The sequence below is a fragment of the Lithobates pipiens genome, unplaced genomic scaffold (genome assembly GCF_037356315.1).
Source record: "Lithobates pipiens isolate NorthernLeopardFrog02 unplaced genomic scaffold, aLitPip1_a1.2 Scaffold_27, whole genome shotgun sequence".
NCBI classification, from domain to species: domain Eukaryota; kingdom Metazoa; phylum Chordata; class Amphibia; order Anura; family Ranidae; genus Lithobates; species Lithobates pipiens.
The window spans coordinates 229,554,031-229,626,119 of NW_027507788.1; positions in this window are offsets into that span (position 1 = coordinate 229,554,031).

Genomic DNA, 72,089 nt, shown 5'->3' on the forward strand with positions numbered 1-72,089 from the left:
TGGAGTTGACTCCCAATGACTATTAATATGGAGTTGACCCCCAATGACTATTAATATGGAGTTGACCCCCAATGACTATTAATATGGAGTTGACTCCCAATGACTATTAATATGAAGTTGACCCCCAATGCCTATTAATATGGAGTTGACCCCCAATGACTATTAATATGGAGTTGACTCCCAATGACTATTAATATGGAGTTGACCCCCAATGACTATTAATATGGAGTTGACCCCCAATGACTATTAATATGGAGTTGACTCCCAATGACTATTAATATGGAGTTGACTCCCAATGACTATTAATATGGAGTTGACTCCCAATGCCTATTAATATGGAGTTGACCCCCAATGACTATTAATATGGAGTTGACCCCCCAATGACTATTAATATGGAGTTGACTCCCAATGACTATTAATATGGAGTTGCCTCCTTTGCAGCTTTAACAGCCCCCAGTGTTCTGAGAAGGTTTTCCAGAAGACTTTGGAGGGTATCTGTGTGAATTGTGGCCAGGTCAGGTTCTGATGTTGGATGAAACGACCTGGCTTCAATTGGCATTCTGATTGATTCCAAAAGATGATCAGTAGGGATGAGGTCAGGGCTCTGTACAAGAGACTCGAGTTCCTCCACACCCAACTCGTGTCTTTATGGAGCTGGCTTGACCATCACACTTTTGTGAGCTTTTGGAATGGTTTCCATTCGAAAACCATCACCATTAATGGCCATTAATAAGGAGTTGCCCCTTTTTGGCTTTAATATCTTCCACTTCCAATCTGCACAAGATTTTGTAGGGTGTCTGTGGGAATGTGTGCTCATTTGTGAGGTCAGGTACTGATGTTGGATGAGAAGACCTGGCTCATCATTGACACTCCAATCCATTCCAAAGGTGTTCAGTAGGGTGGAGGTCAGGGTTGAGGTCAGGGTTCTGTGCAGGACACTCAAGTTCCTCCACTCATTACACTTATAATATATGAACTTGTCAGACAACCCATTGCAAATCAATAGCCAATAGGATGAAGTTACCCCCTTTGTAGCTATACCATCCTACAGTCTCTTAGGAAGGCTTTCTACAAGATTCTGGAGTGTCTGTGGGCATTTGTGTCCATTCGTGAGATCGGGTATTGATGTTGGGTGAGAAAACCTGCCTTCCAGTGTGCATTCCAATTCATCCCAAAGGTATTCAGTAGGGATGAGGTCAGGGCTCTGTGCAGGACACTCGAGTTGGTCCAACCATGTCTATATGGAGCTGGCTCGTGCTTTGTGGACACCTGACCATCAAACCTGTTATGATCTTGTTGGAAATTCCATGCCAAAACCATGGCCATTATGCTGGAGTTGTCCCTTTGTGGCTATAACCTCCGCCACTATTCTGGGAAGACTTTCCACAAGATGCTGGAGGGTGTCTGTGGGAATGTGTGTCCATTTGTGAGGTCAGGTACTGATGTTGGATGAGAAGACCTGGCTCAACATTAATATTCCAACTCATCCCAATGGTGTTCAGTAAGGTTGAGATCAGGGCTCTGAGTTTGTTGAACGTTCCATTCCAATGCCATGGCCAGTGGTATGGAGTTGCCCTCCCCCCATGGCCATGAAGTTTCCTATGGGGCTATACCATCCTCCAGTCTTCTGGGAAGGCTGGGAAGACACCCTTGTTATGGAAAGATATATCTGTCAACACAGGGGGAGCCCCGGGTAGATTTGAATGTTTTTGGTCACCGTGGTTGGATAGGCCAGGACTAAGCCCCAGGGAATTGGTGATGTCCAGACTTCTACAAGGCCCTACAGCAGGGATCTGCAATTAGAGGACCTCCAGCTGTTGCAAAACTACAAGTCCCATCATGCCTCTGCCTCTGGGTGTCATGCTTGTGGCCGTCAGTGTCTCGCTATGCCTCATGGGAGTTGTAGTTCTGCAACAGCTGAAGGTCCGCTAATTTGCATATCCCGGCCCTACAGAATATTTATACCATGTTTCTGACACAATGTAACGGTTGTACTAAATTTATGAACAAGTTTTGATGATATAAGACCTTATGTATAATACTTTTGAGGGCACTACAATAAACCGGATATGTAAATGTAGATTTTGGCAATTGCAATGTATGTGCATGGGAAGTTATTTACATATGTTTTACAAAAAAACTTTTTTGATTAAAAAAAATAAAAATAAATAATAATATATAAATTCTATATAATAATAATAGAAGATTCACACTGTTTTCATCCAGGATTGATGAGCTCATCTCTATGACACTCTGCTCTCTCCTCCTGACAATATATATCTGTCTCCTTGTGCTGCTTCTCCCTCTACCAGGCTAAGCTCTGCTGTACAGGTATTGCAAGAGGCCAATGCCAAGCCAAATTCAGGTACTTATGCTGTTCGACGCCCTAACAGATGGAATTTATCTTGCTAAAGCACTGTGGTACATAAATCATTGATATTTTTAAAAAAAAGCAAATACCTTCACCTTTATTATTTTTTTGTATCTCAGAGCTGCTGATCTCCTTCAGCCTCTTTCAGACACTTCCTGTCCTCATGCACTTGTTCATTGGTCCTCGATCTTTGCTGAGAACCGGCTTCCTAATGGTGAACACAGTGGACCGCGCCTGCGCTTGGAGCCTAACCTGGTGGTGCAATGTGACAAGGCGACATTGCAGAGCCACTACTGGGACACAGGTCTCCTCCCACAACAGGAAGTACCTGAATAGGGATTTTTATGGCGGGATCACCAGATGCTCTTTTCAATAAAACTGCAGATATAAAAAGACAGGGAATATTTATATTCCATTTAAATGTCATTGACATGTTAAAGATTATGTTAGATTTTAGTGATTAGTTTTAGAACTTCTTCTACCTAATTTCAGGACAGTGGGCGGAGCCATGCAAATCATTCCTTCTCACCTCGTGGCCCAATGTATATCCAGGACCGCTGAGTATATCACAGATACAGCTGAATGTTATAGAGATATTTTTTTACAAACTACGTACATCAGCTTTAGGCTTCTTGGTCATCATCAGTTCAGTGACACTTAGTGGCACCATCGGCTGTGCATCATTACAGCACTTTCTTTTATTTGGCTGGAAATCTGTTTGAAGGTCACAATATCCCCTGATGAATGTTGCAGCAAGAAAATTTATTCCAGAAGGTTAGTAAATACAACACTTAGCAAAATAGCACAGTTCACAGCATAATACATACAAGGTTATGAGCTGGTCATGTTCCTCTGCAGTAGAAGAGCCACGAAATAACCATCATATACTTGAACAGAGTTCCTAACAGTGAAGTCCAGGGGGTAGGTCTGGGTACACAGGTGAACAGCTGGAGGAATCTCTGGCCTGGCACCACAGGTGAGTGGCTGCAGGAGTCCAGTGCTGGTACCACAGGTGAGTGGCTGGAGGAGTCCCAGGGCTAGTACCACAGGTGAGTGGCTGGAGAAGTCCCAGGGCTGGTACCACAGGTGAGTGGCTGGAGGAGTCCCAGGGCTGATACCACAGGTGAGTGGCTGGAGGAGTCCCAGGGCTGGATCCACAGGTGACTGACTGGAGGAGTCCCAGGGCTGAAACCACAGGTGAGTGGCTGAAGGAGTCACAGGGCTGGCACCATAGGTGATTGGCTATAGGAGTCCCAGGGCTGGTACCTCAGGTGAGTGGCTGGAGGATTCCCAGGGCTGGAACCACAGGTGAGCAGATGGAGGGTTTCCACAGCTGATACCACAGGGGAGTGGCTGTAGGAGTCCCAGGAGTGGTACCACAGGTAAGCATCTGGAGGAGCCCCAGGGGTAGTATTACAGGCAAGCAGTGGCTGCTGGTGGTATATTCTTTAAGGAGGGGGGCGCAAACACTCCCCCCACCGCCACCTCCCCGGTCAATCAGTCACCAGCCCTGCAATTACCCCATGTAGGTCTTGGGCTGTGCTTCTTCTGTGCAGCAGCTTCACCCTGAGACTCCTCCTCCTGGGCTTCAGGCGGCTTCCCCTGTGTCTTCTCCCTCCTCCTCCTCGGCTGCCAAAAGGATCGCTTCTCCTCTCTGCCAATCGGATGGCGGGTCTCAGGGACGCTTCCTGATTGGCCGGGAGGAGAATTATGAAGACAATAGCCAATATTAATTTGCTATTGTCACACACCTGGGTGGGATCAGGGTGCAATGCTCTGCGCCCAGAGCCCACCCTTTTTTGAAGCCTATTAGAGCCCTGGCTCTAATCATGTGCTTCTAAAAAAAATAAAAAAATAAAAAACACTGGAATCCATGCGTACGGCATCCTGCATGTAGGTGAGGGGCCGGGTGCATGAATTAGGGTGGAGGCACCCCGTATGGATGGGCTGCCACAGTAGGCAAGTGCTGGAGGAGTCCAGGGACTGTTACCATAGGCATGATGCTGAAGGAGTCCCAGGGGTGGTACCACAGGTGGGCGACTGGACAAGTTCCAAGACTGGTACCACAGGTGGGCATCTGGAGGAGCCCCAGGGGTAGTATTACCAGGCAAGTAGCTGGAGGTGTCTAGGGACTGGTAACACAGGCAGGATGCTGAAGTAATCTCTGTGGTGGTACCACAGGTGTGCAGCTGGAGAAATTTCAGGGCTGGTACCAAAGGCGATTGGCTGCAGGAGTTCCAAGACTGGTAACACAGGCAGGATGTTGAAGGACCACTTTCGTACCTGATGGATTATAACCATGTAGAAGCTACTGGGATTTGAGCACAGAGTAATCTTACTTCTGCTGCATAGCAGGTCAGTGGCAATACCTGAACCTCGTGGCTCTCCTGCAACAAGTGTCTATCTGCCCAGATGCTGAAGGAATTCCAAGGGTAGTACCACGGGCAGCCGGCTGGGGAGGTTCCAGGGCTGGTACCACAGGTGAGTGGCTGGAGGAATCCTAGGGGTAGAAAAGTGGATGAAGGAATCCCAGGACTGGTAACACAAGCAGGATGCAGAAGTAGTCTCATTGGTGGTACCAGAGGCGGGTGGCTGGAGAAGTTCCAGGCCTGGCACCACAAGCAAACAGCTAGAGGAGCAGCACAGTGGTGTAGTGGTTAGCACTTTCACCTAGCAGCAATAGGGTTGCTGGTTCAAATCCCGACCACAACACTATCTGCCTGGAGTTTGCATGTTCTCCCTGTGCCTGTGTGGGTTTCCTCCGGGTACTCCGGTTTCCTCCCACACTCCAAAGACATGCTGGTAGGTTAATTAGACCCTGTCCAAAAAAGAATTGGCCATAATATGTGTATGTGTATGTCAATGTTGTAAGTGTGTCGAGACTCTACAGGTTAAAGGACCGCATAAATAGCTGCAGATGGACACCGGTGGCAAGAAAAAGCGCCCAGAGGCGATTCAGTTCATATAGGTAGCGCTATATAAGTCATTCATTCATTCATTCCTAGGGATGGTAACACAGGTGGGAGGCTGACAATGCAGGGCCACCCCACTTGCTACTCTGGCAGCAATTGGAGAAGTGCTCCTTGCAACAGCTGCATTTTCTGTAGAAGCTGGGAACTGTTGCCCTTCTGCCAGGCTGCCCGTACACCAGGACTAACAGTGGAGGGCCAATCACTTGGCTGCAGGTCACATGCCCAGCCAACTCTATCTCCCTCATCAGGGATCCATTCCGAGCAGCTCAGAGCATTACACAGAGGCACCTCTATTCTGAGAGTGTCTCCAGCGGTTTTGGGACTTGTAGGATCCCGGAGGATTGTGAGAAAAGGAGTCCATGACTGAGCACGGTGCATTAAGGGGAACTCCGCTAGAACAGAATAGAACAGAATACAGCCCAACCTCATACCCCCCCCCCCCCCCCCATGTAGTAGAATGAGGCTCTGTGTTCCTTTATGCAGAACAGGTTTTCATGCACACACCTGTATTCTATTCCCGGCGGCGGTGAATGAAGAGGCGCGTTTCATTAAATGTCAGGAGAGAGTCAGACGGCACAAATGTTTATTCAGCTCTCTATGAAATGTGCAGCTGGACCTGTAAACAGGATGTTATAGTGGAAATACGAGCTGAACGGGCTGCACTGCATGAACCTTACCATGGGGCTCCCGAGCAACATCTACTCATTAAAGAATACTTGTCCTGGGATGAGGGTCAGCTTTACCAATATTCTACAGAATAACAACACTGTAAAGCCTGACAGATGCTTTTGTTGAGCGCAGGAAGGGGCCCGGCTGTGAAATATTAGATCAAAGAATTGTAATTACACGTCCCTGTTAAACAGGGGCAGAAAAATTGGGCCTTAGGCACTGGTGGTGGTGCCCTGAACCGAAAATATTCCTAGAAGGTATCATCATGAAGATTGAGGAGGAATAGTATAGTCACTCAGCATCATAGGATAGTCTTCAAGGGTTCCAACATCCATAGGAAAATCAATCGGTTACATCTGTGATCGGTTACAAAGCCTCCAGCAGCCCTGCATCAAAAATTGTAATTAAACGCCCCTGTTAAACAGGGGCTTAAAAATTGGGTCTTAGGCACTGGTGGCATCACCCAGAACCAAAAATGTTCTTCCAAGCTATCAGGAGGATCATTGAGAAGGAAGAGGATAGTCAGCATAACAGGATAGTCACTCAGCATCAGCATAGGCAGTCTTGAAGGGATGTGACATTTCAAAAAAAATTATTCGGTTACATCAGCTTCAGGTGCTTGGTAGCTGGTGGTGATCCAAGACTGATTCATCTTGATGAAGGTCAGTCGATCAACCGAGTCGGTGGACAGGCGCACCCTGTGATCGGTAACAAAGCCACCAGCAGCACTGAAGGTGCGTTCCGAAAGAACGCTGGATGCAGGACAGGCCAGTAGCTCAATAGCATACTGTGCAAGCTCTGGCCAGTGATCCATCCTCAGGACTCAGTAACCCACTGGATGTTCTGGTGGAAAGGTCTCCAAGTCTGATCTTGCCCCTAGGTATTCCTGCACCATGTAATTCAGACGCTGGCTATGGTTGCTGGAAACGATCAGACCTGGGCGCTGAGGACTGAAGAATTCTCTGAAGGCATTGGTCAGCCGGCCACCTTCTCCACCACTCTTTCTGTGACTGAACGAAGCCACAGCAACACGTTGTCCAGCACCAAGAAATTGTAACCTCTCAGGCTCTGGAAACGCGTTGCACAAACCTTTCTTCAAGGCCTCCAGAAGACGTTTCATCCTCTGCTCCCTCCGAGAAGGCTGGATAAGTTCCGCAACCTTACCCATGTAACGTGGATCAAGAAAGCTTGTCAGCCAGTAATGATCCCTCTCCTTGATACCACAAATCCTAGGGTCCTTTCGCAGGCTTTGCAGGATCAGGGAGGCCATGCAGCGTAAGTTTGCAGAGGCATTCGATCCTGAGTCCTCTGGGTCACTAAGGATCACATGATCCTCAACCACCTCCTCCCAGCCACGTACAACTCCATGGGTTTCTGGGGACTGCAAACAATCCCTTGAAGACTGCTGCTGATGCTGAGTGTTATCCTCCATCTCCATGCTGACACGATCCTCCTCCTCCTCCTCTCTTCTTCCTGTGTGATCAGTGGGCCTGCAGGAATACTAGTATCTGGATAAAGGGGGCCTTGAGAGGTAAGGAAGTCCTCCTCTTCCTCCCGCTGTTCTGCCTCAAGTGCCCTGTCCATTATTCCACGAAGCGTGTGCTCCAACAGGAAGACGAGAGGGACAGTGTCACTGATGCATGCACTGTCACTGCTCACCATCCTCGTGGCCTCTTCAAATGGTGACAGGACAGTGCATGCATCCTTGATCAGTAGCCACTGGTGTGGCGAAAAAAAAAGCCAAGCTCCCCTGACCCTGTCCTGGTGCCGTACTCACACAGGTACTCATTGATGGCCCTCTGCTGCATCGGCAGCCGCTGCAGCATTGCAAACATTGAGTTCCACCTGGTGGGCATGTCACAAATTAGGCGGTCCTTGGGCAGGTTGCATTCTCTTTGAATGTCAGCCAGTCGAGCACTGGCATTATATGACCAGCAGAAATGACCACAGACTTTCCTGGCCTGCCTCAGGACATCCTGTAAGCCCGGGTACCTGCTCAAGAACTGCTGCACCACCAAATTCAGGATGTGAGCCAAACAGGGAACATGGGTCAAGTGTCCCTGGCAGAGGGGAGGTTGGTGCCATTGTCGCATCCAACCATTCCAGGCTGAAGCTGGCGTGGCATCAACCACCTCTGAGCCTGCCCCTGCAGAGCTGACAGAATCTCTGCCCCAGTGTGGCTCCTGTCCCCTAAGCAGTCCAACTCAAGCACTGCATGGCATCTATTTGCCTGAGTGCTTGCATAGCCCCTTGAATGTCCATGGAGCACCACTGGTTCCGAGGAGAAATCTGCAGAGGAAGAGGCCATAGAGGAAGAAGAAGAGGAGGGGGTGGAGGAGAGAGCTGGGGCAGAATCCCCACTAGCATTTTGGAAGCGTGGTGGCGGAACCAGCTCCAACAATACTGAACCCTGCCCTGTATCCTTCCCAGCTGCCAGCAGGGTTACCCAGTGCGCCGTGAAAAAAAGGTAACATGCCTGCTGGACCATGAGTCAGTGGTAATATGTACCTTACTGCTGACCGCCCTGTCCAACGAGGCCAAGACATTGGCTTCCACATGCCAGTAGAGAGCCGGAATAGCCTTCCGTGAAAAGAAATGGCGTTTGGGAACCTGCCACTGAGGTACTGCACATTCCACAAATTCATGAAAGGAGGAAGAGACTACCATTAGTTGCAGTGCTAGCAATTTGGCCAATCTAGCATTCAGACGCTGAGCATGTGGATGGCTGGGACCGAATTTCTTTAGATGGTTTAGCAACTGGGGTAGGGAAATTTGCCTGCTACAATCCGATGTTGGTGTACCGCTAGCAGCTTGGCCGCAATTACTTGGGACACTTATTTCTATCCCTTCATTCCTCTCAGTGCAGGTTTCAGAGAGGACTGGAGGTATAGTGGTGTTGGAGATCCCAGCTGATGAGGAGCAAGGAGAGGTCCGCTTTGTTCTTTGGTGTGGGTCTATTAAGTGCTGTTGTCAACGGACTGCATGGGAGGTCGTCATTTGTCTGGTCAAGCATGTGATGCCCAAGCGGCTGCTGTTTTGGCCACACGAGATACGCTTCAGACATATGTTGCAAACAGCACCCGTGCGATCTGCTGCACATGTGTCAAAAAAGGCCCACACCAAGGAACTTTTCAAAATATGTGGGGAGTCAGCGTGCCCTGCACTTGCTTAGCCTTGCAGTGTGATGCAATAGGGTGGCTGCCCTTAAGCTGCCCCCTGGAGGGCATCCTGCCTCATTGGAGATGTGCCTCCTCCTCCTCTCTTCTATCAGGCACCCAAGTAGAGTTAGTGACCTCATCATCCCTTCCCTCCTCGTCACTGGAGCAAACTTGGCAGTATGCTGCAGCTGGGGGAACATGACTGCCAGTTTCTAGTCCTTCTTGGACGCCTCCTCTCATGGGCTCTCGTTATTCCCTTCCACAACCTGGGTACCATCAACACAGCCTTCAAATCTCTGCGCATCCTCCTGCAGCATGTACCCAACACGGTGGTCGAAAAGTTTGGGGGACTCCTCCGTGCATGATGGTGAGGCTAGGGAAGGAGTGACTGTTGACATGGAGCCAATGGAATAGGCCGCTTTGGCAGCTGCATTTGACAGAGGGTGAGGAGGATGAGGAGGGCTTTGCACTGTGTCCATGACCAGCACTGTCAACTGTAGACACAGAGGCTGCTTGCCCTCTTTTAGTGGCCTGTGAGCGTCTGCCTCTCCATGGTGGCCTTCCGGACATGCTGTAAATTTTGTTTAGCAAAACCACAGCACACTGTGTGAAAGTAGTAGCAACTGCACTATGGGTGCACGGTACTGTATACACCGCCTGAAGTATATTAGCAAAAGTACACCAGGAGTGGCCTACAGTCAGATATAGCTAAACTGGATACAGTTATATATACCCTGTTTCCCCGAAAATAAGACCTAGCGTGATTTTCGGTGATGGCTGCAATATAAGCCCTACATCCCCAAAAAAGCCCTAGTTAAAGCCCTTGTAGGTCTTACTTTCAGGGTAGGGCTTATTTTCGGGGAAACAGGGTAGGGCTTATTTTGGGGGGGTAGGGCTTATATTGCAGCCATCACTGACAATCACGCTAGGTCTTATTTTCGGGGAAACAGGGTATATATATTAAATACACTGCAGCTAACTGAATAACCTGCCTGCTCAATCTAAATGACACACTCTCTCCGTCCACGCCAACGACACACTACAAAAGCGCCGGGAATAATCATACAGCAATGCACTGCGCTCCCGCAGTGCATTATGGGCTGGTACGCGCCACTCGAATTTGGCACGAACGGCACATAATGTTCGGTTTTTCGATGAACGGGCGAACAGCCAATATTCGAGTCAAACTCATGTTCAACCTGAACAGAAAGCTCTGCCCCAGGGGCACCTTGCCATGAAGATATTAATAACTAAGTGGCTTGGAGAACAAAACATGGACATTTTGGGTCCATGGCCAGGAAACTCCCCAGACCTTAATCCCATTGTGGTCAATCCTCAAGAGGCAGGTGAAAAAAAAAAAATTCAGACAAACTCCAAGCATTGATTATGCAGAATTGGGGGCGGCCATCAGTCAGGGTGTGGCCCAGAAGTTGATGACAGCATGTCGGGGGGAATTGCAGAGGTCTCGAAAAAGAAGGGTCACCACTGCAAATATTGACTCTTTACATAAACTTCATGTCGTTCAATAAAATCCTCTGACACTTATGATGTCATTATACTTCCGTATCCCATAGTAACATCTGACATTTATGATGTCATTATACTTCCGTATCCCATAATAACATCTGACATTTATGATGTCATTATACTTCCGTATCCCATAATAACATCTGACATTTATGATGTCATTATACTTCCGTATCCCATAATAACATCTGACATTTATGATGTCATTATACTTCTGTATCCCATAGTAACATCTGACACTTATGATGTCATTATACTTCCGTATCCCATAGTAACATCTGACATTTATGATGTCATTATACTTCCGTATCCCATAATAACATCTGACATTTATGATGTCATTATACTTCTGTATCCCATAGTAACATCTGACATTTATGATGTCATTATACTTCCGTATCCCATAGTAACATCTGACATTTATGATGTCATTATACTTCCGTATCCCATAGTAACATCTGACATTTATGATGTCATTATACTTCCGTATCCCATAATAACATCTGACATTTATGATGTCATTATACTTCTGTATCCCATAGTAACATCTGACATTTATGATGTCATTATACTTCCGTATCCCATAATAACATCTGACATTTATGATGTCATTATACTTCTGTATCCCATAGTAACATCTGACACTTATGATGTCATTATACTTCCGTATCCCATAGTAACATCTGACATTTATGATGTCATTATACTTCCGTATCCCATAATAACATCTGACATTTATGATGTCATTATACTTCTGTATCCCATAGTAACATCTGACATTTATGATGTCATTATACTTCCGTATCCCATAGTAACATCTGACATTTATGATGTCATTATACTTCCGTATCCCATAGTAACATTTGACACAAAGATCTAAGAACACCGAAGCACAGCAGTGGCGGCCCATGCACTGTGGGCGCATGGGCACCGCCCCCCCCATCCATGCTCCCAGCCCCTTTCAGGACGCCAGACGCATGGATTCCTATGGTGGGGGAGGAAGGGGGTGGTACTTTTTGAAGCACCTGGTTAGAGCCAGAGACTCTTCAAAATAGGGTGGGCTCGGGGGGCGCAGAGAGTGCTCCCTGATCCCACCCAATTGTGTGACGATAGCGAATAAATTTTTGCTATTTTCACACTAACCTTCCTCCCCGCCAATCAGGAGGGGGGGCGGCAGACCTAATTCCTGATTGGCCAAAGCACAAGGCCACCCAATTGGATGCCTGGCGCTTAGGAAGAGGAGTGGAGAAGACACGCTGGAGGAGCTGCTGCAGTAAGTCCCCTCTGCCAGAGCTGCATGCGTGGGGGGGGGGGGGCATGGGGGTTCGGTGCTGCCAGAGCCCCGCTCACGGGAGGGTGCTGCCAGAGCCACGTGGGGGGGGGGGGGGGGTTTGGGTTGTGGTTGCCAGAGATGTGCGGGGGGTGGGGGTTGGATGCTGCCAGAGCCGCGAGTGGGGGGGTTGGTGGGCACAATGGCTGCATATGATGGGCACAAGTGGCTGCATTTGACGGACACAATGGCTGCATTTGATGGGCATAATGGCTGCATATAATGGGCACAAGCGGCTGCATATGATGGGCACAGGTGGCTGTATATGATGGGCACAGGTGGCTGCATTTGATGGGCACAAGTGGCTGCATATGATGGGCACAAGTGGCTGCATTTGACAGGCACAAGTGGCTGCATTTGACGGGTACAGTGGCTATATTTGGTGGGCACAATGGCTGCATATGATGGGCACAAGTGGCTGCATATGATGGGCACAGGTGGCTGTATATGATGGGCACAAGTGGCTGCATATGATAGGCACAAGTGGCTGCATTTGACGGGCACAGTGGCTGTATCTGATGGGCACTATGGCTGCATCTGATGGGCACAAGTGGCTGTATTTGACGGGCACAGATGGCTGCATATGATGGGCACAGGTGGCTGTATATGATGGGCACAGGTGGCTGCATTTGATGGGCACAAGTGGTTGCATTTGATGGGCACAAGTGGCTGCATTTAATGGGCACAAGTGGCTGCATTTGATGGGCACAGGTGGCTGCATATGATGGGCACAGGTGGCTGCATATGATGGGCACAGGTGGCTGCATATGATGGGCACAAGTAGTTTCATATGATGGGCACAAGTGGACGCATTTGATGGGTACACTGGCTGCATATGATGGGCACAAGTGGCTGTATATGATGGGCACAGGTGGCTGCATATGATGGGCACAAGTGGTTGCATTTAATGGGCACAAGTGGCTGCATTTGATGGGCACAGGTGGCTGCATATGATGGGCACAGGTGGCTGCATATGATGGGCACAAGTTGCTGCATTTGATGGGCACAAGTAGCTTCATATGATGGGCACAAGTGGAAGCATTTGATGGGTACACTGGCTGCATATGATGGGCACAAGTGGCTGTATATGATGGGCACAGGTGGCTGCATATGATGGGCACAAGTGGCTGCATTTGATGGGCACAAGTGGAAGCATTTGATGGGTACACTGGCTGCATATGATGGGCACAAGTGGCTGTATATGATGGGCACAAGTGGCTGCATTTGATGGGCACAAGTGGAAGCATTTGATGGGTACACTGGCTGCATTTGATGGGCACAGTGGCTGCATATGATGGGCACAAGTGGTTGTATGTGATGGGCACAAGTGGAAGCATTTGATGGGTACAGTGAGGCTGCAATTGATGGGGGGGTCAGTATTTTTCACTTTGTTTGCACCCCCAAAAATCCTGTGCCCCGGCCGCCACTGCGGAAGCGTCAGACTTTGTGAAATGAGTATTAGTCTTTCTCCTCGGTGTATCTTGTATCACATCTGGAAACTGACGCGTTTCATTGTTATAAAAACAAATTGTAACTTTTGTAGCTGTTTTTTTTTCTCAGTGACTTCCGTGACCTGAGATGACTTTCTCCCCCGGCGCCCCCTGATAATAACCACGTGACCAGCAGAGGTGAATAATAGCGCCCCCGGCAGCCATATACGGGTATTTTTGGAGACGGTGGGGTGTCAGGTGCCGATAGAAGCACATACACATGTATGGCGCTCACCGCCTCCTTCCACGCGATGTGCCGCCTTCCATACAAGGACTCCGCCGCCGCTTTGTCCTAATATTTATTCTTCATGAAATATGTTGGAATTCCAATGTCTTCATACAGAGAGGCGTCATCACCCAACGTCTCGGGGGAGGGGAAGATGACGTCCGTGTCCCCACTGGTGTCATTCTGCCTCTCCCCGGTCTCAGGACAGATTGTGGTGTCACAAGAACAGGAAGTGAAGGGAAATCTTCAGGTGGGGTCACCAGAGACAAATGTTGAAGAGGCAATTTCCTGTCACTGTACAGAGATTTCTGCCACTTCCTGTTGTGTCTCTGAGACAGGAAGTGAGGGGAATCTCCCCAAACGACCACAGACAGGAAACACAAAACTGGAGATTTTAAATACTCCTTGTGGTATGAAAAGGGAAAAAACAACGAACAGTCTCTATTACCTTATCATTAACCCTCCTGTAAATCTAACACTACCCCTTCTGTAAGACTGACCTTCCTCCAATCCTTACAATGCTAACACTAAACATCATATACACTACATTTCCAAAAGTATTGGGACGCCTGAACTTTAATGACATCCCAGTCTTAGTCCGGAGGGTTCAATATTGAGTTGGCTCCGCCCTTTGCAGCTATAACAGCTTCACCTCTTCTGGGAAGGCCGTCCACAAGGTTTAGGAGGGTGTCTATGGGAATGTTTGACCATTCTTCCAGAAGAGCATTTGTGAGGTCAGGCACTGATGTTGGATGAGAAGGCCTGGCTTGCAGGTGTCCTGCCGGGTTGAGGTCAGGACTCTGTGCAGTTGAGGTCAGGACACCCGCTCCAAAGATGTGGCTAGCAGGACTTTTTTCACCGTCCTGCCAGCGCACCGCTTCAGTGTGAGATACCTCAGGCTTTCACACTGGAGTGAAAGGGGCCTGACACTAACTCTCTCTCTAACCCTTCTACTAAACGCCACATATAAAAAAAACATATACCCCTAACACCTAAACTAACCCCCCACCCCATAACATCCCTACTACCCCCACCCCATAACATCCATACTAACCCCCACCCCATAACATCCATACTACCCCCACCCCATAACATCCATACTACCCCCACCCCATAACATCCATACTAACCCCCACCCCATAACATCCATACTACCCCCACCCCATAACATCCATACTACCCCCACCCCATAACATCCATACTACCTCCACCCCATAACATCCATACTACCTCCACCCCATAACATCCATACTAACCCCCACCCCATACCATCCATACCAACCCCCACCCCATAACATCCATACTACCCCCACCCCATAACATCCATACTACCTCCACCCCATAACATCCATACTAACCCCCACCCCATACCATCCATACCAACCCCCACCCCATAACATCCATACTAACCCCCACCCCATAACATCCATACCAACCCCCACCCCATAACATCCATACTAACCCCCACCCCATAACATCCATACTAACCCCCACCCCATAACATCCATACTACCCCCACCCCATAACATCCATACTAACCCCCACCCCATAACATCCATACTACCCCCACCCCATAACATCCATACTAACCCCCACCCCATAACATCCATACTAACCCCACCCCATAACATCCATACTACCCCCACCCCATAACATCCATACTAACCCCCACCCCATAACATCCATACTAACCCCCACCCCATAACATCCATACTAACCCCCACCCCATAACATCCATACTAACCCCCACCCCATAACATCCATACTAACCCCCACCCCATAACATCCATACTAACCCCCACCCCATAACATCCATACCAACCCCCACCCCATAACATCCATACTAACCCCCACCCCATAACATCCATACTAACCCCCACCCCATAACATCCATACTAACCCCCACCCCATAACATCCATACTACCCCCACCCCATAACATCCATACTAACCCCCACCCCATAACATCCATACTAACCCCACCCCATAACATCCATACTACCCCCACCCCATAACATCCATACTAACCCCACCCCATAACATCCATACTACCCCCACCGCATAACATCCATACTAACCCCCACCCCATAACATCCATACTAACCCCCACCCCATAACATCCATACTAACCCCACCCCATAACATCCATACTAACCCCCACCCCATAACATCCATACTAACCCCCACCGCATAACATTCATACTAACCCCACCCCATACCATCCATACTACCCCCACCCCATACCATCCATACTACCCCCACCCCATAACATCCATACTACCCCCACCCCATAACATCCATACTACCCCCACCCCATAACATCCATACCAACCCCCACCCCATAACATCCATACTAACCCCCACCCCATAACATCCATACTAACCCCCACTCCATAACATCCATACTACCCCCACCCCATAACATCCATACTAACCCCCACCCCATAACATCCATACTAACCCCACCCCATAACATCCATACTACCCCCACCCCATAACATCCATACTAACCCCACCCCATAACATCCATACTACCCCCACCGCATAACATCCATACTAACCCCCACCCCATAACATCCATACTAACCCCCACCCCATAACATCCATACTAACCCCACCCCATAACATCCATACTAACCCCCACCCCATAACATCCATACTAACCCCCACCGCATAGCATCCATACTAACCCCACCCCATACCATCCATACTACCCCCACCCCATAACATCCATACTACCCCCACCCCATAACATCCATACTACCCCCACCCCATAACATCCATACTACCCCCACACCATAACATCCATACTACCCCCACCCCATAACATCTATACTAACCCTCACCCCATAACATCCATACTAACCCTCACCCCATAACATCCATACTAACCCCCACCCCATAACATCCATACTAACCCCACCCCATAACATCCATACTAACCCCACCCCATAACATCCATACTACCCCCACTCCATAACATCCATACTACCCCCACCCCATAACATCCATACTACCCCCACTCCATAACATCCATACTACCCCCCCCCCCATAATATCCATACTACCCCCACCTCATAACATCCATGCTACCCCCACCCCATAACATCCATACTAACCCCCACCCCATAACATCCATACTACCCCCACCTCATAACATCCATACTACCCCCACCCCATATCATCCATACTAACCCCCACCCCATAACATCCATACTACCCCCACCCCATAACATCCATACTAACCCCCACCCCATAACATCCATACTACCCCCACCCCATAACATCCATACTAACCCCCACCCCATAACATCCATACTACCCCCACCCCATAACATCCATACTACCCCCACCTCATAACATCCATACTACCCCCACTCCATAACATCCATACTACCCCCACCCCATAACTCCTCCTTACCCCCCCTGTAGATTTCACACAATCTCAGATGACCACCCCCTGTGATTGGTGGGAAGGTCTGGCTTCACCTCTTACACTACACTTTTATTTATTTTTTACACATTATGATTGCTTATAGTACAAATGTCATTCATTGCTATAAGCATTTTACTGAACGAAATCCATTTATTCAGTTTGTTTTATTGGTACAGATGGGCTGTGATTGGCCCTGTCTGTACCATGTGACCAATCACAGATAGCAACAAAGTTGTACACAATGGAGGACATGAAAGGAAGCCACCCATGGTTTCCAATTGTCATGTGACCTGCTGTGATTGGTCAAAGCGGTCACATTTTACCGGTAGCAGGCCGGTACACCGATCAGTGATTGGCTGAGCCCAATGGGCAGGGCTAGTGACAAATCACAGCCCCAATCCGGGAGGGATGTCATGTGACGTCCACCCAGATCGACGGAAGTCCCGCCCAGCCGTCATTTTGCTATAGGCTGCACAGGAAGCGGTTACCATGTGGAATGCGTGGCAGGATGACAACACAGGAGAACCACTGGGAGACGGTTGTCACCCCATAACAGGAAGTGCTTGAACAGGATCCTTCGTGGCAGGATCACCAATGAATTTATTAATGAAAGCTGTAGATTTATAAATATGGAAAATGACTTTTAAATAGAGATGAACCTATGAAAGTGTACATGAGAATTAGTGATTTGGGCTTTTCCTGGTCTTGACATCTATATGTGGAGAAGTCGCTCGGAATATATCATCGACGCCTCGGGGTTATCATAATGGGAGCGGCTTTATATTGGCACAATGGCGATAAGATAAAGTGGTGTGCCCCCCGGAGGGCAGTGCTGGAGAGAGGCGCTATTTTAGAAGTACTGTACAGCCTTTGATGTCAGTGCATTAGAGGAAACTATCTAAAGTTCAAAGGAAGTCCAATATCCACTCCAATCCCCGAGGAGAAAACATTGTTGACCTTCTCACCCTCAGCGCTTCCAATCCAGCAATAATATGTGACAGTTTACTTTAACACTTCAGAGACGAATGGGAGAGGTCGCTCCATTTATGCCGCTTAAAGGTCAGCTATGAAGGGCTTGACTGGCACAGATCTTCTCCCAACTAAACCCTGCCTGGGATTGGCCAGGCTTCAGTCATGGACCAATCAATGATAGGCTGCAGCTGCTGCCTGTCAGGAACCATCGAGCTTTGGGTTTGAATGGATGATTTCGTGTTGGAGCTTCTAGAGATGGGCGCCTGGTGGCTGCTCAGCTCATGGTGGGGTCACCGGTCCATTGGTCTCTTCAAAGTACTAAGTAGAGTGGGGTTTATTTTAAGTTCCCTTAAAGAGAAGTCATCATTGAAATACTCGCTAATTTGTATCATTTATACAGAACATATACAATTGAGAATGTTTTAGGCCTTTACAAGCAAATTATTATAAAAAGTACAAAAGTATTAATACAATTTCATTAAAATCATCATATGAAATCAGCAGCTGATCAACCACAAAGGTATCGATACAAAGACCATCCTCACATCTACAGGAAACAGCCACATGTAAGTAGATGAAACCCCAACTCATTTACATTTTTCAGGAAATCTTCATCAGGGAGGCCTGATGAGCGATAACTTCCCTGTTTCCCCTAAAATAAGACCTAGTGTGATTGTCGGTGATAGCTGCAATAAAAGCCCTACCCCCCCAAATAAGCCCTAGTTAAAGTCCTTGTAGGTCTTCTTTTCAGGGTAGGGCTTATTTTTGAGGAAACAGGGTAGGGCTTATTTGGGTGGTAGGGCTTATATTGCAGCCAACACCGACAATCAGGCTAGGTCTTATTTTAGGGGGAACAGGGTTGTACATAGCGAACTTTCTTTATAGTAAGATACAGCTGAAAGCCACAAGGTGTCAAAAATGAGCCAACGTCCCAAGGGAATGTTTTTAGCCAGGAGAGCACAAGGGGGAGCAATAGGTCCCCACATGACGGTCCACTAGATGGAGTTCTAGAGAGCCCAACAAGCCCAGTTTCCAACATAGAAGTACATACAGATTTTTTTTTCCATGTAAAGAAAAGATGTTATCTCCAAAAAAGTATCTCCAAGAAGAAGAAGCAGTAAAGATTGCAAGTCTAAATAATTCACCAGTATAATAGATTTCTTCCAATAAATATCCAAAACCAAAAAGGCTTGTTTATACTGTTTGTATCCACCATCTATAGTATTCCACAAAATGGCAGCCTGTATACAGAACCTAGCCATAGCCAACATGTTTCAGGGTTAAACCCTCTTTGTAGGGCTAAAGACTTGGAAACATGAATGCGCCCCTTGATGGTTAGGGGGTGTCCGGTAGGATGCCTTCAGAGTTGTGCGTGCTCCAGTTGCCTGGGTGCATTATAAACCTGGCAAACAAAGTACAAGATTCAACAAAGGTTTCCTGAGAGGATCCACCAACAAACCTCCACTAATCCAAGACCAATCCACCAGCAAACCACCAATCCACCACCAATCCAAGGCCAATACACCAACAAACAAGCACCAATTCAAAACCAATCCACCAACAAGCCACCAACAATCCAAGACCAATCCACCAGCAAACCACCACTAATCCAAGACCAATCCACCAGCAAACCACCACCAATCCACCACCAATCCAAGGCCAATACACCAACAAACAAGCACCAATCCAAAACCAATCCAGCAACAAGCCACCACCAATCCAAGACCAATCCACCAGAAAACCGCCACCAATCCAAGACCAATCCACCAACAAACCATCACCAATCCACCAACAAACAACCACCAATCCAAAACCAATCCTCCAACAAGCCACCAACAATCCAAGACCAATCCACCAGCAAACCACCACTAATCCAAGACCAATCCACCAGCAAACCACCACCAATCCACCACCAATCCAAGGCCAATACACCAACAAACAAGCACCAATCCAAAACCAATCCAGCAACAAGCCACCACCAATCCAATACCAATCCACCAGAAAACCGCCACCAATCCAAGACCAATCCACCAACAAACCATCACCAATCCACCAACAAACAACCACCAATCCAAAACCAATCCTCCAACAAGCCACCAACAATCCAAGACCAATCCACCAGCAAACCACCACCAATCCAAGACCAATCCACCAGCAAACCACCACCAATCCACCACCAATCCAAGGCCAATACACCAACAAACAAGCACCAATCCAAAACCAATCCACCAACAAGCCACCACCAATCCAAGACCAATCCACCAGAAAACCGCCACCAATCCAAGACCAATCCACCAACAAACCACCACCAATCCAAGACCAATCCACCAACAAACCATCACCAATCCACCAACAAACAACCACCAATCCAAAACCAATCCTCCAACAAGCCACCAACAATCCAAGACCAATCCACCAGTCTGTAGCTTGCTGAATTTGTAGTACATTATACTGGGTACACAATTTTTATCTTCCGGGGCGGTAAACTGACAACTTGAGTTTGAGAACTAAGGTGAGCAGACTCCTGGTGGTCTTCAAAAAAAAAATGGAACACTCTAAGCCTAGCACATCCTCGGCTTCCATTTTGATATTTTTTATGGTTATGGTCACCATACCGTTGTATTTGATAAAGAAAGCCCAGCTCAGCGGTGGTTGGAGGTTACTGATGATCCAATATTTCTTCAGAAAGTCAGCAGACTCTTGGTGGCCTTCGAAAAAACCTGAACTAGCCTAGCATGTTCTCTACTTCTTTTTTGATATTTTTTTTTTTTTTTATGGTTATGGTCATCATATCATGATATGGGGTATTTACCAAAGAAAGCTCAGCTCAGTGGTGGACTAAAGGTTACAGATTATCCAATATTTCTTTATTAAGTCAGCAGATCCTTGGCGGTCTTCAAAAAACCTTAACACCACCTAGCCTAGCACATCCTCATATTTACATAAGAAAGTTTCGTTTAGTGGTGGTTGAAGGTTACTGATGATATAATACTTTAATAAGTTGGCAGATTCTTGGTGGTCTTCAAAAAACCTGAACACCCGTAGTAGTCTACCCTAGCACATCCTCCACTTCCAGGGGCGTAACTATAGGGGGTGCAGCAGTCGGGACCGCAACCGGGCCCTGTGATGCAGGGGGCCCATGCAGCCCCCTCTACATATGGCCGGCAGCAGCATAGGCAGCTAGGGGTACCAGTGCACCATGCACACGGGTTGCTGGAGGTGGAGGGTGACTAGCAGAGCTCCATGCTCGACTATCGCACTGGCTGCTCTTTAGTTGTGCATTCCCCGCATGACCTGTGTCCTCAGCCGGCTCCTTTAGAGTACCCCTCTCCTGCTCCATGCATTGCCGCTCAGTCCGATGTCTGTTCTCCCCAGCCAGAGTCCCGCCCCCCCCCCCCCCCGAGTCCGGCCCACACTGCACTGCATACTTCTCCCGGGTAAACAAACTTTAAGCACACAGATGCAGTGCAGCCCTATGAGAGCCCCCCGGAGGACACTGCAGGCTTGTCTGCCAGCCCCCCTCCTCCCCCGTCATACACAGATGATGAAAGGTCTTTCTGGGAGATATGCTGATCGCCCGTCCAGCACACTGGATGGAGCCCAGGCCAACATGGATGAGTGCGCGCCCTACAGCTTGGTCATGGTGAGTGAGAGGACCCCACCCCCCACACACCATTACATACCCCCTCCATCTCCCCCTGGGGACAGGGACCCCTTCTCACATGGGGGCAGTAACTTCATCTGCCCTGGAGAAAAGGACCTCATCTCTTCTGGGGACGGGGACCCCATCCTGCCTAGGGACAGTCCCCCAATGGGGCACCTAAAAATGAAAAATAAATAATAAAAAAAACTGCTGATACCAGTGGTGGAACTACAGGGCTCACAAAGGTCATACCTGTGACCGCGCCCTGGAGTTCCACCGCCGGACTCGGAGGGAAGGGCCCTGGCTGGGGTTCAGGGGGGCCCTTTATGGTTTCTTGCATCGCGGCCCTGAAGGTTCTAGTTACGCCACTGGCCACTTCTTTCTTTTATATTTTTTTCCTGTTATGGTCACCATACCTTTATATGGAAGAACGCTCAGCTGGGTGATGGACTGAAGGTAACCGATGATCCAATATTTCTTTAGTATGTTGGCACAGTTTCCGGTGACAACACAAATAACTGGTAGGACAGGAGGGAACGTTTTGGGAACACTGGAGCCGGAAACAGATGTACAAACCCAGCTGATGATTGTTGTGTCTATATAACCAATAAAATGTATTCCTTGTCATCATTGTACAGCATTTGGGAAATGTACTGTATATATTGATTTAAAGACTAAATTGAATGTTTCAATAATATATAAAAAAAAAGACCGTAACCCAAAACCCGTAACTCATCAGAGCTCACAATAAGATGACGTACCGGCCCGGACAGTTGCCAGAGTTGGCACATTGCCTCCTCATGGGGCATACCTTACAAGAGATTACCCTCTACTCCAGGGGTGCTCAAACTACGGCCCTCCATCTGTTGCGAAACTACACAACCCATGAGACATTGTAAAACTCTGCCATTCACAGACATGATTAGGCATGATGGAAATCGTAGTTCCTGAACAACTGGAGGGCCGTAGTTTGAAGACCCATGCTCTACTGGATCTTCTAAATAAGAAGTCCAAGATTAGACAACTAGGTATTTGAGTTCTATTTCATGATAATCACATATGGGGGTTTTCCTCCTTTGACGCTGATCTTTGTAATGATAATTTCAGAATTTCTCTGATATTCCCTGGAAATGCCGGCAGCCAAATCCGTATAATATGTCCATGGTGAGATGCCTTCCAGGCTTTTCCTATAGATGGCTACAGTTTGCATAATACATAACTTCCAAAAAATGAATTACCGCATAGTAATAAAATCATCAGCACACCGCTATGGAATGTAGACTCCCATGTGGTAAAACGCACGTTATCTCGCTCTCCGCATTCCATAGTACAATTGGAACTCCTTATGAAAAATAGTGAGACTCACTTGTATCAATGAGAAGCCAAATCCAATCCCTCTTACATAATATGAGTTCCTACAAGTGATGGTGTCCAAAGGTGGCCTGATGAAATACATTGATGAAATACATTGATGAAATACATTGATGAAATACATTGATGAAATACATTGATGAAATACATTGATGAAATACATTGATGAAATACATTGATGAAATGCATTGATGAAATGCATTGCTTCTGTTGCACGGTTGGCCAAGGGTTAGCAGTGCTGCCTACTAGTTCTACGGTCCTGACTTCACCGATATGAACTTTTGTGTTGCTTAATAGCATTTTGACTGGTTCCAGCATAAGGCAGTAGTGATGGACGAACGTTTCGCCCGGCGGTCGTTTCGCGGCGAATTTCCGACATTCGCGGTCCGCACGTTCGAACGCCTTTTTCCGTCGTTCGCCGCGGCGGACTTACGTGTTTAATGTATACAAGAACTTTAACCTTTGGTGACACGTTTATCATGTGATACAGGACAGCCAATTGAGACATGACAGCACATGGACACTTGGACATTCCCCCTAACCTATAAATACACCCGATCCGGTGGCCATTTTACATTCTTTCTTCTGTTACGATAGGGACAGGTTCCTGTGTGGAGTAGGGAGAGATAAACCACTAGCTATTTGGTACACAAAAGTTCTTTTCAGGACTGGTATAGGTGTTAGGTGTTGATAGGTTTGCTGTGCTGCTGATTCTTGCAGCAGCCTGAGTGTCTTTTGTTAGTTTAGAGAAAGGGAAAGGACGGTGTATGCTACAGGGACAGCCAGATTAGTCTTTCATCATCATCATCATCATCATCATCATTAGCTGTTACTATCAAGGTCCACAAAAGAGCTGTTCCAGTAACCACTAATCGTTCTCTTTTTTTGCCAATTTGTATAGGGACAGGAAGGAAGCAGTGTTGTCAGGCAGTGAGGGTAATTTTAAAGACTTGCTGTTATTATTAGTTCCACAAAGGTTCTTTTCAGGACTGGTATCAGTGGTACAGTAATAGGCTTGTACATGTATAATATTCTTTCTTCCAAATATAGAAAGGATATTATACTTGACTGCTGCCCTTCTGCTGCAGTCTGCTAAACATTCACAACTCACTTGTTCCACAAAAGTTCTTATAAGGACTGGTAACTTGGTATAGGGTGCTACGGTACATAGGCTTGAGTGCGGTACAGTCTGCTGTTCTGTAAGGACCGCTATCGGTCCACAATAGATAGGGTTGACGTGCACCACTGCTGACCGCTGCCCTATACTGCAGCAGTCCTTCAGCGGTATAGGGACTGACGTACAGTCTGCTCACTTCCTTGACCCAAAAAAGCACACCGTACTATATGCCCCTACCCTCCTCTTTGAAGAGGTTGAGCGGTGTCATATTTCTACTGGGGCTGCTTATGATATCCCTGTGCTGTGCTGACTTCCTCCTGGGGGTTCTTATTATGAAGGGATCACACTATCCCTGTGCTGTGCTGACTTTCTCCTGGGGGTTCTTATTATGAGGGGATCACACCATCCCTGTGCTGTGCTGACTTCCTCCTGGGGCTGCTTACGGTGCTGCTGTCAGTGCTGTATGTCACGGTGCTGCTGTCAGCGCTGTATGTCACGGTGCTGCTGTCAGCGCTGTATGTCACGGTGCTGCTGTCAGCGCTGTATGTCACGGTGCTGCTGTCAGCGCTGTATGTCACGGTGCTGCTGTCAGCGCTGTATGTCACGGTGCTGCTGTCAGCGCTGTATGTCACGGTGCTGCTGTCAGCGCTGTATGTCACGGTGCTGCTGTCAGCGCTGTATGTCACGGTGCTGCTGTCAGCGCTGTATGTCACGGTGCTGCTGTCAGCGCTGTATGTCACGGTGCTGCTGTCAGCGCTGTATGTCACGGTGCTGCTGTCAGTGCTCTGTATTACGGTGCTGCTGTCAGATGCCTCTATCACGGTGCATGTGTCATTCCGGTATGTCACGCTGCTGGTGATCATCTCCTGCACCCTCTTCTTTGCCTACCCTGGTCCCTGACCTTCCCTCTCCTCCATTGCCTTCATTAGCTCCATAGTCCTGAATTGTTAGAACAATTTCCCAAATAAAATAAAAATGCTTGTAGTTATCGATCCCAAATTCACCTCATACATGTATTATGTCATTGTCCAGATGGTGGGACTACGTTTTACCCCCTAATAATTACCACGTGGCCGCAAATTCGACATGAAGGTTTGCAAAGTTCGCCTCCCATTGAAGTCAATGGGGCCCGCGGCGAACGTTCGGTTTCGCGAACGTTTGGGTCCGTTCGCATTTCGCTTTCGCGAAACGTCCCGTCGGAAGTTCGTCCATCACTATAAGGCAGTGCCTGGTGAAGGCCTGAACTAGTGATAATAAACATGTTCTACTTCAAATGCAGCTTTTTGTATTGACTTACCTTCTTAGATCTAGTCTGTCCAGACAGTATAGCCACCTGCTGACTTGGCACCGTCCACAAGCAGCTTAACTCTTCAAGACACAAAAGTTGAATCCAATGCAATTTTACTTTAAATAATTGGAGTACAGGTGCCTTCCTCTGGATCAACTGTGGGTATAGGATTGTATATGTGTATATTTATTTTTTATTTATTTCAGGTACTTGTATAGCTCCGTCAATTTACACAGCGCTTTACATATACATTGTACATTCACATCAGTCCCTACCCTCAAGGAGCTTACGATCTAAGGTCCCTAACTCACATTCATACATACTAGGGACAATTTTAGACAGGATCCAAGTAACCTACCAGCATGTCTATGGAGTGTGAGAGGAAACCCACGCAGGCTCAGGGAGAACATGCAAACTCCAGGCAGGTACTGCTAGGTGAAAGTGCTAGCTACTACACCACTGTGCCGCCCCATATATATACAGTGTATATATATATATATATATATATATATATATATATATAAAAAAGAGAGAGAGATTATATATATATATATATGTAGCACTAACCCCCGAAGGAGCTGCTGGTTTTTGTTGGGTTTACCGTTACCTCACCCGCACCCTGTGTCTGTCTTAGGAATCCCGTTGTAGAGTAGATTAAAGAACATTATCTCCGACACTTAGTCCTTTTTCTGAGTATTTATTTAACAAGAACACACACTTTTGCAATAGAGGGGTAGAGGATAAGGGGAATTTTGTAGTTTTGCGGGTTAGAGGTATTTCCTTGATCCAGAAGACAAACGATTTCCACAGGCTGGATCCGGCAATCACCGGAGAGGCCTCTCTCACTGACCTAGCAGCCAGTGAGATGCTCAAAGTCTCTGCCACAGACTTGATACATTTAGCGATCTTGTTATGCGATCCTCTGCCACAGGAAAGCAGGATAAGCTTCTGGTTGCAAAGATTAAATCATTTCCCCACAGTACCTGATTCTTTCAGCCGACCCGGCGATACTGTGTGATAGACAACCCAGGATGCGTCCTCCAACTGAGTCTCCAGGCTTCTCTCTGAGGCACCAGCCTTATTGCTCGGTCCTCCTCAGAGAAGTCCTCCCCTGGATCCTCCAATCGCTTGGCTTCTCCCCACAGGCAAGACAGCACAGGATCATCTCTGGATCAGTAGCCCCCAGAGCCTCTGGGCCTACCTTTCAGTTGCGAAGCCTCAGGCCAGCCGGCCCCGAGGCATTGAATGAGGCAGCGCACACCTCAGGCCAGCCGGCCCCGAGGCATTGAATGAGGCAGCGCACACCTCAGGCCAGCCGGCCCCGAGGCATTGAATGAGGCAGCGCACACCCCAGGCCAGCCGGCCCCGAGGCATTGAATGAGGCAGCGCACACCCCAGGCCAGCCGGCCCCGAGGCATTGAATGAGGCAGCGCACACCTCAGGCCAGCCGGCCCCGAGGCATTGAATGAGGCAGCGCACACCTCAGGCCAGCCGGCCCCGAGGCATTGAATGAGGCAGCACACACCTCAGGCCAGCCGGCCCCGAGGCATTGAATGAGGCAGCGCACACCCCAGGCCAGCCGGCCCCGAGGCATTGAATGAGGCAGCGCACACCCCAGGCCAGCCGGCCCCGAGGCATTGAATGAGGCAGCGCACACCCCAGGCCAGCCGGCCCCGAGGCATTGAATGAGGCAGCGCACACCTCAGGCCGGGAGGGCCACGAGGTCGGGAAAAACAAACCACTCTCTCTATAATATGGCACCTGTACCTTAAGTACCCTTACCCAGAATGCACAGCGGGCAAACCACTCCCACTGGGCTGCTTCTGAGTAAAAGGGGTACCCAATACATTTAGCTTGTTGCATTTCCAACACTTAGCGCTGGTGAAGGCGACACCCACGGCCAAGTGGAAACCAACACAACCCAACCGAACTGGTACAGAAACCAGAACTTTAGCATAATTAGTCTGAACCAAACTGCAGCTTCAGGCAAACTTAAATTTACAAAAATACTAGCATTGGTATTAAAAATACCAGCGCTACAGATATATATATAAAAGAGAGAGAGAGAGAGAGACATATATATATATATATATATTAGGGCTGTGGAAATTAAAGATTAATTGATTAATTATTTTGATCGATCAAAATCTCACCTCTCCGCCGGCTTCCAGGTCTTCACATCGAAGTCACCAGACTCCTCCCCCTTTCCCCAAGTACCTCCATCTGAAGGGAAGGGGGGAGGAGTGACGTTGAAGTTCTGATTGAACGTAACGCGTACGGGGGAGGAGCTACGCATGGCGTCACCCGCTGCTGCCCTACGGAACTAACGCGATTGTCGGCTTTACATGCTGTGCTTTTATCATCTTTATGTGAGTAGTTTGTGTGTGAACACAAAAATGAAATCTCATACGTAAGCGGTGAGCACTGAGATCTTTTCTCTCTACCCATGACCCGGCGTCCTTGCTGAGATCTAAGGAGACGTGAGAGAAGTTTATGGTCTGTGTTATCCCTTTTCATACCCGCTTGCATGACCACCTGTGTGCACCGGGGTCCATGCCATAAGATGGGAGTGATTAGACTGGAGGGGGAGGGATTGTCACGCTACTGTGGGAAAAAAATTACTTACGTCAGTTCTACAGTTTGAATTTAAAACGTATTTGTGTGAACTGTGAAGTCAAGTCATGGATTGTGGAAAGTAACTAGTGTCGGGTGATTGTATATAGTGTATACCACATTTACCACTGACTAATGCAGAGCTGCAATGCAAGGAGATCAGATAAAAGTAGTTGGATCTGTAGGTGCGTTATAATTAATCGAAATGAGTTGATTAATCGATAAAAAAAAATTCTTCATATGGAAGTTCCTCAACCGACCGATTCCACAGCGATGTATAACGAAAACACCCAAAAAGATGTGACAGGAAATATGAGGAAAGTTCCTCCACCCTAAAACACTCTGCCGCTTACCAGCTGGGTAGATCTCTTTTTTTAAGGAGATCGCATTCACTTGTGGCTTATACCCCAACCCCGGGTCTCTGTGCCTAGCAGCAAAGTGTCCCAGATCCTCTACTATAGAGATCCTCTACTCTACAGATCCTCTCCTCTACAGATCCTCTACTATAGAGATCCTCTACTCTACAGATCCTCTACTATAGAGATCCTCTCCTCTGCAGATCCTCTACTATAGAGATCCTCTCCTCTACAGATCCTCTACTATAGAGATCCTCTACTCTACAGATCCTCTCCTCTGCAGATCCTCTACTATAGAGATCCTCTACTCTACAGATCCTCTACTCTACAGATCCTCTACTCTACAGATCCTCTCCTCTGCAGATCCTCTACTATAGAGATCCTCTACTCTACAGATCCTCTGCTATAGAGATCCTCTACTCTACAGATCCTCTGCTATAGAGATCCTCTACTCTACAGATCCTCTACTATAGAGATCCTCTACTCTACAGATCCTTTACTCTACAGATCCTCTACTCTACAGATCCTCTCCTCTGCAGATCCTCTACTATAGAGATCCTCTACTCTACAGATCCTCTACTATAGAGATCCTCTACTCTACAGATCCTCTGCTATAGAGATCCTCTACTCTACAGATCCTCTGCTATAGAGATCCTCTACTCTACAGATCCTCTACTCTACAGATCCTCTACTCTACAGATCCTCTCCTCTGCAGATCCTCTACTATAGAGATCCTCTACTCTACAGATCCTCTACTCTACAGATCCTCTCCTCTGCAGATCCTCTACTATAGAGATCCTCTACTCTACAGATCCTCTGCTATAGAGATCCTCTACTCTACAGATCCTCTGCTATAGAGATCCTCTACTCTACAGATCCTCTACTATAGAGATCCTCTACTCTACAGATCCTTTACTCTACAGATCCTCTACTCTACAGATCCTCTCCTCTGCAGATCCTCTACTATAGAGATCCTCTACTCTACAGATCCTGTACTATAGAGATCCTCTACTCTACAGATCCTCTGCTATAGAGATCCTCTACTCTACAGATCCTCTACTATAGAGATCCTCTACTCTACAGATCCTCTCCTCTACAGATCCTCTCCTCTACAGATCCTCTACTCTACAGATCCTCTACTCTACAGATCCTTTACTCTACAGATCCTCTACTATAGAGATCCTCTACTCTACAGATCCTCTACTATAGAGATCCTCTACTCTACAGATCCTCTACTCTACAGATCCTTTACTCTACAGATCCTCTCCTCTACAGATCCTCTCCTCTACAGATCCTCTACTCTACAGATCCTCTCCTCTACAGATCCTCTCCTCTACAAATCCTCTCCTCTACAGATCTTCTACTCTACAGATCCTCTACTCTACAGATCCTCTACTCTACAGATCCTCTCCTCTACAGATCTTCTACTCTACAGATCCTCTACTCTACAGATCCTCTACTCTAGGTGTCCTGCACACGTTGAGTTTGTTGTTTCCCCCAGTTCGGAGACCTCAGATACCTCCAGCAGTTACTGTACATCCAGGCACCTTCACTTGTTTTTCACTCCCAGGGAACCATAGCGGGGTGGATCTTGGGTCACTACCTGATGACTACCATAGTTATGGAAGCCATGATGTTACCACTCAAAGGATATCAGATCCTGTATGCAATCAGCGATCCTCAGACAGGAAGTCGATCGTCTCTCTTGGGTACAGGTGAGCCGCAGTGGGGTTCAGTCTCTGAGTTACTGCAGGGCGTCCTTCTCCAGCATGGACAGTCTGTTCCTCTGGGCTGGGGCTGCAAGCGGTGTCCAAGCCATCCCCCTTTTACAGCAGCCGAGGAGATGCTCCTCTCATGGACTTATGGAGAAGAAAAGAAAAGAGAAGAGAGAGGAGAGGTTTTATATATACATATACACACACCTCCCAACATTTTGAGATGGGAATGAGGGACACCGAATAAGAAATGTATGTAGGCATAGGACACGCCCCCTGCCACGCCCCCTTAGAGGAGAATTAACCCCCAAAAAATGTTAATTAGATCCACAATGCTTCATTTTTTTTTTTTAACCACATCTATTCCTTTTTTTTATTGGCTTTTAAAATGTACAAATGCCGCAATTTAGAATTTGGATGAAAGGTTTAGCGTTGGGAAACACTTTTTAAAAAGTGCATTTTATATACAACTATAGAGATCAGACCAACATGAGGGAGAAATGAGGAGGAAAGAGGGACAGGGGGACATTGCTCCAAATCAGGGACAGTTGGGAACGATGTATGGAGGATTGTATCCTCTCCCCCCCTCCCCCTTTATTGGTTGAACTGGATGGACTTGTGTCTTTTTTTCAAGCAGACTAACTATGTAACTGTGTTTTCCAGTCTTTTGAAGTGTAAGAAGACAATTACTTTTCTGTGCCCCATCTCTGTGAATAACTAACACTGAGGGAACATGGAAAGATCAGGGAGGGTCTAGCTAGGACTAAACCAATTAGCACTAAACAGGAGGGGAGACCAGAGGAAAATACAATATCACATTAGGAAACAAGTTGCAGTGGCCCAAAACAGCCACCAGGTGACAGCATACTACAAAGCAACAGCAACCTAATTCAGTTACATACAGAAAAATCCATGGAAGTGGGGCAGAAGAAAGTTTCTTTGCGTCAAAGACTAGTATGAACAGTTTAATATGAACTCTGAAGTTCTGCAACACATATCGGTGATACCTACAAAGATGTGTGGGGATCCCGCCATAGGCAGGAATGTCGAGAATCTAAGTTTAGTGTTATAAGCCGGTCTGTAGTCAGCCTGAGATTTAGATTGTTGTAGCTCTGCTTGCTTTCATTGGCTTTTCCTTGTTTGCTTCTGCCTGCTCTTGGGGGGCAGCCTGGAGTGCACCGGGTTATTGTAATGAACCGGACCCTCCCATTCAGAATCACTCAACATCTATTTCTTCAGAATAACAGAAAAGTAATCATTTGCTACAAAGTTTGCCCCCTCAGACCGGCTCGTGTGGTAGGCGGAAATTTGATTCTATCTACTATCACACGAGCTGGTCTGAGGGGGCGGGGCCATGTTACAGAGCGGCCGCCGAACACAAAGCCACTGCCAGCAACTAAAAATGGCCCCAGGGCAGGTGGCCTACTGGGAAATCTCCCGGTATCCTGGTAGGCCAGTCCGGCCCTGTATACAGGGTGCCGGACTACGGATTCCAATGGGGGGTGGGGTTTAGAAGCACGTGATTAGAGCCAGAGGTTCTAATTGGCTTAAAAAAATGGTGGGCTCTGCCCCCCAATCCCACCCAGTTGTGTGACAATAGCGAATTAATATTTGCTATTTTCACACTAAATCTCCTCCCCGCCAATTGGAAAGACCCGTTTCCCGATTTGCCAAGACATCAGGGGATCCTATCGCCTAGGATGAGGAGAGAGGAGACAGAGAAGACACCAGAGTCGCTGCCCACCACCCCGCCATGCTGGAGGACACTGGAGCCACAGGAGGAGAGGAGCAGAGAGAAGACAGAGAGGACACTGGAGCCACAGGAGGAGAGAAGGAGAGAGGAGACAGAGAGGACACTGGAGCCACAGGAGGAGAGGAGGAGACAGAGAGGACACTGGAGCCACAGGAGGAGAGGAGGTAAGAGGAGACAGAGAGGACACTGGAGCCACAGGAGGAGAGGAGGAGACAGAGAGGACACTGGAGCCACAGGAGGAGAGGAGGTAAGAGGAGACAGAGAGGACACTGGAGCCGCAGGAGGAGAGGTGAAGAGAGGAGACAGAGAGGACACTGGAGCCGCAGGAGGAGAGGAGGAAAGAGGAGACAGAGAGGACACTGGAGCCGCAGGAGGAGAGAGGAGACAGAGAGGACACTGGAGCCGCAGGAGGAGAGAGGAGACAGAGAGGACACCGGAGCTGCAGGAGGAGAGAGGAGACAGAGAGGACACTGGAGCCGCAGGAGGAGAGAGGAGACAGAGAGGACACTGGAGCTGCAGGAGGAGAAGAGAGAGGAGACAGAGAGGACACTGGAGCCGCAGGAGGAGACCAGGAGAGAGGAGACAGAGAGGACACCGGAGCCACAGGAGGAGAGGAGGAGAGAGGAGACAGAGAGGACACTGGAGCCACAGGAGGAGAGGAGGAAAGAGGAGACAAAGAGGACACTGGAGCCGCAGGAGGAGAGGTGGAGAGAGGAAACAGAGAGGACACTGGAGCCGCAGGAGGAGAGGAGGAAAGAGGAGACAGAGAGGACACTGGAGCCGCAGGAGGAGAGAGGAGACAGAGAGGACACTGGAGCCGCAGGAGGAGAGAGGAGACAGAGAGGACACCGAAGCTGCAGGAGGAGAAGACAGAGGAGACAGAGGACACGGAGCGGCAGGAGGAGACAAGGAGAGAGGAGACAGAGAGGACACCGGAGCCACAGGAGGAGAGGAGGTAAGAGGAGACAGAGAGGACACTGGAGCCGCAGGAGGAGAGGTGAAGAGAGGAGACAGAGAGGACACTGGAGCCGCAGGAGGAGAGGAGGAAAGAGGAGACAGAGAGGACACTGGAGCCGCAGGAGGAGAGAGGAGACAGAGAGGACACTGGAGCCGCAGGAGGAGAGAGGAGACAGAGAGGACACTGGAGCCGCAGGAGGAGAGAGGAGACAGAGAGGACACCGGAGCTGCAGGAGGAGAGAGGAGACAGAGAGGACACTGGAGCTGCAGGAGGAGAAGAGAGAGGAGACAGAGAGGACACTGGAGCCGCAGGAGGAGACCAGGAGAGAGGAGACAGAGAGGACACCGGAGCCACAGGAGGAGAGGAGGAGAGAGGAGACAGAGAGGACACTGGAGCCACAGGAGGAGAGGAGGAAAGAGGAGACAAAGAGGACACTGGAGCCGCAGGAGGAGAGGTGGAGAGAGGAGACAGAGAGGACACTGGAGCCGCAGGAGGAGAGGAGGAAAGAGGAGACAGAGAGGACACTGGAGCCGCAGGAGGAGAGAGGAGACAGAGAGGACACTGGAGCCGCAGGAGGAGAGAGGAGACAGAGAGGACACGAAGCTGCAGGAGGAGAAGACAGAGGAGACAGAGGACACCGAGCGGCAGGAGGAGAGAAGGAGAGAGGAGACAGAGAGGACACTGGAGCAGCAGGAGGAGAGGAGGAAAGAGGAGACAGAGAGGACACTGGAGCCGCAGGAGGAGAGAGTAGACAGAGAGGACACTGGAGCCGCAGGAGGAGAGAGGAGACAGAGAGGACACTGGAGCCGCAGGAGGAGAGGAGGAAAGAGGAGACAGAGAGGACACTGGAGCCGCAGGAGGAGAGGTGGAGAGAGGACACTGGAGCCACAGGAGGAGAGGTGGAGAGAGGACACTGGAGCCGCAGGAGGAGAGGAGGAAAGAGGAGACAGAGAGGACACTGGAGCCACAGGAGGAGAGAGGAGACAGAGAGGACACCAGAGCCGCAGCCCGCCATTCCGCCCCCCACCACCTAGATGGGGTAAGTGTCGGACCGACCGTTAGACAGTGACCGGGGGGGGGGGCGTTTGTGTGGTGGTTAGTGGTGCTGCCGCCAGCCGCCCCGGGGGGGGTGGTTGTTTCCCACCCCCCCAAAAAAAACACCAGCTGCCGCTGTTCTGTGCTGAACACTCAGAAATTGAGTCTGTGGTACCCGCGCTGGGCTCCAGCTTTGTGTGATCATAGCGGGTACGGGTGCGATGGCGTGCATGCGCGCCCCAGACCCGGAAGTGTCAGATCATGTACTAGGTTGGCGATGTGGCGCAGAGCGGCCGCCCTGCTGCACTATATCTATGGTGGGCGGTCGTGACACAGTGAAGGGATTTTCTAGACTCTGAAAATCTCCCGTTCTGAATTCTCTGGCAGTGAAGATTACATGAGGCCCTTTGGTGACGTCCCTCTATAATATCTCACACATCTTCTGTCCCTGATAATATCCACGGCTGACATCCTCTATGTACTCTGCTACTGCACTGCGACTTCTCTATCACTCAGCAAATATTGCCCATTCACAAGAAGACTATAAATAACTGGAGACGGAACTCGTAGGACTGCGGATCGCGGCGTGATGAAACCAAGGTGGCGGAACGATGGAATGTGCTCCAGGATGAGGTAACAGTCGTGTTATCTTACATCATCGCTGTATCCGAATTCCATAGTACAGCGCGGTTCCCCTTCACCCGCTCACATGACCCGCCGCTGTGATTCACCTTCATCAATGAACAAGCAGATTTCATGTACACAATGTAACAATAATGACTTCTCACCTCCAACAAATCATTATTCCTATCAGTGGAGGAAGTCATGACATCATCAGAAAACAATCTTCAATTCTTACATCATCAGTTCCTGTATGATGACAATCTGTCCTGGAATATATATGATTCACATGGTAAATATCAAAAAAATGAAAAAACGTAGAGGAGCATCAGAGGACATCCATTGTAACTTAACCCGAGACATGTGCACTGCTGAATTATAATAATTAATAATTATAATTATTTTTTTTTTCGTTTCATTCAGGGTTTTTTTTCGTTTTTCAGGTCATTCGTTATGATCAAAATGAGTTGTTTTCGAATAAATTTGTAAATTCAAAAATGCGGACATTCAAAAATTCAGAAATTCGAAAATAAGAAAGAAAATACGAACATTCGAAAGAACGAAAATCCAAAAATGTGAAAATCCGAATATCCTCAAATTCAAAAATCCTAAATAATAACTAACTATTAAATGATAGGTATTGGAATATCCTTTAAAATGTGGTTGTTAGTCAACGTAACGAATACGAATTTATCTGAAGTTATGAATTATCCGAAATAAGGAATGCCGCATCTAAGCAAATGGAAAGTAACGAATTAATAATAATAATAATAATAATAATAAAATGTTTTTATTATTATTAATTTGTTGCGTTCCATTCATTTAGATGTGGCATTTGTTATTTCGGATAATTCGTAACTTCGGATAAATCCCTATTCATTATGTTCACTAACATATAAATTTGAAAGGAAAATAGTTATTATAGTTAGTAATAGTTATTATTTCGGATTTTCAAATTTTTGGGTTTCTTTATCTTTGGATTTTTGTTCTTTTGAATTTTTGTTGTTATTTTCAGATTTTCAAACTTGCAAATTTTCAAATTGCGGAAAAAATTGTTATTTGTTTCCGAAATTCAAAAATCCGGAAATTTGAAAATCCGGAAATTTGAAAATCCGGAAATTTGAAAATCCGAAAATAAGAACAAAAATCTAAAGAACTAAAATCTAAAGATTAAGAAACATGAAAATTCAAAAAAAAAAATACATTTTTAATTTGAATATTTACGAATTAATGAAATTGTCGAATTTCATGGAAAAACACAAATTCGGAAGAAAACGAATTGCGCATGTCTAGAGCACACAGATCAGGCCTGACTAAACAATTGCAGCTCATTGAGTTCATTGAGCCAATCTTTGCTTTCACCTTAACCGAAATCACAGTAACACCGACTACAGCGTAGCAACTAAATTCACCTATCAAAGCACACACACACTAAGCCCCCGTACACACGGTCGGAGATTTCGACAACCAAATCCGTCGGATTTTGTCCGAAACTGTTGCATACACACGGTCGGACAAAGTTGGCGAAAAATCCGATCTTTCAGAACGTGATGACGTAATTTCGTTACGATGGGACTATATTCAGGCTAGTAGCCAATAGCTTTGATGTAGGAATTTGATCTGAGCATGCGTGGCACTTGGTCCGATCGGAATTCTCTACACATGATCGGACCAGTTGGTCGGGAAATATTTCCAACATGTTGGAAAATTGGGTCAGACGGAATCAGTCCGATGCATACCACACACAGTCTGATTATCCGACGACACGGTCCGATAGGGCACATTCCGACGGATTCTCCGACCGTGTGTACAAGGGCTAACACTTACCCAACTATCCTAGCACCTACCTAAGAGGGCGCTGTCACCGGGGGGAGGAGTGAGAGTCAAACTAAGAAGAGGAATTTCCCACAGAATGGAAGGAAGTTCTCTCAATTCCTGTTGAATCTACAGAACAGGAAGTGATGGAAAATGTCTCCAATTTAACTAGTAGCTGACCGCCGGCCGTCAAATGACGGCCAGGCGGCGCACCTATTGTGGCGGGAGGCCGTCATATGACGGCCTCCTGTTTAAACAGGGATGCGCGCGATCGTGCGCGCGCATCCCTGTTTCTTCGGCGGCGGCGTGTCACGGAGACACCGCTCGCCACCGAAGGGGGTGAACAGCCATTAGTTATGGCTGTTTACCACGTGATCGGCCGTGATGAAGTCACGGGCGATCACAGATGGTCACACCCCGAACGTGCACGGTGCATGTGCGCGATCGCGAGCGCGCTGCGCGTGCACGTCGGTGGCGGCGTGTTCCCCGGGAACACTGCTCGTCACCGACGCTGGTAAACAGCCATTGGCCGGCTGTTTACCCACGTGATCGGCTGTGATCCTTTCACAGCCGATCACTAAAATGTAAACAAACCGCGGTAACGGGATGTTACCGGGTTCTCCTCCTCACACACCGATCGTGTGTGAGGAGGAGATTGCAGTAACATCTCGTTACCGCATACAGTGTACACCAAACATACTGATTGCCCCCCCCCCCCCAATAAAGAGGACCTGTCACCGCCCCTCATAGTACCTGTCAATCACAGTCCATCAGAGTACCTGTCACAGTCCATCAGAGTATTTGAGTACCTGTCACAGTTCATCTGAGTACCCGAGTACCTGTCCCAGCCCATCAGAGTACCCGAGTACCTGTCCCAGTCCATCTGAGTACCCGAGTACCTGTCCAAGCCCATCTGAGTACCCGAGTACCTGTCCCAGCCCATCTGAGTACCCGAGTACCTGTCACAGTCCATCTGAGTACCCGAGTACCTGTCCCAGCCCATCAGAGTACCCGAGTACCTGTCCCAGCCCATCAGAGTACCCGAGTACCTGTCCCAGCCCATCAGAGTACCCGAGTACCTGTCCCAGCCCATCTGAGTACCCGAGTACCTGTCCCAGCCCATCAGAGTACCCGAGTACCTGTCACAGTCCATCAGAGTACCAGAGTACATGTCACCGTCCATCAGAGTACCCAAGTACCTGTCACAGTTCATCTGAGTACCCGAGTACCGGTCCCAGCCCATCAGAGTACCCAAGTACCTGTCACAGTTCATCTGAGTACCCGAGTACCTGTCCCGGCCCATCAGAGTACCCGAGTACCTGTCCCGGCCCATCAGAGTACCCGAGTACCTGTCCCGGCCCATCAGAGTACCCGAGTACCTGTCACGGCACATCAGAGTACCCGAGTACCTGTCACGGCACATCTGAGTACCCGAGTACCTGTCCCAGCCCATCTGAGTACCCGAGTACCTGTCCCAGCCCATCAGAGTACCCGAGTACCTGTCCCAGCCCATCAGAGTACCAGAGTACATGTCACCGTCCATCAGAGTACCCGAGTACCTGTCTCAGCCCATCAGAGTACCCAAGTACCTGTCACAGTTCATCTGAGTACCCGAGTACCTGTCCCGGCCCATCAGAGTACCCGAGTACCTGTCCCGGCCCATCAGAGTACCCGAGTACCTGTCACGGCACATCAGAGTACCCGAGTACCTGTCACGGCACATCAGAGTACCCGAGTACCTGTCACGGCACATCAGAGTACCCGAGTACCTGTCACGGCCCATCAGGGTACCCGAGTACCTGTCACGGCCCATCAGGGTACCCGAGTACCTGTCACGGCCCATCAGGGTACCCGAGTACCTGTCACAGTCCATCAGGGTACCCGAGTACCTGTCACAGTACATTAGAGTACCCGAGTACCTGTCACAGCCCATCTGTGTACCAGAGTACCTGTCACAGTCCATCTGAGTACCCGAGTACCTGTCACAGTTCATCTGAGTACCCGAGTACCTGTCACAGTCCATATGAGTACCTGTCACCGCCCTTCAGAGTACCCAAATACCAGTCACCAAACCATCAGAGTACCTGTCACCAGGCCATCAGAGTACCTGAGTACTTGTCACCAGGCCATCAGAGTACCCGAGTACCTGTCACCAGGCCATCAGAGTACCCGAGTACCTGTCACCAGGCCATCAGAGTACTCGAGTACCTGTCACCAGGCCATCAGAGTACCCCAGTACCTGTCACCAGGCCATCAGAGTACCCGAGTACCTGTCACCGTCCATCAGAGTACCCGAGTACCTGTCACCAGGCCATCAGAGTACCCGAGTACCTGTCACCAGGCCATCAGAATACCCGAGTACCTGTCACCAGCCCATCAGAGTACCCGAGTACCTGTCACCAGCCCATCAGAGTACCCGAGTACCTGTCACCAGGCCATCAGAGTACCCGAGTACCTGTCACCAGGCCATCAGAGTACTCGAGTACCTGTCACAGCCCATCAGAGTACCCGAGTACCTGTCACCAGCCCATCAGAGTACCCGAGTACCTGTCACCAGGCCATCAGAGTACCCCAGTACCTATTTGCAGCCCATGTCTCATAGAATATATGTTGGGGTGTTTACTTTCCAAAATGGGGTCATTTTGTGGGTAATTTCACTGTCCTGGTGGTCCAGGACCTTCAAAAGTGTGATGGGTAGGAATGAAATGAGATGTGTCATTTATGCTCCTAGAACGCCTGAACGTACTACTTCAATGTTCGGCCCATCTATGTGGCCAGGCTGTGTAAAAGTCTCACACACGTGGTATCGCCATACTCGGGAGGAGGAGCAGAATGTATTTTGGGGTGTAATTTTTGCTATATACATGCTATGTGTTAGAAATATCTTATAAATTGACAATTTTGTGTAAAAAAAAATGCGTTTTAATTTTTTTCCACATTTTCCAAAAACTTCTGGAAAAAAATTAACCATTCAAAAGACTCATTATGCCTCACAGATTATACGTTGGGGTGTTTGCTTTCCAAAATGGGGTCATTTTATGGGAAATTCCATTGTCCTGGTACTCCAGGGCCTTCAAAAGTGTAATAGGTGGTTGAGAAATGAGATGCGTCATTTTTGCTCGTAGAACGTCTGAAGGTACTACATCAATGTTGGGCCTCTGTATGTGGCCAGGCTGTGTAAAAGTCTCACACATGTGGTATCGCCGTACTCGGGAAGAGTAGCAGAATGTATTTTGGGGTGTAATTTGTTGTATACATATGCTGTGTGTGAGAAATAACCTGATAATATGACAATTTAGTAAAAAAAAATAAAAAAAAATAAAAAATCTTCATTTTGCAAAGAATTGTGGGAAAAAATGACAACTTAAAAAAACTCACCATGCTACTTACTTAATACCTTGGGATGTCTACTTTGTAAAAAGGGGTCATTTGGGGGGTATTTGTACTTTCCTGACCAGTTAGAGTCTCAAGAAATGAGGTACACCTGATGTACTGAAGGCCTGATCAGAAGTGATCAATTTTCAGTGATTGGCACCATAGATTGTAGACTCTATAACTTTCACAAAGACCAAATAATATCCACTAATGTGGGTTATTTTTACCAAAGATAGGTAGCAGTATAAATTTTGGCCAAAATTTATGAAGAAAAATTACTAATTAGCAAAAATTTATGACAGAAACGAAGAAAAAGGCATTTTTTTCACAAAATTTACGTTTTATTTTATTTATAGCACAAAAAATAAAAAACCCACTAGTGATTAAATACCACTAAAAGAAAGCTCTATTTGTGTGGAAAAAAGGACGCAAGTTTCATATGGATACAGTGTTGGATGACTGAGTAATTGTCATTCAAACTGTGAGAGCACTGAAAGCTGAAAATTGGTCTGGTCAGGAAGGGGGGTGTAAAGCCCCGTACACACGAGCGGACTTTTCGACATCCAAACTCCGACGGACTGAGTCCGTCAGACTATTCGATCGTGTGTGGGCTGCAACGGACTTTAGCTTCGCTAAAGTCTGACGGACTTTAGAAATGAAGCATGCTTCAAATTTTCCCGACGGAACTCCGCCGGACCCGGTCCCCTTCGAAAAATTCGCTCGTGTGTGTGCTACTCCGACGGACTAAAACCGACGCTAGGGCAGCTATTGGCTACTGTCTATGAACTTCCTACGTCGAATCCAGTCGTACGTCATCACGTTCGACTCCGTCGGAGTTTGGTGTGATGGTGTGTGGTCAAGTCCGTTTGGTCGAAAAGTCCGTCAGAACTCCGTCGGAACTCCTTTGGAGGTCTGTCAGACTTAATCCCTCTCGTGTGTACGGGGCATAACTGCACTGTATTGAGGTGGTTAATTTCCCCTGAAATGAAACCAAAGTTTTGACTTTAAATATACTTGTAACTTACCTGGGGGATGAGAAGAAATAAAAAGACCAGCCTGGGAATTTTTAGGTACCAATTATACCAAAAAAGTTACAAAAGCATTTTCCTTAAACCTCAGATAAAAAAGAAAGACTGCCATAAAAACAATCAGGCTGATAGATCAAGATGGCCAAAAAAGATCCTCCATGTCGTCCAGTACATAAAGACCGCCCTTGGTTCATATAATGTAGAAGGGCCACAATTTACCTGCAAGCCCCAACGCATTTCAATTCCAACAAATCTTCCTCAGGGGAAGACGGTGGTCAATCTGTCTTCATATGATCATGTGACAGGTGACTGCTCGATAATTTGTGTTTTGGGTTCTTGCTCAGAAAAGCGCCCATCACCCCTAGAATGACCTTTCCTATCATTTTTATTATGTCTGTGACCACCATGACAGACATATCAACCACAACTTGTTTTGATATCAACAAATCTTCATCAGGGGGAGTCGGCTGTCAATATAAAGGCTGATATTGCATTAACGCTGATCAGCCAGCCAATGGGATGTGTCTATGTGTCATCAGAAACCCCCTCAGTGTAAAGCCTGGGGAGTATGAAGGTCAGTAGGAATTCCTATGGGAGTCTAAACAGAAAACAAGTCAAAAGACATCTGACATAAATCCAGAGAGTCTGTAGAGTTGGGGGGCAGGGGGGGGGCGACATTTTTCTCCTTTCATTGGGTACCAAAAGTAAGGTGACATCTGGAGGTTTACCCTGGGGTGGTATCTTCTGGGCTATGCTAGGCACTGTGGACGGGGTCACTCTCACTGCACATGGGGTACCTTTACTGACCCCTTTCAGGGAAAATCAACCTTAGGGTGGTCCTCCAACATAGAGATGGGCTGTGCACCATGTACACTCAATAAACAAACTGGATTCCAGTTGACCTCCCGATCCCAAGTCAATCTACACCTTGACTAGGACTGTTGGCATTTAGGAGGGACATGCTGAGCCTACAGCCTCTCCAGCGTACCTCTATCACCTCACTCCCACAGAATGGGGCCCGCCGAGCACATAACGAGATGTTTGTTCTTCTTACTCTCCTGTTCCTAGAGGGTAGGCCAAGGGCCTCCATCACGTTGCTATGAGGGATGGACTGCTGGGGAGGGAGTCCTAGAAGTAACCCCCTTAATACCAGAGAATACCTCACCTAGCACGCTTCACGACAGGCTGCTTGTACTGGTTCCTAGTCTTCCATTACTCTTGTCCACTACTTGTCTTCACACCCCAATGTGCTTTACCTGACGTGAACTTCAGATGTCTATGTGCCAGTTACTTTCTTACACTCCTTTAGAATAACTTCAGACCAGGCAGGACAACTGTTAAAAAGCTTTACTGAGAAACGTCAGCATAACAGTACAACAGGCAAGCAATCTTTTTCCTATCTAACCCTAACTGTGACTGCCCCAGCATACCTGCATAGGTAGAGTCATATTGGTAAAGTCCAGGATAGCACTAGTCCATGTAGACGGTGTCCTGACAAGTTGGTGTCTTCAGAGCGGACTGCAAGTCCCAGCAATCCCTCTACATGGTGTTGTTAGCAGAGTTTAGTAGAAGGTCTTCCAGAGAACAGCCAGAGACCAAAGCCCCTCTGACAGGGGAAGAACCCTCCAGTAAGAAGAAGCCCCCAAAGCCCACGGGATCAAAACCCCCTGAGTTATGAAGCCCTGTCCCTTTTAATCTTGCACAGGACCGGTGGGTCGGACCCAGAAGAGCCCAGGAACTAGACCAGGGACGGTAGTAAAGACATTAACCCATACTTACAATATGTAAAGTAGGCAACCTGCCTACAAGCCCACTGGGAAATACCCCGTATAGTTACAACACAGTGGTCCCATAGATGTCGCACACACTCCAGGGCCAAACAATATGAAGGGCAAATCACCCCAAAATTTAGAGGTCTTCATTCTGACTGCAAAAAAAGGGGTTCGCCAATAAAGGTACACAAAGGACCCCAAATGTGGAATGAGTAGGGGAATCCTAAGGAACGCCCTTCAAAAGACTCCTAAATTTCTCATATATTTGAATGTATTGATTGTCAATTCACTTTGGTTTCGGAGGTGTCCTTTCTACTACTTGTTACTAGTTGTTGTGTTTTCTATAAACTCAATAAAAATTTATTGACTAAGAAAGAAAAAGACTCCAGATTGGCCGAGCGTACTTCAGCATCATGGCCGCAAACCGGGGTGTTTTCTTGTACCCAGATCCAATGTACGGGAGGATATGGAGGAGGAATATCAGTGGGCGGAGCCTCTTACTTGGACCACAAATGTTCCCGATGTCACCATGACACCGACAGTGATGGCCACGGAGGGAAGTGTGACGGAATCGATTGGCCCCCTGATTAGGTGCTTCCGCCAAACAGTGCCCCCTGTCCCCCCCAAACCGTTCCAGCAGACCGAGAGCTAATACCAGCCCCGTTACCCCGAACATCGTACACAGACAAGATGTGGGGATAGAACCAGAGGAAGGACTGTTTATTGAACAGAAGTACAGGCTTTTTATTATATACACTTCAAAAGTAGGTCAGTCACCACATGAACAGCAAAACGAAATATTACCCGAAATATCACACAATGGTTTAGATAACGAGGTGGAGCTGACAAAAGGCTAATCCCATCATAGAGGATTCTCCGAGAGTTAGGCAACAGACAGAAACAATAGGTGACTCAATTATCTTAATTAACAATGGGTGAAAGACACCGAACACATAACACATTAAACAGATTATATCAGGGGGTCCCAGTATCAGGTTGCTTTGAGCTGATGGTATTAACCACTTGCCTGCCGGGCACTTACACCCCCTTCCTACCCAGGACAATTCTCAGCTTTCACCACTGTCACACTTTGAATGATAACTGTGCGGTCATACAACACCGAACTCATAGGACATTTTTATCATTTTTTCCACACAAATAGAGCTTTCTTTTGGTGGTATTTAATCCACTGGGGTCTTTTATTTTTTGCTAAACAAACAAAAAATATCAAAAACTTAAAAAAAAACCATAAAGCAGTTTCATAGTTTGTTATAAAATTTAGCAAACAGATAATTGTTCTCCTTCACTGATGTGCCCTGATGAGGCTGTACTGATGTGCGCTGATGAGGCTGTACTGATGTGCGCTGATGAGGCAGAACTGATGGGCCCTGATGAGGCTGCACTGATGGGCCCTGATGAGGCTGCACTGATGGGCCCTGATGAGGCTGTACTGATGTGCGCTGATGAGGCAGCACTGATGGGCCCTGATGAGGCTGCACTGATGGGCGCTGATGAGGCAGCACTGATGGGCCCTGATGAGGCTGTACTGATGTGCGCTGATGAGGCAGCACTGATGGGCCCTGATGAGGCTGCACTGATGGGCGCTGATGAGGCAGCACTGATGGGCCCTGATGAGGCTGCACTGATGGGCCCTGATGAGGCTGCACTGATGGGCCCTGATGAGGCTGCACTGATGGGCCCTGATGAGGCTGCACTGATGTGCGCTGATTAGGCTGTACTGATGGGCCCTGATGAGGCTGTACTGATGGGCCCTGAGGAGGCTGCACTGATGGGCACTGAAAAGGTGGCTATGATGGGTAGCACTGATATGTGGCACTGGTGGGCATTGATGGTTGGCACTGGTGGGCAGCACGGTTGGGTATTGATGGGTGGCACTGGTGGGCATTGATGGTTGGCACTGGTGGGCAGCACAGTTGGGTATTGATGGGTGGCACTGGCGGGCATTGATGGGTGGTACTGGTGGGCATTTGTGGGTGGCAGTGGTGGACACTGATAGACAGCACTGTTGTGCACTGGTAGGTGGCAATGGTGGGCATTGATGGGTGGCACTGGTGGGCACTGGTAGGCAGCACTGTTGGGCATTGATGGCATCGATGGGTGTCACTGGTGGGCATTGATGGGTGGCACTTGTGGGTGGCACTGGTGTGCACTGATAGGAAGCACTGTTGTGTACTGGTAGGTGACAATGGTGGGCACTGATTGGCACTGAAGGGCACTGGTAGGTAACATTTATAGGCAGCACTGATGATAGGGCACTGATTGGCAGCACTGATTGGCACTGATAGGTGGCACTGATAGGCAGCACTGTTGTGCACTGGTAGGTGGCACTGGTGGGCATTGGTGGGTAGCACGGGCAGGGGAGGTTAACATCTGCTCTGAATATCACAATCTAAAGCAGTCATTGCTGGTTTTGGGCCTAGAGACCCCACATATGTATCTGGGTCCTCCAGTTCCCGGTGTCTGAGCATTTTGGGGAGACATGGACTTGAATCCGAAGCAAGACCACTCCAAGGGTCCTCCAAGCACCCCCCCCCCCAAGAGTAGTGTTCCCTTAAAAGCCAGGGCCCATAGTCATTAGGAATAAGGCCGCCGGTCCTCTCCAGAAGCCCCGGTCCTGGTTGGGTCTGTCTCGGGACGTAGAGAAGATTTATGAAGGTTCTCATATATAAAACATCTTATCAGAAATTCTTCCTCTCCGGTAATAGAGATAAACTCGGGAAATGTCATGTGATCGGGTTCAGCACTGAAAATTACACTTCAACAAAAAGCTTCAGACAATAAAAATCGACTGATAATATTTTGGTGAACTTTGTTTGTTCTTCCCGGTCAGTAACCGTGACTCAGGAAACCTGAGAAATTCAGCAGCTTCCGCCGCCGTCTGAAAATGCCGGGTGCCTGGCTGTGGCTTTAGATCTTTCTAAGTCTGCGTTCACACGGGTGACGGTTCCTCCCGTCCTCGGAAAAGCAATCTATGGTGGAAGAGCAGCAGCTTCAGGAGACCCCGCCACCAGCCGAAAACGGTGCCGGTAAAAGCTCAGAATAAGGAAGCCTTTATCATTTTTATTTGCAAAGTTTTTCCTTTCCTGACATTCCCAGCCCAAACCTGCGGGTCACATGACGGCCGGCCATCGTCCCAATCAGATGGGGCCATGGAATTCAACACATAATGCTGGTGACATCATTCACTGATCCTTGGCTCACCCCTAAACGTGACCTCTCCAGGAAGAGTCCATTGCCTGGCACAGGCCCCTCCCTCCTTGCGTGTCATAGACCTCTCCTCTTCTGGCAATGTCTAATTACTGTCCGTGCTGGGCCAGCTCCTCCACCCGCCCCTCATCTCCTTACATGACCTTTTATGGGAAATATTAGAAGTGACAGCTCTGATATTGCTGGGGCTGCTAATATCACATCCAAGATAGTAGCGCCCTGGCGGCAGTCTCAAGGCTTTTGGATGTCCGCACCAGAGTGCCCCAACCTTTTCTTCAGTCATGGCCCCCTTTTAAGCACTTGCTGAACCAGCTGCCATCGTTATACGGCGGCAGGTTGGCTCCCCTGCGCGAAAAGCCAATATAAAGTAATAATTTCCCCTTTAAGGGGCGTGGCAGGGGTGTGTGTCCTATGTCTACATATGTTTGCTAGTAGGTGTCCCTCATTCCCATCTCAAAATGTTGGGAGGTGTGCCAGAACGGGGATCTGTCAATGTAAACAAACAGATCCCCGTTCTGACAGGGGAGCAGAGAGATATCAGCTGTTCCTAGTGATCAGGAGCAGCAATCTCTCTCCTCCTCCAGTCAGTCCCCTCCCCCCTCCCAGGGAACATATTTAACCCCTTGATCACTCCCCCAATGTTAACCCCTTCCCTGCCAGTGACATTTACACAGTAATCAGTGGCTATTTTTAGCTCAGATTGCTTTATGAATGTCAATTGTCCCAAAATAGTATCAAAAGTATCAATTTTGTCTGACGCAAGTCCCGCTAAAAATCGCAGATCGCCGCCATTACTAGTAAAAAAATAAGAATAATAAAAATGCCATAAATCTTTCCCCTATTTTGTAGACGCGATAACTTTTGTGCAAACCAATCATTACAATTTTTTTTCCAAAAATATGTAGAAGAATACGTATCGGCCTGAACTGAGGAAGACTTTTCTTTTATTTGGATATTTATTATAGCAAAAAGTAAAGAAAAAAAAAAAAATATATATATATATATATATATATATATATATATATTTTTTTTTTTTTTTTTCGCTCTTTTTTTGTTTATAGCACAAAAAATAAAACCGGCAGAGGTAATAAAATACCACCAAAAGAAATCTCTATTTGTGGGAAAAAAAAGGATGTAAATTTGGTTTGTGTACAGCGTCGCACGACCGCGCAATTGTCAGCTAAAGTGAAGCAGTACTGAATTGCAAAAAATGGCCTGGTCATGAAGGGGGGCAAATCCTTCTGGGGCTGAAGTGGTTAAAAGAATGCAGAGTCTTGAGGCACCCCATGAACCGTCACATCAGAATGCGCCCCATTACACATCAGAATGTCCCCCTTTACACACCAAAATTCCCCCATTACACATCAAAATGTCCCCCCTTTACACATCAGAATGCCCCCCCTTTACACATCAGAATGCTCCCCCCTTCACACATCAGAATGCCCCCTTTACACATCAGAATGCCCCCCTTACACATAAGAATGTCCCCCTTTACACATCAGAATGCCCCCATTACACATCAGAATGTCCCCCCTTTATACATCAGAATGCTCCCCCCTTTTACACATCAGAATGTCTCCCCTTTACACATCAGAATGCTCCCCCCTTTATACATCAGAATGCTCCCCCCTTTTACACATCAGAATGTCTCCCCTTTACACATCAGAATGCTCCCCCCTTTTACACATCAGAATGCCCCCCCTTACACATCAGAATGCCCCCCTTTTACACATCAGAATGTCCCCCCTTTACACATCAGAATGCCCCCCCTTTACACATCAGAATGCCCCCCTTACACATAAGAATGTCCCCCTTTACACATCAGAATGCCCCCATTACACATCAGAATGTCCCCCCTTTATACATCAGAATGCTCCCCCCTTTTACACATCAGAATGTCTCCCCTTTACACATCAGAATGCTCCCCCCTTTATACATCAGAATGCTCCCCCCTTTTACACATCAGAATGTCTCCCCTTTACACATCAGAATGCTCCCCCCTTTTACACATCAGAATGCCCCCCCTTACACATCAGAATGCCCCCCTTTTACACATCAGAATGTCCCCCCTTTACACATCAGAATGCCCCCCCTTTACACATCAGAATGTCCCCCCTTTACACATCAGAATGCTCCCCTCTTTTACACATCAGAATGTCTCCCCTTTACACATCAGAATGCTCCCCCCTTTTACACATCAGAATGCCCCCCCTTACACATCAGAATGCCCCCCTTTTACACATCAGAATGTCCCCCCTTTACACATCAGAATGCCCCCCCTTTACACATCAGAATGCTCCCCCCTTCACACATCAGAATGCCCCCCCTTTACACATCAGAATGCCCCCCTTTACACATCAGTATGTACCCCCCTTTACACATCCGAATGCCCCACCTTTACACATCAGAATGCCCCCCTTTACACATCAGAATGTACCCCCCTTTACACATCAGAATGCTCCCCCTTTTACACATCAGAATGCCCCCCCCTTACACATCAGAATGCCCCCCTTTTACACATCAGAATGTCCCCCCTTTACACATCAGAATGCCCCCCCTTTACACATCAGAATGCTCCCCCCTTCACACATCAGAATGCCCCCCTTTACACATCAGAATGCCCCCCTTTACACATCAGTATGTACCCCCCTTTACACATCTGAATGCCCCCCCTTTACACATCAGAATGCCCCCCTTTACACATCAGAATGTACCCCCCTTTGCACATCAGAATGCTCCCCCTTTTACACATCAGAATGCTCCCCCTTTTACACATCAGAATGTACCCCCCTTTACACATCAGAATGTACCCCCCTTTACACATCCGAATGCCCCCCTTTACACATCAGAATGCCCCCCCTTACACATCAGAATGTCTCCCCTTTACACATCAGAATGTACCCCCCTTTACACATCAGAATGCCCCCCTTTACACATCAGAATGTACCCCCCTTTACACATCAGAATGCCCCCCTTTACACATCCGTATGTACCCCCCTTTACACATCTGAATGCCCCCCCTTTACACATCAGAATGCCCCCCTTTACACATCAGAATGTACCCCCTTTACACATCAGAATGCTCCCCCTTTTACACATCAGAATGCCCCCCCTTACACATCAGAATGCCCCCCTTTTACACATCAGAATGTCCCCCCTTTACACATCAGAATGCCCCCCCTTTACACATCAGAATGCTCCCCCCTTCACACATCAGAATGCCCCCCTTTACACATCAGAATGCCCCCCTTTACACATCAGAATGTCCCCCCTTTACACATTAGAATGCCCCCCTTTACACATCAGAATGCCCCCCCTTACACATCAGAATGCCCTCCCATTACACATCAGAATGTACCCCCCTTTACACATCAGAATGCTCCCCCTTTTACACATCAGAATGTACCCCCCTTTACACATCAGTATGTACCCCCCTTCACACATCAGAATGTACCCCCATTTACACATCAGAATGCTCCCCCTTTTACACATCAGAATGCCCCCCCTTTACACATCAGAATGCCCCCCTTTACACATCAGTATGTACCCCCTTTACACATCCGAATGCCCCCCCTTTACACATCAGAATGCCCCCCTTTACACATCAGAATGTACCCCCCTTTACACATCAGAATGCTCCCCCTTTTACACATCAGAATGCTCCCCCCTTTTACACATCAGAATGCCCCCCCTTTACACATCAGAATGCCCCCTTTACACATCAGAATGTACCCCCCTTTACACATCCGAATGCCCCCCTTTACACATCAGAATGCCCCCTTTACACATCAGAATGCCCCCCTTACACATCAGAATGCCTGCCCTTTACACATCAGAATGCCCCCCGTTTACACATCAGAATGTACCCCCCTTTACACATCAGAATGCCCCCCCTTTACACATCAGAATGTCCCCCTTTACACATCAGAATGTACCCCTTTACACATCAGAATGCCCCCCTTTACACATCAGAATGTACTCCCCTTTACACATCCGAATGCCCCCCTTTACACATCAGAATGCCCCCCTTTACACATCAGAATGCCCCCCTTACACATCAGAATGCCTGCCCTTTACACATCAGAATGCCCCCCCTTTACACATCAGAATGTCCCCCTTTACACATCAGAATGTCCCCCTTTACACATCAGAATGCCCCCCTTTACACATCAGAATGTACCCCCCTTTACACATCCGAATGCCCCCCTTTACACATCAGAATGCCCCCCTTTACACATCAGAATGCCCCCCTTACACATCAGAATGCCTGCCCTTTACACATCAGAATGCCCCCCGTTTACACATCAGAATGTACCCCCCTTTACACATCAGAATGCCCCCCCTTTACACATCAGAATGTCCCCCTTTACACATCAGAATGTACCCCATTTACACATCCGACATCAGAATGCCCCCCTTTACACATCAGAATGCCCCCCCTTTACACATCAGAATGTCCCCCCTTTACACATCAGACATCAGAATGCCCCCTTTACACATCATAATGTCCCCCTTTACCCATCAGAATGTACCCCCCTTTACACATCCGACATCAGAATGCCCCCTTTACACATCAGAATGTCCCCCCTTTACACATCAGACATCAGAATGCCCCCTTTACACATCATAATGTCCCCCTTTACCCATCAGAATGTACCCCCCTTTACACATCCGACATCAGAATGCCCCCTTTACACATCAGAATGCCTCCCCTTTACACATCAGAATGCCCCCCCTTTACACATCAGAATGCCCCCCATTACACATCAGAATGCCCCCTTTACACATCAGCATGCCCCCCCTTTACACATCAGAATGCCCCCTTTACACATCAGCATGCCCCCCCTTTACACATCAGAATGTCCCCCTTTACACATCAGAATGCCCCCCCTTTACACATCAGAATGCCCCCCCTTTATACACATCAGAGCCCTCAGCCCCTCCTTCATATTAGAGGAGGCGGAGTAGGTCTAAGTGCAGGTAGACTCCCTTGTCCTTGGGGGGGCTGCCCTGAATGCCCCTGTCTTAGATTAGCACCATGCGTTTCCATGGTGCTGGTGGGGGGGGGGGGGCTGCACACAGAAATGCACATTGCTGTGTAAAAATACGAGAAGCAGTGCGGCACCCCACACAGCTCCAGATTCACACCGGTGGTTCCCCAGCACCCCGATTGGGAAATGTTGTTTTACACACCGGGGGGGGGGGGGGATTTTACAGATAATAAAAAAATATATTAAATACACATCTTTTTTTTGCCAAATCTTTTTATTACATTTCTTAATTACAGACAAAACACAAAAAAAAAAAACACAACAAAACATCACACACATTGAATGAAAGATATAATAATAATATTCCCAACATCCAATATAACAATTATTAATCCAAACGGGAAAGGAAAAGGAAGACGAAAGAAAAAAAATACATTAATAAATAAAAAAATAAATAAAAGTAAATAAAAAAAGTAAGCATTGATTCCCTCTTTCGCCAATGACCCCAGTGATCTCCTATGGGAGGGCACATATTATAGACAAGGGCCCCCATTGGGCGGTCGATGCTGTACGCGGTTCGTCGCACGTACTAGGACAGCCCCCTATTCACACAAGTATCTCTCTACATGGAACACACATGTAATCTTATGGGAGAGCTGCTGTTGGGAGGAATGTTCTGGTGACGGGGTCCCTTTAATTGATCGTGATTTGCTTACGAATGTGTTACGATTGGTGTACCTGGGGGGGGGGCGTGTCTTGTGCCGGGACACTTTGTACTTTTTTCCTTTATTGTAAAGTTAGAACATTCAATTCTAGATTCATATCTTGGCATTTTTTTTATTTGGCCCCTTCTCCATTTAAATCAACAGAAAAGCATTAAAGTGCATCAGCCCCACGTAACGGGCCATAATGAGTGCTGACGTGCGTTTCGATGCCCTCCAATGAAAACGCGTTGGTGGAAAAACTGTTTGGCTGTAAAACCCAGACATAAAAACTCTGCAGAAGACGACATTTCGAGGAATCTCCGGATATAAACATGGAAGTCGTGTTCAGTGATATCAATAAAACACGATCCGCTCCGCTCCGTGTTTTCATGAACTTTGTACTTGCGTCAGCGCAGATTCCTCGCCTTGTTTTGTTAATGATACACCGAGTGTTTGTGTTCAATCGGCCGATCCTCGGCGCTCCGGAACATCCTGTCTCTCTGGATCAGACCGGTTCTCAGGTGAAGTATGTTGGAAGCCGTCCAGTATGTCACTCATTGTACCGCGTGCAGCGCGCCGCGTGAGAGCGCCGGACGGCCAACCGGACTTCACAACACCCCCCCACCTCCCCCTCCCCTAGACCTTCTATGTACCAATAATGCTGGGGCTGGGCTGCTGAGCTGACACTTCATACGTGCGATATTGATTTGGTAGAAGGATAGAAAAATGATTAACCACCTGCCCTCCGGAAAGGTTTTACCCCCCCCCTTCATGACCAGGCCATTTTTTGCTATTCAGCACTGCGCTACTTTACCTGGTGATTGCGCAATCATGTAACAATGTCCCCAAATGACACTTTACGGCCAATTCACACCACATGCAGTCCAGGGCGTTTTTCAAAAACACATTGGAAAGTAGGTTATATGGTCTTTAATGGAATAGTTCACACCAGTGCTTGTAGTTCCAGGAAAAAAAAAAAGTAGAACATGCTGCATTTTTCCTGCACTGGACTGTACTGGAACACTGTAAAAAGCATCAAACATGCACTGAAATGCACCAAAAACGCACTGCAATGCACCAAAACACACTGGAACGCACCAAAAACGCACTGGAACGCACCAAAAACACACTGGAACGCATCAAAACACACTGGAACGCACCAAAAATGCACTGGAACACACCAAAAACACACTGGAACACACCAAAAATGCACTGGAACACACCAAAAACACACTGGAACACACCAGAAATGCACTGGAATGCACCAAAAACGCACTGGAGCGCACAAAAAACGGACTGGAACACACAAAAAAAAGCACTGGAACGCATCAAAAACGCACTGGAACACACCAAAAACACACTGGAACACACCAAAAATGCACTGGAACGCACCAAAAACACACTGGGACGCATCAAAACACACTGGAACACACCACAAATGCACTGGAATGCACCAAAAACGCACTGGAACACAAAAAAAAGCACTGGAACGCACCAAAAACGCACTGGAACGCATCAAAAATGCACTGGAACACACATGTTCTTATTTAAGTTTAAGAAAAAAGAGGGGTAAAAACGCACTGGACTGCATAAAAAACGCACATGCAGAAAAGCATCCGGTACACATGACAGACTGCGCTTCTATTGTGTGAACTTGGCCCTTATTTGCACAGATAGAGCTTTCTATTGGCTGTATTTGATCCCCTCCGGGGTGTTAAATTCTTTGTGATATAAATTTAAAAAATTCAAAATAAATAAATAAAAAATAAAATTTTTACTTTCTGCTATAAAACATCCAGTGAAAAAACAAAACATATTTCTGCGACGTATCTTTGTAAAAAAAAATATATATATATTGATTGTTTTGTGCGAAAGTTATCGAGTCTACAGGATATATACCGGAATTTTTATTTATTTATATTACTTAGAATGGGACTGCGACGGAAAATCTGACACTAACTGACACTGAGGAGGAATTGAAGGACATCTAGAGCCCGGCGAACACATCAAACGGACCCCCCCCTCCAAGATGTATCAGAATTATGTGCCTACCCCCCCCCCCAAATAAAAATAATTGAGCACTGGTATGCATGCCTCCCCACTAAGCATACATTTCCCCCTCCTTCCAAGATCAAGCCCCCCTCTTTTAAAATCCCCCCTCACAGCACAAAATCTTTGCCCCCTGCCACCTCAAATATTCTTTCCCCCCCCCCTCCACCTCTTCTCTATTCCTCAAATTTCCCCTCCAAGCAGGGGCGGACTGACCATTGGGCCACTCAGGCACTGCCCGAGGGCCCCCGGGCCACTAGGGGGCCCCATCAGGGTTGCCAGCCTCAGTAAAAGCAGGGACAGTATGTAAAGATCTGTGTTCTTTTTACATCTGTCTCTGAAATGTCCCGACATCCTTTTGGTCTAAAAATCCCGAGATTATAGCTGCCCCGCCTCTCCAGTACCTTCTCAGCCAATAGAAACAAGACTGTGTATATATGTATGTGTATACTGTGTGTGTGGCCTCATCATTTCAGATTGCCTGGGGGCCCCATAATCTCCTTTTGCCCGGGGGCCCCATGAGCCTACTCCAAATCCCCCCTACCAGCACAAATCTCCCCCCGATCCCCTCTCCTAGCTCACATCACCCAATTTCCCCCCTAGCACAAATACCCCCCCCCCCCCTCCCAAAAAAGAAAAAAAAATTCCCCTCTTAGCACAAATACCCCCCCAAAAAAAGAAAAACAATGACAATGTCCCCTATTAGCACATATACCCCCCCCCCCCCAAAAAAAGAAAAAAAATTCCCCTCCTAGCACAAATACCCTCCCCCCCCCTAAGAAAAAATTCTCCCTTCTAGCACAAATACCCCCCCTTAAAAAAAATAAAAAAATTCCCCCTCCTAGCACAAATACTCTCTCCCTCTACCACAGCATCTATTCTAGCACAAATTCCCCTCCTAGCACAAATCCTCTTCTGCCACCACCACCCCCCCAACACTAATCTCCTCGAATCACCACTCCTAACACCCCCCCCCCATCAAGTTTTCCCTCCTAGAACAATTCTTAAATCCTGCTTTTCCCCAAATTCCACCTCCCGACCCAATCCACCCCCCCCCCAATCTCCTCATGCCCACCGCTCCACCACACATGATACCACAGTGGGTAGCTGCTCCTCTTGCCCACCCCTTGTCCTGGCCCTGATCACCCCCAGTGACACGTGATAATACTATACACTGTCACTGTACTAATGACACTGGCTGGGAAGGGGTTAATTGTGTGCTTAACACAGTAATGTGTGCAGCTTTTACCAATAGATCTCTGTGTTTCTCATCCCTGCTTTGCGGAGATAAGAAACAGAGAGATCGTTCCCTCCGCACAGAGCTCCGCGTTGTCAACACAGAGCTCTGGGCTGTGGTTGGACACGAGGGGGGTAAGCATGGGCGTGCCCTAAACCCACAGGCAGGCAGGGGCATGTAGGTACGTCACTTTGCCTGTGTAGGTAGGCAAGTGGTTAAAGTGTAAGTTCACCTTCCAGGAAGATCTTCAGAGACTCCCTGATGCAATTCTACATCCAATGAATAGTAGATAGCAGAGCGCCTCCTGCTGGAAATGGTTGTGGTGATCACCCCCAAAGGAGCCGCTATTTTCTGGGGTACCTAATCTCAGACCCCACCCCTTTTCTTGCAGCACCCCCCCATCTCCAACACACCCAGTGACTGACCCCTTATCCCTATACTATGGTAGGTCCTGTCTATGGGGTGATGCCAGAATAATGGTCTGGCAGTCTTTGGCAAAACCTCTCCTGCTGGCCAGTGCGTTGGGGCCCAAATAGGACGATGGTGTGCTCAATATTAAGTTCCTGATATCCCAGGTATAGATGCTCCCAATAAACAATACTGTTTCTTTAAAGTGGATGTAAAATCTTCCATATCCCCAGTGAAGTGACCGGCCTCAGGTGATACACAGAGATGAGACAAATCTCCTAAATAAGTTGTACCTGTTTATCTGCGGCCCTCTCTTCCCTACATCCCTTCAAAGTTCTGAATTTACACAGCTTGTCTGAGCTTTCAGAAAGCAGGGGTTGGGGAGCGGAAGCTACACTTTGCATAGTTAAGTTGGAGTTAAATGGAGGGACACACTCCCTCCCCCGTCACCATTTTTCTCTTGGTGTCAGGAAAACATGTCAGAAATTCCATTGATCGTGTGTCTTCTTCCGGAATCTTCTTTCAGATTTTTGCAGTAATCCAGCTTACTGCTGCTTTCTCTCCTTGTGTAGGGGTGGGGGGTTGGTCTTGTCTCCGCCCCCTCCTGTAGTAGGTGGGGGCCTGCTGGGCCCCTCCCACAGCTCTGCTCTCTTTGGGTAGGGGACTGGCCTTGTCTCTGCCCCCTCCTAGAGTTTTCTGTAGTGGGTGGGGCCTGCAGGGCCCCTCCCATAGTTCTTGTGCAGGGGGGATTGGTCTTGTCTCCGCCTCCTCCCTGTAGTTTCCTGCAGGCAGCTTGTAGTGGGTGGAGCCTGCTGGGCCCCTCCCACAGCTCTGCTCTCTTTGGGTAGGGGACTGGCCTTGTCTCTGCCCCCTCCTAGAGTTTTCTGTAGTGGGTGTGGCCTGCAGGGCCCCTCCCATAGTTCTTGTGAAGGGGGGATTGGTCTTGTCTCTGCCTCCTCCCTGTAGTTTCCTGCAGGCAGCTTGTAGTGGGTGGAGCCTGCTGGGCCCCACCCACAGCTCTGCTCTCTCTCATTCTGCAGGGTGACTGGTCTTGTCTTCGCCCCTCCTAGAGTTTTCTGTAGTAGGTGGGGCCTTATGAGCCCCTCCCACAGCTCTGCTCTCTCCCCTTGTGCAGGGTGTCTTGTCTCCGCCCTCTCCTGCTGTTTTCTGTAGTAGGTGGAGCCTTCTGTGCACCTCCCACAACTCTGCTCTCTCAATCTGCAGGGTGACTGGTCTTGTCTCCACCCCCTTCTAAACTTTTCTGTAGTAGGTGGAGCCTTCTAGGCCCCTCCCACAGCTCTGCTCTCTCTGCTTGTGCAGGGAGACTGGTCTTATCTCCACCCCCTCCTGTAGTGGGTGGTGCCTGCTGGGCCCCTCCCACAGCTCTGCTCTCTCTCTCATTCTGCAGGGTGATTGGTCTTGTCTTCGCCCCTCCTAGAGTTTTCTGTAGTAGGTGGAGCCTTCTGGGCCCCTCCCACAGCTCTGCTCTCTCTGCTTGTGCATGGAGACTGGTCTTATCTCCACCCCTTTCTGTAGTGGGTGGAGCCTGCTGGGCACATCCCACAGCTCTGCTCTCTCAATCTGCAGGGTGACTGGTCTTGTCTCCACCCCCTTCTAAACTTTTCTGTAGTAGGTGGAGCCTTCTGGGCCCCTCCCACAGCTCTGCTCTCTCTGCTTGTGCAGGGGGACTGGTCTTATCTCCACCCCCTCCTGTAGTGGGTGGTGTCTGCTGGGCCCCTCCCACAGCTCTGCTCTCTCTCATTCTGCAGGGTGACTGGTCTTGTCTTTGCCCCTCTCCTAGAGTTTTCTGTAGTAGGTGGAGCCTTCTAGGCCCCTCCCACAGCTCTATTCTCTCTCATTCTGCAGGGTGATTGGTCTTGTCTTCGCCCCTCCTAGAGTTTTCTGTAGTAGGTGGAGCCTTCTTTGCACCTCCCACAGCTCTGCTCTCTCAATCTGCAGGGTGACTGGTCTTGTCTTTGCCCCTCTCCTAGAGTTTTCTGTAGTAGGCGGAGCCTTCTGGGCCCCTCCCACAGCTCCGCTCCCTGCACAGGTTATGATGTCACTGTTACATTTACAAAGTAACAGCTGGGATTGCAGAGGCGTTTGGTGCACAGAGAGCGGATCCATTGTGACAACAGAGGAATGTGTGTCAGTGAAAGTTCCGCTTTAAGACGAAGAATCCGCCTGCATGTCAATCCACGTAGAATTCTTCACAAGAAACAGAAATAAAGCAACAAAAATAGAGCAAGCAGAGCGACCCCGGCGATTATCTCTGCGTCCCGGGGGAGTAAATTGTTAGCTGTGAGGACGAGGCGCTCGTTGTGGGCGGAGATTATAGACTATTCAGGTATAATTATGTCCATAAAGGGAAATCTTCCCAGCGGGACGCAGATGGCAAGAAAAAAAAAAAACAACTCAACCAACCGCCGAAAAAAATCTCTCCTAGAAAACAAAAATCTTTTTCTTTCTTCGTTTTATTACCTGAAAATACTATAATGGTGTCAACGGCTTTTAATCATATTTTTCGCGGGGAATAGAAATTGCGCAGAAAGAACGCCGTTCTGAAGATTTTCTGTTTTATTTGAAAATTATAGAGAGATTTTTTTTCCGAGTCCGTTTTTCCCGGAGATATTTGGTTTATCGGTTTGTTTCGCTCCTGTAGGGTGAAGTCTGTCGGCGATCTTTGTGCCGGTCGGCGATCTTTGTGCCGGTCGGCGATCTTTGTGCCGGTCGGCGATCTTTGTGCCGGTCGGCGATCTTTGTGCCGGTCGGCGATCTTTGCGCCGCTTCTGTGTTTATTTAACTATTTCAAAAATAATCCGATCGAGTTTTTTAACCCTCGTCTTCCTCTGTCCAAAAAGTTTTATGAATAAAGTTTTATCTCCCCATCCAGTCCCAGCCTGGCCTGAGCAGCGTCCGAATCCTGAATGTAACATTTGTTTCCGGAGAAGATTTGTTGCATTTCCAGGTTCTTCAGATCTCAGACGTTCTGTAATCTCTGTGAGCGGAAACGCTGCAGACGCCACCATTGTTACCGGGCGGAAAGTACGGGAAATCCCCAAACGTTTCCAGTCGCCAACCAATCGTTCTCCCGATGGCCGGCCGCACTTCCAGAAAATCCCCTTCAGTCCCGCTTCCCGGATCGCATCGGAGTCGCAGGCGGCAGGGGCGTTGCTAGGTGGCAAAAGGACCAAGGGCTTCAGCCCAAAGTCCAAGGCCGGAAACGGGGGGGTGTTGTACGCGACGCAGGTTTTGTTGGCTGGGCCGTGACACTGACGGTAGTGACCTACATACACTGACCTACCTGACCTACCTACACTGACGATAGTGACCTACCTACACTCACCTGCCTGACCTACATACACTGGACATATACATACACTGACCTACCTGACCTACCTACACTGACGATAGTAACCTACCTACACTCACCTGCCTGACCTACATACACTAACGGTAGTGACCTACCTACACTGACTTGCCTGACCTACCTACACTGACTGACCTACACATACACTGACATTTACATACACTGATCTACCTACACTGACATTAACATACACTTACCTACCTACACTGACCTACCTACACTGACATTAACATACACTTACCTACCTACACTGACCTACCTACACTGACATTAACATACACTTACCTACCTACACTGACCTACCTACACTGACTGACCTACACATACACTGACATTAACATACACTGACATTAACATACACTGACCTACCTACACTGACATTACCATACACTGACCTACCTACACTGACATTAACATACACTGACCTACCTACACTGACATTACCATACACTGACCTACCTGACCTACTTACACTGACGATAGTGACCTACCTACACTGACATTACCATACACTGACCTACCTACACTGACATTACCATACACTGACCTACCTACACTGACATTACCATACACTGACCTACCTACACTGACATTAACATACACTGACCTACCTACACTGACATTAACATACACTGACCTACCTGACCTACTTACACTGACGATAGTGACCTACCTACACTCACCTGCCTGACCTACTTACACTGGACATATACATACACTGACCTACATACACTAACGGTAGTGACCTACCTACACTGACTTGCCTGACCTACCTACACTGACTGACCTACACATACACTGACATTTACATACACTGACCTACCTACACTGACATTAACATACACTTACCTACCTACACTGACCTACCTACACTGACATTTACATACACTACCCTACCTACACTGACATTACCAGGCATACACTGACCTACATACACTAACGGTAGTGACCTACCTACACTGACTTGCCTGACATACCTACACTGACTGACCTACACATACACTGACATTAACACACACTGACCTGTCTCAGCCGTGGTGTGCGGTGTCACAGCAGCCAGTCCTCAGAGGAGGAGCCGAGGAGGAGAGGAGAGCGGCTCGCCCGAGCGCCAAGCGGGGATGTGGCGCGGCAGCAGCTTTGTAATTCCCGCCTTCTGGAGCCAACAGCGCCTATGATGGACGTCACACGTCCCGCGGTCCCGGCAATGGACCAGTGGGACGTTCATCATAGACGTGCTATGGCACTCGGCCGCACTCGGCGGTGCTTGGTATCAGATTGGTCCCGGCGCTCGCCGCGGCGCTCAGGGCTAGCAATGGAGAACCCTGCAGAGCTGAGACTCGGGGGTTTAGGGGGTCTCATTCGGAGCTTCAGCCTCCCCCCAGCCACCCCCTCCCAACGCCCCTGGCAGGCGGGTCGCACTGCCCTCTGCGAACGTCAATAGAAAGTTAATGACACCCCCAAATCGATCCACAGATCGCAGCGCAGACTGTGAAATTCGCAGGAATCGGATCGCATAGATGTGTACACCCAACGCAATCCGACTCGAGCGCAGTCTAAAAAAAATGTCCTGCGCTAATTTGGTGCGAATCCGGCCTTACAATCTGTATGAATTTGGATCGCACAGACGCCACATGTGACCCGCACAGCAGTGCGCTGCGAATGCGTAACACCGGCGGGAGATTGTGTTGTGTATGAAGCCGTGTTCTGGTAGGTCACACCCCGCGCTTCTATTCCTCTGCAGATGATCGCTCCCGGCTGCACATCTCTATCGTTCGCTCCGGAAGGTTCTAGTAGGGAAGCAGAAAGTCATCACACGACGATCGCTTTCTCCTGAGTCAGATAAAAGTTTTATACTAAAGTCACATCTCCCTGTAAATCATCCAAGGAGACTCCGATAATTCGGATAATTCGGATAATTCGGGATAATTCGGGATCCGGCTCACAGCTGAGGAATGTTTCTGCAATCAGAAGGGAAGACAAAATACAAGTGAAATACCGGCATTGCCGGCCCCACACATTACATTCACCAATACCAATCCCTCCCCATGAAGAGTATATACCGTATACTGTGCGGTCCTATCACCTACATACTCCGCTATACCTCACAGGGGACCTGAAATATACACCTCTTATATACAGTGCCTGGAAAAAGTATTCACACCCCTTGACATTCCCCATATTTTGTCATGTTACACCCAAAAACATAAATGTATTTTATTGGGATTTTATGTGATGGACCAACACAAAGTGTCACATAATTGTGAAGTGGAAGGAAAATGATACAAAAGTCTGTGAAAAGTGTGGGGAGGGGCATTTGTATGGCGCCCCCCTTTACTCTGATACCCCTAACTAAAATCTAGGGAAACCAATTGCCTTCAGAAGTCACCTAATTAGTAAATAGAGTCCACCTGTGTGTCATTTAATCTCATTATAAATACAGCTGTTCTGTGAAGCCCTCAGAGGTTTGTTAGAGAACCTTAGTGAACAAACAGCATCATGAAGGCCAAGGAACACACCAGTGAGGTCAGGGATGAAGTTGTGGAGAAGTATAAAGCAGGGTTTGGTTATAATAAAATGTCCCAAGCTTTGACCATCTCACGGCGCTCTGTTCAATCCATCATCGGAGAATGGAAAGAGTATGGGCACAACTGCAAACCTTCCAAGACACGGCCGTCCACCTAAACTGACCGGGCCGGGCAAGGAGAGCATTCATCAGAGAAGAGCCAAGAGGTCCATGGTAACTCTGGAGGAGCTGCAGAGATCCACAGCTCAGGGGGGAGAATCTGTCCACAGGACAACTATTAGTCGTCTCTCCACAAATCTGCCCTTTATGGAGGAGTGACAAGAAGAAAGACATTGGAGGAAGAAAGTCATAAGAAGTCCTGTTTGTAGTTTGTGAGAAGCCATGTGGGGGAGGGGGCAGCAAACATGTGGAAGAAGGTGATCTGGTCAGAGGAGACCAAAATTCTACTTTATGGCCTAAAAGTAAAACGCTATGTGTGGGGAAAACTAACACCGCCCATCCCCCGAACACACCATCCCCACCGTGAGACATGGTGGTGGCAGCATCATGTGGTGGGGATGGTTTTCTTCAGCAGGGACAGGGAAGCTGGTCAGAGGTGATGGGAAGATGGATGGAGACAAATACAGGACAATCTTAGAAGAAAACCTGTTAGAGTCGGCAGAAGACTTGAGACCGGGGCGGAGGTTCCCCTTCCAGCAGGACAACGACCCGAAACATCCAGCCAGAGCTACAATGGAATGGTTTACATCAAAGCATATTCATGTGTTAGAATGGCCCAGTCACAGTCCAGACCTAAATCCCATTGAGAATCTGTGGCCAGACTTGAAAATTGCTGATCACAGACGCTCTCCATCCAATCTGACAGAGCTTGAGATATTTTACAAAGAAGAAGAATGGGCAGAAATGTCCTCTCTAGATGGGCAAAGCTGGTAGAGACACCCCCAAAAAGACTTGTAGAGAAAGGGGGTTCTACAAAGTATTGACTCCGGGGGGCGCCATACAAATGCCCCTCCCCCCACACTTTTCACAGATTTATTTGTATCATTTATCATTTTCCTTCCACTTCACAATTATGTGACACTTTGTGTTGGTCCATCACATAAAATCCCAATAAAATACATTTATGGTTTTGGTTGTAACAAAATGTAGGAAATGTCGGGGGGTATGAATACTTTTTCAAGGCACTGTATATATATTTATATACTTTGTATCTCAGTGATGTACAATTGTGGAATTTTTGCCACTTAGAAATCCTGCATTTATCTGCACATTGTAAAGTCAGTTTCTATAAATATTAAAGTATAATAAAAGGCAAACTTTTTTTTTTTTAGGGCTCCGTTTTACATACATTTATCGAATGCTCCGAAAAACAAAACAATATTCGTCCAAATTTCAGAAATTCAAATTGAACTTTACATGGAACTCCAGGCGAATTCTAACTGAACACACATTGCTGCAATGATAGACTGTGTGTCTTATTAGAGGAACATTTACAAATAATGTTGTTTTTAGTTAAGCCAAAGATGATTCATTGTAATCATTTGATGAAGAGTTTTCTTTTCTTTGTTCACTTTGCCACATTCGAAACAAAAACAAAAACAAAACGTAAGTTTTCGATTCGACCGATTTTTAAAAATGTATCAATTCGAATGTTTCCAATAAAAAAAAAAACAGTCAATTCAAAGAAAGTTTGAAAGAGATTCCAAATATGAATCCGGAATATGAATTGAATGAATCAGCCGAATTAAACGAAACAAATAAACTAGAATAACGCATGGAAACATGCATCATGCATATGTCTAACACCTACACCCGGGTTCGGAGGGCTCCCAATGCTACACCCGGGTTCGGAGGGCTCCCAATGCTACACCCGGGTTCGGAGGGCTCCCAATGCTACACCCGGGTTCGGAGGGCTCCCAATGCTACACCCGGGTTCGGAGGGCTCCCAACGCTACACCCGGATTCATTCTGAGCACTCCAACGCGAGATTTGGGCCCCAACACACTGGCCAATAAGGAAAGGTTTTCCATAGACTTTCGGACTGTTGTCCTGGCATTGCCCCCCCATAATATCGGGATAAGGGGTCAGCCACTGGTCTGCTCGTTATTTTGCAAATGTCTCCAATACTTGTTGAAGTGTTTATTGCCGTTCTCTATTTTTTTTTGATTGTTGGATTATTGGACGTTGTTGCAATAAATATCCAACCTTCAGCCCGGGTGTGTCCCGGAGAGCGGGGGGTGCTGCTTGGAGAGATGTGGGCTCCGGGAAAAAGGGGACCCCCAGAAAATGCGGGCGAGCGCAACACATGTATGCAATTGTTGGCTGTTCTCTCCCCTGCTGGCGACCACGGTGCCCGTAGATGAGACCCTCCTTTGTTTTGGCGACTCTCGATGCCGCTGCGTAGATGTAAGTTTGATATACTACCTTGAATTATCCTTCCTTTTTTTTTTAGACTATTAAGAACCAATTTTCTTTGTTTTTAGATATTTTCCATGGTTTATGCTCCTGATGAGCGGCTATAAGGCTGTGAAACGCGTCGAGCCATCTACTATTATTATTATCTAGTGATGGACGAACTTCCGACGGGACGTTTCGCGAACGCGGACCGCGAACGCGGCCGATAGTTCGCGAACCGTAACGTTCGCGGCAGGCCCCATTGACTTCAATGGGAGGCGAACTTCGCAAACCTTTAGGTCAAATTTGCAGCCACAAAATAATTATTAGCAGGGAAAACATAGTCCCACCACATGGCCAATGACATAATACATGTATGAGGTGAATTTGGGATCGATAACTACAAGCATTCTTTTTTTATATGGGAAATTGTTCTGACAATTCAGGACTGTGGAGCGCATGAAGGCAATGGAGGAGAGGGAAGGTCAGGGACCAGGGTAGGCAAAGAAGAGGGTGCAGGAGATGATCACCAGCAGCGTGACATACAGCTATGACACCTGCACCGTGATAGAGGCATCTGACAACAGCACCGTGATAGAGGGCACTGACATCAGCAGCGTGATATACAGCACTGACACCTGCACCGTAAGCAGCCCCAGGAGGAAGTCAGCATAGCACAGGGATGGTGGGAGCCCCTCATAATGAGCATAGCACAGGGATGGTGGGAGCCCCTCATAATATGCACAGCAGAGGTACAGCCCCAGGGGGAAGTCAGCACAGCACAGGGATGGTGGGAGCCCCTCATAATAAGCAGCCCCAGGAGGAAGTCAGCACAGCACAGGGATGGTGAACTTTACAAACCTACAGGTCATATTTGCAGCCACAAAATAATTACTAGCTGTGCACACATAGTCCCACCACATGGCCAATGACATAACACATGTATGAGGTGAATCTGGGATCGACAACTACAAGCATTCTTTTTTTATATGTGAAACTGACACCAGTACCGAGATAGAGAGCACTAACAGCAGCACTGATACCAGCAACTTGCTGCTGGGCCCCAAAAATATGACACCGCTCAACCTCTTCAAACAGGAGGGTCCGGGCATATAGTACGGTGTGCTTTTTAGGTTGTGATTAGCAGACTGTACCTCACTCAACCCTATATACTGTAGTACACTATACCTTACCAGTCCTTATAAGGACCTTTGTGGAACTAGTAGGTTGTGATTAGCAGACTGTACCTCAGTCCCTATACTGATAAAGGACTGCTGCAGAATTGGGCAGCAGTCAGCAGTAGTGCACCTCAACCCTATATATTGTGGACCTATACCAGTCCTTAAGGAATAGCAGACTGTACCTCACTCAACCCTATGTACTGTAGTACCCTATGCCTTACCAGTCCTTATAAGGACCTTTGTGGAACAAGTAGGTTGTGTGTGAGTGATTAGCAGACTGTACGCCAGTCCCTATACTGATAAAGGACTGCTGCAGTATAGGGCAGCGGTCAGCAGTAGTGCACCTCAACCCTATCTATTGTGACTGATTAGCAGACTGCAGCAGAAGGGCAGCAGTCAAGTATAATATTCTTTCTATATTTGGAAGAAAGAATATTATACGTGTACAAGCCTATTACCGTACCACTGATACCAGTCCTGAAAAGAACTTTTGTGTACCAAATAGCTAGCGATTTATCTCTCCTTACTCCACACAGCAACCTTTCCCTATAGTGACAGAAGAAAGAATGTAAAATGGCCGCCGGATCGGATGTATTTATAAGTTAGGGGGAATGTCCAAGTGTCCATGTGCTGTCATGTCTCAATTGGCTGTCCTGTACCCCATGATGGATGTGTCATCATAGGTCAAAGTTCTTTTACACAGTAAACACGTAAGTCCGCCGGGCGAACGGCGCCAATAGTCCGCCGATCGGGCGGACGGCGAACAGCCGAAATTCGCCGCGAAGCGACCGCCGGGCGAACCGTTCGGCCATCCCTATTATTATCCTACCATGGATCAACTTACATTTTCTACGGTTTTACTATGCTTACAATTATTCCATATACAGTGTTCCTTTGCATGTTTGTCACACTTAAGTGTTTCGGAACATCAAACCAATTTAAACAATAGTCAAGGACAACACAAGTAAACACAAAATGCAATTTGTAAATGAAGGTGTTTATTATTAAAGGTGAAAAAAAATCCAAACCATCATGGCCCTGTGTGAAAAAGTGATTGCCCCCCTTGTTAAAACATACTATAACTGTGGTTGTCCACACCTGAGTTCAATTTCTCTAGCCACACCCAGGCCTGATTATTGCCACACCTGTTCACAATCAAGGCATCACTTAAATAGGAGCTGCTTGACACAGTAAGGTCCACCAGAAGATCCTTAAAAGCTACACATCATGCCAAGACCCAAAGAAATTCAGGAACAATTGAGAAAGAAAGTAATTGAGATCTATCAGTCTGGAAAGGGTTATAAAGCCATTTCCAAAGCTTTGGGAATCCAGCGAACCACAGTGAGAGCCATTATCCACAAATGGCGAAGACATGGAACAGTGGTGAACCTTCCCAGGAGTGGCCGGCCGCCCAAAATTACCCCAAGAGCGCAGCGACGACTCATCCAAGAGGTCACAAAAGACCCCACAACAACGTCCAAGGAACTGCAGGCCTCACTTGCCTCAGTTAAGGTCAGCGTTCATGCCTCTACCATCAGGAAAAGACTGGGCAAAAATGGCCTGCATGGCAGAGTTCCAAGGAGAAAACCACTGCTGAGCAAAAAGAACATCAAAGCTCGTCTCAATTTCTCCACAACACATCTTGATGATCCCCAAGACTAGTGATGGACGAACTTCCGACGGGACGTTTCGCGAACGCGAAACGCGAACGGGCACAAACGTTCGCGAAAACGACCGTTCGCCGCGGGCTCCATTGACTTCAATGGGAGGCGAATTTCGCAAACCTTTAGGTCGAATTTGCGGCCACGGGGTAATTATTAGGGGGTAGCACGTAGTCCCACCACCTGGACAATAGCATAATACATGTATGAGGTGAATTTGGGATCGATAACTACAAGCATTTTTTTTTTATTTGGGAAATTGTTCTGACAATTCAGGACTATGGAGCTAATGAAGGCAATGGAGGAGAGGGAAGGTCAGGGACCAGGGTAGGCAAACAAGAGGGTGCAGGAGATACAGAGCACTGACAGCAGCACCGTAATACAGAGCACTGACATCAGCACCGTGACATACAGCGCTGACAGCAGCTCCGTGACATACAGCGCTGACAGCAGCTCCGTGACATACAGCGCTGACAGCAGCTCCGTGACATACAGCGCTGACAGCAGCTCCGTGACATACAGCGCTGACAGCAGCTCCGTGACATACAGCGCTGACAGCAGCACCGTGACATACAGCGCTGACAGCAGCTCCGTGACATACAGCGCTGACAGCAGCTCCGTGACATACAGCGCTGACAGCAGCTCCGTGACATACAGCACTGACAGCAGCTCCGTGACATACAGCGCTGACAGCAGCTCCGTGACATACAGCGCTGACAGCAGCACCGTGACATACAGCGCTGACAGCAGCTCCGTGACATACAGCGCTGACAGCAGCTCCGTGACATACAGCGCTGACAGCAGCTCCGTGACATACAGCACTGACAGCAGCTCCGTGACATACAGCGCTGACAGCAGCTCCGTGACATACAGCGCTGACAGCAGCACCGTGACATACAGCGCTGACAGCAGCTCCGTGACATACAGCGCTGACAGCAGCTCCGTGACATACAGCGCTGACAGCAGCTCCGTGACATACAGCGCTGACAGCAGCTCCGTGACATACAGCGCTGACAGCAGCTCCGTGACATACAGCGCTGACAGCAGCTCCGTGACATACAGCGCTGACAGCAGCTCCGTGACATACAGCGCTGACAGCAGCACCGTAAGCAGCCCCAGGAGGAAGTCAGCACAGCACAGGGATGGTGTGATCCCCTCATAATAAGAACCCCCAGGAGGAAGTCAGCACAGCACAGGGATGGTGGGAGCCCCTCATAATAAGAACACCCAGGAGGAAGTCAGCACAGCACAGGGATGGTGGGAACCCCTCATAATAAGCAGCCCCAGTAGAAATATGACACCGCTCAACCTCTTCAAAGAGGAGGGTAGGGGCATATAGTACGGTGTGCTTTTTTGGGTCAGGGAAGTGAGCCAAATGAATTAAGAAGGTCTGTGTGCTTGATTCCAAAAATTGTTTATAGACATATACATGGTCTACTGATCACATGTGTTGAATTCCTCCGAGATCCATGCCTCATTCATTTTTAGAAATGTGAGGTAGTTAACACTGTGGTGAGCTAGGCGAGTACGCTTATCGGTCACAATCCCCCCTGCTGCGCTGAACGTCCTTTCGGACAGGACACTGGATGAGGGGCAAGCCAACAGTTCGATTGCAAATTGGGCAAGCTCTGGCCAGAGGTCAAGCCTGCCCACCCAGTAGTCTAGGGGTTCATCACTCCTCAGAGCGTCCACATCGGCCGTTAACCCAATGTAGTCGGACACCTGACGGTCTAGGCGTTCCCTGATGCTGGATCCGGATGACACCTGTCGATGGGTCGGCTGAAAGAATGACCTCATATCCGAAGTCACCAACACATCTTCAAACCGGCCTCTTCTTGCAGGCGCTGTTGGATTGGTACCCGCAAATCCTTCTCTGGGAGTGGGAATTGCTCCTCTGCCAGCGCACGCAAAAGCAGAATGCAGCATTTCTCGAAGCAAGGCCTGGAAGTGCTGCATTCTGACAGCCCTCTGCGACGGCGGTAACATTTCCGCCATTTTGTGTTTGTACCGGGGGTCTAAGTACGTTGCCACCCAGTACTGGTCCTTGACCCTCATGCTTTTTATACGGGGGTCCCTATTAAAACACTGGAGCATGAAGGCCCCCATTTGCACTAAAGTGGAAGCGGTGTGGTGGCCTGGCTCCTGCTCATCATCCAGGATAATGTCGTCCTCTTCATTCTCCTCTCCCCATCCTCGCACAACAGGGATCCCAGAAAGGTTTAAAGCATGCTCTTCTTGCTCCTGCTCATCCGCCCCGGCACCATCCTCCTCTGACTCCTCATCAGACTCCTGTTGTTGACTTGTCTCAGATAGAGTAGCCCCCCCTGGGAATTCATCCAGCATTGCGACTTCCTCATCTTCCCGCTCCTGCTCCTCCACAGCCTGATCAATGACACGACGCAATGCACGCTCCAGAAAGAAGGCATAAGGTACCATGTCACTGATGGCGCCATGGCTGCGACTGACCAGTTTGGTGATCTCCTCAAATGGCCGCAGAAGTCTGCATGTGTCGCGCATGAGCAGCCACTGGCGCGGTGAAAAAAAACCCAGCTCCCCAGAACCGTTTCTTTCGCAGAGTTCATACAGGTAGACGTTAACTGCACGTTTCTGCTGGAGCAGCCTATCAAGCATATAGAAGGTTGAGTTCCATCGCGTCGGGCAATCGCAAATAAGACGTCTGACCGGCAGATGGTGTCGCCGCTGAATGTCAGCAAGGCGAGCCATGGCCGTGTAAGATCTTCTGAAATGGGCCGAGATTTTCCTTGCCTGCCGCAAGATGTCCTGGACCCCAGGGTATTTGACAAGGAATCGCTGCACGACCAAGTTTAAGACGTGTGCCATGCACGGCACGTGCGTGATTTTGCCCTGTTTCAATGCGCTAAGCAGATTGGCACCGTTGTCACACACCACTTTACCAACTGTCAAATTGAGCGGTGTTAGCCACTCATCTGCCTGTGAACGCAAAGCTGAAAGGAGTGCCGGGCCAGTGTGGCTCTTTGCTTCCAGGCACAACAGACGCAGCACGGCATGGCAACGTCTCACCTGGCATGTGGAATAGGTTCTGGGGAGCTTGGGCGGTGCAGTGGAAGAGACGCTAGCAGCGGAAAAGGAGGAGGCAGCTGAGGAGGAGAGGGAGGAGGATGGAGTAGGAGGAGGAGAAGAAGAGTCAGGCCTGCATGCAATCCGTGGCGGTAAAACCAAATCTACACGGGTGCCACGGGTTACATGCTTGACGGCCGTCAGAAGGTTCACCCAGTGGGCAGTAAAACTGATATACCTTCCCTGCCCGTGTTTGCTAGACCACGTGTCTGTGGTCAGATGTATCTTGGCACCGACACTGTGTGCCAGAGATACATTCACTTGCCGCTGAACATGGCCATATAGCTCTGGGATGCCCTTCTCTGAGAAATACTTCCTTCCTGGGACCTTCCATTGTGGTGTTCCAATGGCCACAAATTTGCGAAAGGCCTCCGAGTCCACCAGTTTATATGGCAGTAGTTGGCGGGCTATGAGTTCTGACAAGCCAGCCGCCAACCGTTGGGCAAGAGGGTTATCCGGCGTCATCATTTTTTTACGCTCAAACATTAGGCCCACGGAAGCCTGCCTTTTTGCAGAAAAATGTGAGCTTGGCGTGATGGAAGGTGGAGTGGAGGACAATTGTGAGGAGAGAGGAGAAGGAGAAGTAGAAGACGAGGCTGGACGGTGAGAGCCTGCAGTGTGGCTTTGTGTGTTCCGTTGCTCCCACTGGGCTCGGTGATGGCTGCTCATGTGCCTTCTTAAGGCGGTCGTCCCTAGGTGAGTATTGGGCTTACCGCGACTAACGCGTTGACTGCAAAGATTGCAGATGGCAACGCTATTGTCAGCAGCGGACACGTTAAAAAAAGCCCACACTGCGGAGCCATGTGCCGGTGTCCTGGGAGCGCCAGATGTGACCGTACATGGTCGATGACTCGCTCCTGATACATTTGCAGTCTGCTTTGTCCCTGCTGTGCAATGTAAGTCATTGCTGCTTCTCCTCCCTATCTGCTGGTCCATATCTCCCTCTGAACTCCCCTCCTCTTCCTCTCTTGTGGGCACCCACGTGACATCACTAGACACGTCATCATCAACGTCACCTTCCCCACCGCTATAAGTAGAGATCTCGGAGTAGGCAGCAACACCGGGGACCAACCTCCTCCTTGGGCTGATCTGGGTACTGGCGTCAGACTGCTGAGTAGCGCTTGTTGCTACCTCCTCTTCCTGATCCAATACCAAGAGTGGCTGCGCATCAGAAATGTCCTCTTGATATGGATCGGAAAATAATTCCAGTGACTCAAGCGGAAGGTATGTGGTGGTGGTGGTGGTGGTCGTGTTGTTGGTGGTAGTGTCTTTGGGGGTGCACATAGCAGAGAGTGAAGAAGAGGGTGCAGATCGAGAGGATGAGGAGGGTGCAGAAGAGTAAGGCTGAGCGAGCCACTCAACCAAGTCTGGTGCATCCTTTAAAGTAATTGAACGCACCTTCTGCAACTTCCCACTTTGGCTCAAGCCTGTTGCTCCTGCCCTACCCCTACCACCCCTGCGGAAGGGCCTGCCTCTTCCTCTGCATGTCATTTTTTAAATGACCCTGTGACAAAACTCTTAGTCCCTATACCGCTGAAGGACTGCTGCAGTATAGGTGAGCGGTCAGCAGTGGTGCACGTCAACCCTATCTATTGTGGACCTATAGCGGTCCTTACAGAACAGCAGACTGTACCGCACTCAAGCCTATGTACCGTAGCACCCTATACCAAGTTACCAGTCCTTATAAGAACTTTTGTGGACCAAGCAGGTTGTGTATTAGTGTTTAGCAGACTGTACGTCAGTCCCTATACCGCTGAAGGACTGCTGCAGTATAGGGCAGCGGTCAGCAGTGGTGCACGTCAACCCTATCTATTGTGGACCGATAGCGGTCCTTACAGAACAGCAGACTGTACCGCACTCAAGCCTATGTACCGTAGCACCCTATACCAAGTTACCAGTCCTTATAAGAACTTTTGTGGAACAAGCAGGTTGTGTGTTAGTGATTAGCAGACTGTACGTCAGTCCCTATACCAATGAAGGACTGCTGCAGTATAGGGCAGCGGTCAGCAGTAGTGCACGGCAACCCTATGTATTGTGGACCGATAGCGGTCCTTACAGAACAGCAGACTGTAACGCACTCAGGCCTATGTACCGTAGCACCCTATACCAAGTTACCAGTCCTTATAAGAACTTTTGTGGACCAAGCAGGTTGTGTGTTAGTGATTAGCAGACTGTACGTCAGTCCCTATACCAATGAAGGACTGCTGCAGTATAGGGCAGCGGTCAGCAGTAGTGCACGGCAACCCTATGTATTGTGGACCGATAGCGGTCCTTACAGAACAGCAGACTGTAACGCACTCAGGCCTATGTACCGTAGCACCCTATACCAAGTTACCAGTCCTTATAAGAACTTTTGTGGACCAAGCAGGTTGTGTGTTAGTGATTAGCAGACTGTACGTCAGTCCCTATACCAATGAAGGACTGCTGCAGTATAGGGCAGCGGTCAGCAGTAGTGCACGGCAACCCTATGTATTGTGGACCGATAGCGGTCCTTACAGAACAGCAGACTGTACTGCACTCAGGCCTATGTACCGTAGCACCCTATACCAAGTTACCAGTCCTTATAAAAACTTTTGTGGACCAAGCAGGTTGTGTGTTAGTGATTAGCAGACTGTACGTCAGTCCCTATACCA